A 72,089-nucleotide genomic window follows, 5' to 3' on the forward strand; every position below is an offset into this window, starting at 1 on the left:
CTCCTCAGCCATCTTCTCCTCCTCATCCATCTTCTCCTCCTCCTCAGCCATCTACTCCTCACCTTGGTCGTCCCAGTACTCTTCCTTCCACTCCTCCCACAACAGCTCCAAGGAGGACTCTTCGGAGTCGGCAGTTGCCTCTCCCAGAGCCTCAGCCCCGTGGGAAGAGGGGAAGGAAGAGGAAGTAAGTATTTTTTTCCATCTTCAAATATTTTTTTTGTGTAATGGATAGGTATGTGATGATGTGGTTTTCATACACTTGTGGACCACACTCTGTATATAATCGACTTCTATGGGACCGGGTCCATGGAGGAAGATTCTTTGCAGAGTGTGGGTTATAAGTGTGTGAAAACCACATCATCACATACCTATCCTTGTTCATGATATTGATTGGTTTCTGTGATGTGATGTCCAAACTGTTTCCCGAATCGCTAACTAAATTACCATAACAATTATCCATGATGGCATATTACTGTTTGAATGCCAATAACACAGCTTAAAGGGACAGTCAGAAAATTATTGATTACAAAGAAAACACTGTATTACTCATTATTAAGTTTGAAACAACAAAACATGGAGAAATACATGTGTGACTTATGTGCTTACCCTTGTATCTATGACTATGAAAAATGACCACTTATTTGTTGTTCTGACATAACAACATTTTAGATATCAATGATCAATACATGGTCAATAATATGCTGTATGAGCACAAGGTTTTACATATACAAATGCTATCCAAATGCCCTCTAGTGCTCAAATTGTATAATGATTACAAGCACTCTTCAAGATTTAAGAAATGAGCACACCAACCTCATAGGTTTAGATAGCAAATTTAAATAAACCCAGACAAATGTTCAATTGTTGAGAAACATTTGATATCCTTGATATTACAGAATTGACTTTTCGAATAATTGTAAAAAAAAATTTTTTCTAAACTGTCCCTTTAACAACATTACATATGCTAACACATATTTTAAGCTTGTTGGTATATCTACATGTACTTTGTCAAAAAAATTTTTTTAAAATCACATTTATATTGACGTGTTAAATAAAGTCTATTTTCTTTAAGAGACATTATTGTGTTAATATTTTATTGTAAATATTTTTATTTTAACAATGAATATGGTTTAAAGTCCTTTTAGGAGTGGGGGGGGGGAAATATGCTAACAAAAATATATTTGAAGATTAAACTATGTGGATCTCATACATGATACAAAAAACAACATTTGCATTCAAGGGACAGTATCCTATATTTTTTACATAACTGTATGTAATAGACACTACTACAAACAACAAGATTAACATATACTGATATCAATATTAAAAAGCTTCAAACACTTGCAAATAAAATAGGGTTAGCTATATTGAAAATATAGATGAACCACCATTACAACCGTAAAACAACACAATACCCCATCATTAACATATGAAAAGACCCTTTACACAAACTGGACAAAGCTGGAGATGGTACTCACATGAAACTCATTGGCTTTGCGAGGAGTAAGAAAATTACTTACATTTTCTTACAACACAAGACAAAATAAACCGATTGGTTAAACAATGGACTATCTAACTAGAGACAAAATCAAATATTTTTATTTATAATGTGAGTGTCTAATGAACCTTTCACAAAATATACAACGAAATTACATTTAGAAGAAGTCGGCATCATATATTTAGCATATGATAAATGCATATTGATTACTTTATTCAAACACAATAGCGCATATTTATTAATTAGATATGTTCAACATTAAACACAACAGTAATTTTTCAGAAAAAGGAACATTGTTGACAAACATATTAAACATGGACTGTAGAGATTTGCACTTGCCTATAAATATCCTATGCATGAAAACATTTTGCTTTCGTTCGTTGATTCAACCAGACATCCAGCAAAAGAGAATGTGTTGGTCTTTATCAGCTACGGGTCAACAATGTAACATGATGCAAATAATACATATTCGCAAGCTTTTTAAAATTGCATGCAGTCACAAACGTTTTTAACGTGCACAAATATTGCGGGACTACGCAATCCAATCACACGTTTTTTTACCTTTACATGTGCCGTCTTAACATGGCGCTTCCTTGATCACGTAAGAACGCCATCCAATGAAAGGCACATTATTGATCACGTAAGAACGCACAAAAAAAAAAGGCGCATCCTTGATCGCGTCAAAACGCAATCCAATAAAAGGCATATTCCTGATCACGTAAGAACGTCAGTCAATACAAGGAATCATTGGACAGCCTGGCAGGTGACGTCTTAAGCAGCATGGCGCATCCGAGATCGCTGAAAAACCGCAGACAATACAAGGACTCAGTGACATCTTGGCATATCACTAAGAAACGTATTTATATTTTAGGAACTAGTATGTGTGTAGATTGCTATCTAGGAATGTCACCAAATCATGAATCATCTTTTCGGACTTGACTGTCCCTTGAACTATAGCTATGGTGTATATCTTTAACATTTAAAAGATACACATGAGAAATACATATGCCATTGATGTTTTAAGATATGTTTGGATTGTTGTTGAATAACAATAGTTATACATGTATTGATTAAACGTGTCATTTATTCAAGTTTAATTATTGTCAGCCTACCTATAGCCATATATGGGAGGAGATGTATTTTGTTAACATATTAGTTAACTAATATTCATCATCTACATTATTTGCATTACACACAGAGATTGATTTGGTTACACTTTGACAATAATATAGATTTGAAAATGAAATACAGGTGCTGTCAACATTACAATAAGATTGTTTATTAATAAAACTATATGTCCTTGTTCTTGTAAAAAGGACAAAAACGCTTTACAAATGGAAATACATTCATTTACAATAGTGATCAACATCACTTAAAGGGACATTATTTTGTTTTTAAAAAGAGCATACACATAGTCAATACTATTTAAATAAAATGAACACTTTACAGGGATTATATCATTGTATCAATACTCAGATCATTTGGTAAAGGTGCATCAATTCATGCAGAGTTTATAAATACACACATGGATCTGAACATTTAAATATACATATATACACAAATACAAAAATATATATACATATATAAAGAAATTACTCTGCTAATCATAATCAGGCAATGATAGAGCTAAGAGAAAATAATATAAACACAAATAATAAGATTACATTGGAGATGTTAATCTTAAAGTCATTTACTATTGTCTTACATATATGATTTCATTATAACAAATATATTTGTTAGGTCCCTTTAAGGATAAACAACATAAACTAGAGCTTTCAAAAAATAACAGGAAGAATGAGGACAAAGATTTGTGAAATAAAATGTATTTTATTAGTATGTAAGAAAACATACACAACGTTTATAAATAATCTTGTAAAAATAAGGAATATATGAGCCATATGACAAGGTAACACAGTGCATCACAGTCCATGAAGAGAGTTGCCAAGGGCCAGCATAGCCCCATTGGAGACACATGGCAAGGTAACACAGTGCATCACAGTCCATGAAGAGAGTTGCCAAGGGCCAGCATAGCCCCATTGGAGACACATGACAAGGTAACACAGTGCATCACAGTCCATGAAGAGAGTTGCCAAGGGCCAGCATAGCCCCATTGGAGACACATGGCAAGGTAACACAGTGCATCACAGTCCATGAAGAGAGTTGCCAAGGGCCAGCATAGCCCCATTGGAGACACATGACAAGGTAACACAGTGCATCACAGTCCATGAAGAGAGTTGCCAAGGGCCAGCATAGCCCCATTGGAGACACATGGCAAGGTAACACAGTGCATCACAGTCCATGAAGAGAGTTGCCAAGGGCCAGCATAGCCCCATTGGAGACACATGACAAGGTAACACAGTGCATCACAGTCCATGAAGAGAGTTGCCAAGGGCCAGCATAGCCCCATTGGAGACACATGGCAAGGTAACACAGTGCATCACAGTCCATGAAGAGAGTTGCCAAGGGCCAGCATAGCCCCATTGGAGACACATGACAAGGTAACACAGTGCATCACAGTCCATGAAGAGAGTTGCCAAGGGCCAGCATAGCCCCATTGGAGACACATGGCAAGGTAACACAGTGCATCACAGTCCATGAAGAGAGTTGCCAAGGGCCAGCATAGCCCCATTGGAGACACATGACAAGGTAACACAGTGCATCACAGTCCATGAAGAGAGTTGCCAAGGGCCAGCATAGCCCCATTGGAGACACATGGCAAGGTAACACAGTGCATCACAGTCCATGAAGAGAGTTGCCAAGGGCCAGCATAGCCCCATTGGAGACACATGACAAGGTAACACAGTGCATCACAGTCCATGAAGAGAGTTGCCAAGGGCCAGCATAGCCCCATTGGAGACACATGGCAAGGTAACACAGTGCATCACAGTCCATGAAGAGAGTTGCCAAGGGCCAGCATAGCCCCATTGGAGACACATGACAAGGTAACACAGTGCATCACAGTCCATGAAGAGAGTTGCCAAGGGCCAGCATAGCCCCATTGGAGACACATGGCAAGGTAACACAGTGCATCACAGTCCATGAAGAGAGTTGCCAAGGGCCAGCATAGCCTCATTGGAGACACATGACAAGGTAAAAGAGTGCAACAGGCACAACAATAAACTGATAAAAAGGCCAAATGGCAACAATATAAATACAAATTCAACATGTGGACGGAGGATTATTATCTGCCACCATGGAGCATATCCAGATCCTCCACTTACTGGTCATCCTCTTCATTGTCCTGTGCATGTCCAGCTCCAGATTCAGGCCTTGAACGTAATTGCATAATTTCACGCAGAGTCAAGTCCTGAACCCGGAGCTGGGCCTGCATGGTGTCGTTCATCCCTCTCAGGACAGCTGCGTTCCTCAACACGGCCTGCTCTACTCTTGCTATCCCTTCTAGCATGAGCCATGCTGAGTCACAGCCTAAAATAAAATAAAATTAAATATTAAGGATAATTACACAACAGAATAAAAGATTTTAATACATACATTGTCATCATAAAGACAAATAATTATTTACATAAATTATTTTTCATATATTCTTTACACATGAATTAGGTTATTCAGACAGACAGAAATCATTAAAGGCTCATGTTACTCAAACATGTTGTCCCCTTTAATTGGTTTTAGATGATCCACTTATACAGTGGATCTTGTTAAAGGATTTACATTGTACTTACATCAGCAATTTAAAAATTAAATTTAGACTGTGGTAGGCACACCTATCCTTAAACATTTTGGCATTGAGGACAAGCTGTGTAAACATAGCAACCAGAAGAAATTACATTCCCACTGGGTTAGACAAGAGATAATGTATCCACATTTGGACATAAAATTTTGGATCCAAGTAGTGGTGTTTGGTATATGTAGTGATATCCAATTAAAGGGACACTGAACCTAAATATTTAATGGACTGATTCAGATAGAGCATGACATGACAAATCTTTAGAAATTACACATATTCATTATATGTTTTAATTGTCAAGCTATATTTTGAATGCAAGAATGTTGGTTTTTATGGAAGCCAATATTTGTTGATGAACTTTGTTTGTGCATGCTGGTTGATGGATACATTCATCCAACAATAAAGAAATGATGGCCACATTTATTTTATTGTTTAAACTAATTATAGGAATAAGTTGTTTTCCATCAATATATCAAGAGAATGACGAATAATTCATAAGAGTATTCTATTATACATTGGCTTAACATTGCATGCTGGATTTGAATCACAATTTAACCAATTTAACTTCACTGTACCTTTAAGTATCTTATAAAGTGTATTTAGAATGATACTTACAGCTGTGCCTGGGAAGGACAATCTGACACCCAGGACAATGAAGGTTTAAATAGGGGGGAGGGATGGGATTGGCTTGGGGAGGGATGGGAATGGCTTGGGGAGTGGTGAGCTGCTGCTCCAGGGTAGGCCGTACAGCTGGGGAGTGGGGAGTTTGGGTCTGGGCAGCTGTACGGGCCAGAATACGGGGAGAGCGGCGAAGGGGGGTGTATGGGCGTTTTTTGGGAGGGACAGGATATGAAATATGGGAAGGGCTGGCAGTGGTCGGGGCATGGTCATGAGTTTGGTGATGGGAAGGGCTCTGGGTGTGTGCAGAGGTGTGGCCATGGTCAGGGGTGTGTGCACGGGGAGGGGTCTGTGACTGGGCAGGGGCGGAATCCAGATGACCAGAAGTGGTGGATCCATCTGAAAATGTAAAAGAAATATATTAACATCTCATACATCCTGACATCAAATCAACGCATTTCAAATTGATTATGTTTTCAATATACTTCGAAGTGTGTTTGAATCTGTAAACTATTCTGAAATGAGGATATGGTATCTATATAGGCACTCAGATGAATCTCAATGACTGTCTGTACAATGTGAAACTTATTATTGTGTTTTGGCATGGAATATGCATGTGACATAATGATGGCATGAATTATATATTCTTAAAAAAATATATACAAGCAGATTTTCATGCTGCCTGATATAGAAAGGGGGCAGTAGTGTATTTGAACAGACAAATAATATTCCTTTTTAAAGGGAAAAAGCTGTAGACTTTGAATGTCTTCAATAAAATGATTTCAAAAAAAGAAACATGTTGGAAACATGATAGATATATTTCACATACCATCAGACTCCAAGGCAGCCTCTTCCTCCTCCATCCCACATGTGACATCAATCTCTGTAAAACATAACATGTTGTGTACACCTTAAGATCAGATATTATAACATATGTTACTGTTGCTCAAATACGCACATCAATGTTGCATTAAAGATATACACACACAAAGTTATGATTTACATCATTTTGATGGAGCATACAAATGACAAAAGATTTGTTATTGTCAATAAATCAGAATATTAATGTATTGTTTGTCTTAATGTTAAATTCATAAAAGCATAGTACATAGAACATTTAAGATTTCTCATGTGTGTATCACTTGATGACTGTTGTCAAAAAAACAAATTGAAAAAAACATATGTTAGACATCTTATGAATAACAAATGTGTAGACTAATAAAGTAGAAATTATTAATCGCTCAATATAAAAAATAAATATATAAACAGAAGATAAATTCTATGATTTTTTATAATGTTATGCTTCATCGGAATCATGATCATAATATTGATTAGCAATACACCTTCAATTACATATAAATGAGTCAATGGACTTACCAGGAGACCGCAAAGGCGGCTCTATGTCACTGCTGGATTCCTGTGGGCTTCCCACACCAACTCTCTCTATGAATGATATAGATATATATTATTAAACACATTTTGGATATCACTAAATCACATCTGTCTAGAATTTTAACATTAATCAACTTTAAAATGTGAAGAATAGAGCAGTCATTACACCAGAAAATGCTTGATTGAATCAAGGGGATTCTGTAAACATATCTGTATTGAACATATGTTTAATGTCAGACTACATTAGACATCAAATTAATCTCAGATGCTGCTATTGCATATCTAAATATACCCAATGATCAATGTTCTTAACCCTTTAAGGACACAGCTTTCACTTAGCTCAATTGTTTTATGACGGAATAATTCCGTCATATGTCCTTAAGAAGTTACAAGAATACACACAAACCACATATTGAGGAGCATCTGTTGACAAATCTAAACAAACATGTGTCACATCGACCCATTTTTTCAATGTACAGTAATCTTGTTTAGGACACAACACATATTTATCACAATACATAACAAACTTGATTATTACAAATATGTAATCATGGTGCTGTTAGAGTATGCAGATATCTATAAAGTAACTCCAACAGATAATTAGATTTATATATCAATAGTTTTTAATAAAAATAATGTAAAGATGAATGAATCTATTTTGTCTTAAAGGGACACTGACATGATTAATTTAAATAATTGATTTCTATGTTCAAACTGTAAAAAATGATTTAACATTGACTCCTATTATAATTAGAATGTTGTTCGATATTAATCTTAAAGGCAGATAAGGAATATTGGATTCAATAAATATTGTTTGTTGAAGGTATCCACCAATCATCAATATAAACCCAGGTTGGTCAACAAATATTTAGATGCACATAAACGTACTTTCTTTATTTTAAACTACATTTAGCAATAGAATATGTCACATATGATGATAGTATTATATTTTATGTTTATTAATATTGCATACTGTATGTGAAAGACAATATTAATAATTGTAGCTCAGTATCCCTTTAATCTAAAATTAAATAGATTCCACAATGTTGTTGTTTGTTAATGAATTATCTACTCCATATGTTGATGTAATGAATGGTATTGAGCATGCAATTAAAATCAAATATGTTATTTAAGGATATCCGAATAATTATATAATTTTCATCTATTAAATAGACATTACATATAAATATTGAACAATGTGTATTTAGTATGTAATGTTCATTCCATGTTTCTAAGACAAATGTCAATTAAAATGAGACATACCATACTGTGACAAGCCCTGGCTTGAGGATCCAGCAGCCACATCCATATCTGTAATATATTAAATGAGGATTGCATATCATTAATACTAATCATGCCATGTTTAAAATATTTACATTAATAACAAATCAATAGAAAAATATTAATCCTTTGGTAGTCCCATGAGTTAATAGTTTCCGCAATTAAATTAATGATAAATATATCCTGGACTCTTATTTTCAATCAGTTGTGTTGTTTACTGTATCTTTAAGAATATCTGCTTGTTATTACATAATCATCAATTGATGGCCATATGTTATAATTTATTAGTATTATTCGTTTTTAATTAGATATAATATTTAAAATAAGAATACTGTATTCTTCACTAATCTAAGAATTTCCATTTAATTTTTAACAACATGTATAAAGCAATGCCACTTTCCGCAAACCCATGTTAACGTGGATGAGAAATGCCATTTTCGCGATCATTGCGCAATGATTCCAAGCGGAATTACGCATCCGTCATTTGAACAACATGTATAAAGCAATGCCACTTTCCGCAAACCCATGTTAACGTGGATGAGAAATGCCATTTTCGCGATCATTGCGCAATGATTCCAAGCGGAATTACGCATCCGTCATTTGAACAACATGTATAAAGCAATGCCACTTTCCGCAAACCCATGTTAACGTGGATGCGAAATTACATTTCCGCTCTGTGACGCATATTCTGTAGAGCGCAAGAAACATCATTCCTATTTCATGTGTCAATAATCTAAAATCAGATATCTAAACATCATATGTAGTGTATGTTGTGAGATCTGTATAGGTTTAGTATCTGACTAAATACACATTTTTGATTTTTAAAATTATAAATATTATATGAAGTTGGATAATTACCTGGTTCAGATTCTCTATCGGCTCCTCCCAGGCCACCGGACGGAGAAGCATCTGCCCTGTCCCCCGCGTCAGGACTTTCAGATCCCGCAGCTGGGAGGGAAGAAGAGGAGGCCGAGGATGGCGAGGATCTAAATCTTTTGGGGACCCGGAGATTGAGGAGCTCGCATAAAGTCACCTCATAAGGGAGTAGGTACAGTTTCCGCGGGGCCTTTCTTTGGCCCCCTCTTTTACGGGCTTGTACCCAGTCCCTTATGAGGTTGACTTTTTTCGATAAACGCAACCTCATATCTCCGAATCTCCTCATGATCTGATCCTGGGTCCTCTGGACGTCACACACCAATCTAACCGCATTGGTGATAGACTCCCAGAGGGCCTTCTTAACAGGCGCATCTGTCGAGCTCCTCTTGTTCCCAAACAGCTGGGGATAAAAGTCCTTGACGGCGTGGACCAGTGCAGCGCTCTCCTCCTTGGTGAACCTGGGAACTGACATGCCTGCTGGGTTGTCCAATAAATATATTATAATAATATAAACTGCCTGCAGGCATTAGAGAACTGACAAAGATGGCAACGTGTAATGGACTTTTATATGGTGAAGTAAACATGAGATGCACCATGGGACAATTTATCTGTACATCTGATTGGATAAAAGTTTGAAATATTGTTATAATGTCTGTGAGACCATCCTGACTCAAGTTGTGTTTGTGTGATGAACTCTGATTGGCCGTTCCTTAATGTTTCATATCTTAGTAACTTCCTTACACATACCTCATGGTGGTGCTGTAACTTCATTTTTCATGTAGACTTATTTGTAACTCATGGGCCTGTCATGCGGATATGTGTGACGCAGATTTAATATCCGGGATCCGTGAAATATTAATGATTAAATACTCTTTAAAATCTAATCCTGTCACATTATTAATGTTGTAGACATTTCTCGGTTTAATAACGGTCTGTTTCTTTAATACAAATACACATTTAATATTGTATGTCTTTATTGTTCTTTAAATAAATTGATTGTGAAGTATTGACATTGCTCTATTAAATGTATTTATAATGCACATTGATTGTGTGCTATTGCGTGACATTAGACTCTAATGTTTAAAGATGCTAATCTGGTGTTTCAAGATGCGTTTCCCACGCAATATTTCTTAATGTTCAAATTCCGGTTAGAATGTCAGTAACTTTGATAATCTGTTTATAAATGTTAAACTACAGCTTTGTTATTCGCAAATAAACCTCGAGCTTGTATTTCTCTGAAGTGCTCATATATGTTATTGTGCAATGGCGTCTTTAGTTTTAAAGAGACATTACAAACAAACAATTGTATCAAATGATCTGTAGAGATAGAAGATTGTTTAGACTTTAAACTGTAAATCATTTTCTCTTAGTATTTATATATCCTCAACAGAAGAAATTTAAATGCACATGGTTGAGACAATCACATAAGGCATCTCTGTGCATCCACCAATCTTCATCTACTGAGCCTATCTCGATATGCTTTTCAAGCAAAGTATGTCAAGATAGGAAGAGAAGTAAATACACTCTTTAAATCTCTTAAAGGGACACTGTCCAAACAAATTTACCATTGGTGATTGAGCATGAAATGTTAATCAACTTTATTATTTAATACGATTATCAAATGTTAAGTTATCTTGTTATGTTTCTTTGCAAATCAATAATGATATTTTATATTACGGACAATTGTTTAATAAAATCCTGGGTTGTCCTTGACGATTGTTGCATCAATTATTCCAAACAATCAAGTTCTGTCCAGAGTACTGAAGCAAATAAATTAGCTATTTACTGCCTTATTTCTAAAGTAATGATAGCAACATCACAATGAGCATTCATAATATGAGACAAGTTTTAAAGTTGATTAAAATAGAATACTCATTCAGAATGTATAAATCATTGTTTTTTTTAAATGGCTACCTTTAAGTATATTTTGAGTTCATGTCCCTTTAAATAAACATTTCACAATAATGCTTAATATATCATAAACCTAGGCACCTTCCTTTTGCTAAATGAGTCTAACATATGAGTAAAGCAAATTTAGATTAACTTCTAGATTGTTTTACACACTGACTGAAATATATTTATTAAATGAGGTCTTTTTTAGCCTTCAGCGTAGAGGGACATTAAGCTATATGTTATGTATGCATTTTGTATAATAATCTTATATTTGACCAACTTAATATGTTTTGTTATTCAATCATTATATTGTAATTATATATATATTCGTGGATTAAATACATCTCTACATAGGCTATTTTGATGCTGATTGTTGTTTGCATATAGATGCCTTATATCATTGACTAAGATATGTGCATTTATTTTTATTTTAACAAGTATATTTAAAGACTGAATGTAATTCTATAGTACATTCTAAATATGTTTAAATTCTTGTATGATATTTGTAACAATGTATACAAAATATACATTTTGAATGACCCCTTTAAGGACCCAAACATATTGTATTTTGATTTAACATTGACAAAATAAACTAAAGGGGAAATTACATTCTATATAGATATTTGATGTCTAACCCAAGAGGTAAGATTGTAATAAATACATAATATTAATAAGTATAGTTAAATGACTCCACTAGAAAATTACATAGATTAACCTGGCATCCAATAACTAATTTTTTAAAAATATCAAGTTAAATGACCTACCATTTATAAATGTAATAATTGTAAAATATTTTCTAATAATGTTTTGAGATACCTAAGGAAGATACATGATCTTATACAATTCTTTTTACATTCAACAACACTGTCACTTTCATGTAATTGAACCACTTCACCTTATTAAATGTTAAAACAATCATAATATTAATACATATCCTAAATATTTTTAATATATACTTTTTCAATATAAAAGCATTGAAGAATCTGACTCCCCAATTAATGTTAAAAGATATATTTTAATATTCTCTGAAGATTTTTATTTTCTACTATTAATGCATTATTTTCTCTTATGCATGTGCTTGTCAAATAGCCAACTACCAGTCATGGGAGTCCAAGTTTTATTTATTTACAGATTATATTGATATATATTAGAATCTGTTAAAAATAAACATATATTTAATTGAAAATAATTAAATATTCCAGGAAGTCATCAGATGCCAATCTGAAATGACAAATAATAAAAATGGAACAAAGTTAATACACACGTTGTAAAATATTCATAAAATACATTTAAAATCATATGGTGTCTATGCTCTAACTTTGATCAACATTTTTTAAAGATAATCATTACATTGATTTTAAATTAATGAAATACATACACCATTATATTGTTGATTAAAAATTATATTTAAATATCAAAAATTAAAATTATACATAATAATGTATATCACATGTAAACAATATATGTATGCTGAACATAAATGTAATATTTCATGTCCATTCAAATACCTCTATATCAACTATAATATGTATTCCTTTTTCTGATTGTGATCCCTAAATATCTAATTAAGAACTAAATATGACTAATGTATGTAAGCTACTAATATTCTACAGTCTTCACTAGCATGCATTGGTACACCAACCTGGACAATGCATGGTCTTTGAAAGTCAATTCAGGGGTAAACAGTTGATCTTCAATAGGTGTCTTATTCATCAGTTCATTAAATAGAGGACTGGGAAATACCATCTAAAAAAGTACAATCATCTAAGTGTCTGATTGTGATCCCTAAATATCTAATTAAGAACTAAATATGACTAATGTATGTAAGCTACTAATATTCTACAGTCTTCACTAGCATGCATTGGTACACCAACCTGGACAATGCATGGTCTTTGAAAGTCAATTCAGGGGTAAACAGTTGATCTTCAATAGGTGTATTATTCATCAGTTCATTAAATAGAGGACTGGGAAATACCATCTAAAAAAGTACAATCATCTAAGTGTCTGATTGTGATCCCTAAATATCTAATTAAGAACTAAATATGACTAATGTATGTAAGCTACTAATATTCTACAGTCTTCACTAGCATGCATTGGTACACCAACCTGGACAATGCATGGTCTTTGAAAGTCAATTCAGGGGTAAACAGTTGATCTTCAATAGGTGTATTATTCATCAGTTCATTAAATAGAGGACTGGGAAATACCATCTACAAAATAGAAAATCATCTAAGTATCTCCAATAGGATGTCTCCACAGCCTTATTCTATCAAATAGTTTGCACTTACCATGTGAACATGTATTTGTATGGTTTTCAAGGTCAGCAGAATTGAAATATAATGCCAGACATGATCCCATTGGTATACTTCAATTTCAATCTTGGCTTTTTCCCCACTGTCAGTCTTGGAAATCTTCACTGTCAGGCTTCAAATTGTTCCCTTTCAGTCTTTAGATTAAGTCATCTCCCTAATGTAAGAAATTATATATAAAGATCTCATACAAGTGTGTGAATCAGTTCTGTACCCCTCTCCCACCCCCCATTTCATAATAAATATCTATCACTAGCTTACTAAGCGTGTGTAGCATCTTGTGTTATGTTCTATCAAGTGTGAAGATGAGTCATATTGAGCAGAACAAACCTCTGTGTGACATTGAACCATAGTCATTCTAGAGTATCCCTTTCTGATTATGTACATTTTAAGTAATGTGTAAACAAAGTTATATTTTTTAAAATGTATGATGTATTTGTGTACAAATCATGCCAGCAACAGTCCATACATTTCTACTTACCATCTGATGTCCTCTTTAAAAACCAGGTGGCAAAGACTCGCTATAGGACCCAATGCCCAGAGCATCACCTATATTATGAGAAATAAAGATTATTCTAACATTTGATCAATACTAACATGTTTGCACAATTCTCTACTTGTCATTTCCCTAGAGTTCACATCTATTGAAAATACTCCAGTGTAACTTCTATTATTTACCGTCTAAAGTGGCGGTTGATGACGTCTGCTCTGACATCAAGTCCCTCGTCCTGGAATTCCCCCTCTAGAACAGGATCATCCTCCTCATCTCTGAGGAGGTCTCTGTCCACCGGGACGGCCTGCAGCATCCCAGCCCGCTGTGCAATATTATGCAGGACGCTACAGGCTACAACGATCTTAGCCACCTTCTTTGGGTTGTACTGGAGTGCTCCTCCAGAACGGTCCAGGCACCTGAATCTCATCTTCAGGAGCCCGAACATCCTTTCAACCACCGCCCTGGTTCTCTTATGAGCCCTATTGTAGCGCTCCTCAGACACATCAGTTGGGCTACGCAAGGGGGTAATGAGCCAAGGCCGGCTCATGTACCCAGAATCACCTATAAATTTAGAACAGAACATAATTCAAACAGAATACTTAAACTAGTATATTGTTGTATAAATATATTTTTTAAAAACCATAATCCATATTAAAAGTTGTCAGAAACATAAAAAATAAATAAAAATTTATATATAAATCTGTATCTTGCCATTTCATCTAAGACATGCTACATATGCGTATTTCTCCTAAACCAAACCTTGTGTAAAATGCTAACTACATGGTTACATTGCATTCTCTATCTGAACACTTAAGGTAAGACATGCTACATATCTGCATTTCAATAAAACTAGACATTAGCAGAAAAAGACAATGACAGGGTTAAATTGCATGAGATAATATCTTGCCTTTTCATCTAAGACATGCTACATATGCGTATTTCGCCTAAACCAAACCTTGTGTAAAATGCTAACTACATGGTTACATTGCATTCTCTATCTGAACACTTAAGGTAAGACATGCTACATATCTGCATTTCAATAAAACTAGACATTAGCGGAAAAAGACAATGACAGGGTTAAATTGCATGAGATAATATCTTGCCATTTCATCTAAGACATGCTACATATGCGTATTTCTCCAAAACCAAACCTTGTGTAAAATGCTAACTACATGGTTACATTGCATTCTCTATCTGAACACTTAAGGTAAGACATGCTACATATCTGCATTTCAATAAAACTAGACATTAGCAGAAAAAGACAATGACAGGGTTAAATTGCATGAGATAATATCTTGCCTTTTCATCTAAGACATGCTACATATGCGTATTTCTCCTAAACCAAACCTTGTGTAAAATGCTAACTACATGGTTACATTGCATTCTCTATCTGAACACTTAAGGTAAGACATGCTACATATCTGCATTTCAATAAAACTAGACATTAGCGGAAAAAGACAATGACAGGGTTAAATTGCATGAGATAATATCTTGCCTTTTCATCTAAGACATGCTACATATGCGTATTTCTCCTAAACCAAACCTTGTGTAAAATGCTAACTACATGGTTACATTGCATTCTCTATCTGAACACTTAAGGTAAGACATGCTACATATCTGCATTTCAATAAAACTAGACATTAGCGGAAAAAGACAATGACAGGGTTAAATTGCATGAGATAATATCTTGCCATTTCATCTAAGACATGCTACATATGCGTATTTCGACTAAACCAAACCTTGTGTAAAATGCTAACTACATGGTTACATTGCATTCTCTATATGAACACTTAAGGTAAGACATGCTACATATCTGCTTTTCAATAAAACTAGACATTAGCGTCGGTAAATAACAAATGGTTACATTTAATCCTATAGCTGAACATGACGCTAACAGTTAAAAAATACAGGGGCAATTGTCAAAATAATTAACCATGTTGAGCACAAATACTCACCAACGAGATAACCAGGGGGCATTTGTCTTTCCTCAAACTGTCTCCACAGGGACGACAGAGAGAGGATGCGGGCATCATGACAAGCCCCTCCAAAATTCGCATACACATGCATAATCCTCATCCGTGCGTCACAAACATACTGCACGTTGAGGCTATGAAAATGTTTGCGATTTCTGAAGGGCAAGTCATCAATTGGAGCACGCAGCGCAATGTGGGTACAATCAATGGCTCCCAAGACATTGGGCAATTGAGCAATATCAAAGAATTCCCGCTTCAGGCGCCTCCAATCACCATCATTCTGTGGGAATCCTATGTATTGCTTACTGATACGTACCATGGCGTTCAGAAAGTTATCAAACACCCCAGAGAATGTACCTTGAGCCAGGCCATGCATGTACAGTTCTCCGGATTGAAAACTCCCGGAGGCCAGGACGTATAGACAGCTTAGCATCTTACTCATGGGGGGAACAGCAGTCCTTATTTGTATACGTGGCTCCAAATGAGGTTTAAGAAGCTCGTAAAGGCCAATGAGCTGTTCGCGATCGAGCCGATACTTATCAAAAACCTCAAAGTCACTCATGTTTTCCAAGGTGGGTCTCACCCTGTAGACACGAGGACCTCGAACCAGACGACCCCTTCGTCTCGGTCTGAGCCGCCGAGGCTGCCTGATTCGACCAACAGCTAGTTCGCCAATAGCACCACCAGCAGCGTCTACCATGTCATCGTCATCCATCTTTCAAAACAGCGTAACAAGGTATGCACTTGATCTGATGTGGATCACAAGTGATGCATTGGCCATGTTGTTTGGGGGATTTATAGTACAATTAGTCCAATGGTAGTGAGTTTGTAATGATTGCTAATTGTATTCACTTGTTTGTATGTGAGCGGCGCGAATGCTTTCACAGTGGGCGTTTATTTGTTGTTTGCTGAAATGTTAGTTTCAAACAATGATTCTCAATGTGAAAGTGTCCAATATCACACATACAGTGCATGTTTGTAATGTTTGATCATATGCGTAATCAATATTTCTTAAACGCGATCTTATAGTAACAAGCACACGTCCAGGCTAACATGAATGAAAGTGCATAGTTGTGTATAATGTGCATCGAATGTGATCGATCAATGTTGATGCAATATTGTTTGTAAACGATAAAGTAACATCTGCCATCTGTAGTATTGTATATATAAGTGATTTCCGAGCTGTCAATATTGTATGCGTCCCATTAAAATGGCACTAATACTGAATAACTTCCGGCTGCCATCTGTAGTATTGTATATATAAGTGATTGCCGAGATGTGAATATTGTATGCGTCCCTTTCAAATCGCAATAATAATTCCGAACTTCCCGTCTGCCATCTGTAGTATTGTATATATAAGTGATTGCCGAGCTGTCAATATTGTATGCGTCCCTTTCAAATCGCACTAATACTGAAGAACTTCCGGCTGTCATCTGTAGTATTATATATATAAGTGATTGCCGAGCTGTCAATATTGTATGCGTCCCATTCAAATGGCACTAATACTGAAGAACTTCCGGCTGTCATCTGTAGTATTGTGTATATATAAGTGATTGCCGAGATGTCAATATTGTATGCGTCCCATTCAAATGGCACTAATACTGAAGAACTTCCGGCTGTCATTTGTAGTATTGTATATATAAGTGATTGCCGAGATGTCAATATTGTATGCGTCCAATTCAAATCGCACTAATACTGAATAACTTCCGGCTGTCATCTGTAGTATTATATATATAAGTGATTGCCGAGCTGTCAATATTGTATGCGTCCCTTTCAAATCGCAATAATAATTCCGAACTTCCCGTCTGCCATCTGTAGTATTGGATATATAAGTGATTGCCGAGCTGTCAATATTGTATGCGTCCCTTTAAAATCGCAATAATAATTCCGAACTTCCCGTCTGCCATCTGTAGTATTGTATATATAAGTGATTGCCGAGCTGTCAATATTGTATGCGTCCCATTCAAATGGCACTAATACTGAATAACTTCCGGATGTCATCTGTAGTATTGTATATATAAGTGATTTTATATCTGACAATATTGTATGCGTCCCATAAAAATTGCACGAATACTGAATAACTTCCGGCTGCCATCTGTAGTATTGTATATATAATTGATTTGCGATCTGACAATATTTCTTAATTGTCCCATTGAAATCTCCATAATAATGCTGTTCAAAAGTGTGGTTTACGTATATGTTGTATTGTAGTATTGAGTGTTAAAGTTCCTAAAGGGGCGGTACAGTGGTGAATCTGTGATGTGTATGGTTGAATCTTGTAATGACGTCATGATATTATTAACCTGCCTATGTAGTTGTGAAATCCTCATTGTGTTGTTGTATTGTGCTACATTGTTATTGTGTGCTGAATAAAATTTAAATGTGTGCTTTGTGGTTGCGTGATGGGTGATGCGTGTTATGTACATGTAGTACGTATATATTGTGATTGTGTCCCACATATGCTGACTTCTATATAGCGGTCTGGCATTGTTGTTCCTTCCCATAAAGTGACATCTGTAATCTGGTGTAATGATGTTCGTGTTGTACGTAATTCCTAATGGTTTCTGGTGATGGAATCATGATGTTAAAAGTACAGTAAAATCCATATGTTGTGTTTTGTGATTCCTATAGAGAATGTAATGTGTTTTTCCCCCATCATTTGAATGCACATGTATGAGTGAATGATAAAAGTAATGTATGTGCATCCATGACTGATCATGTGTTAAGCCTATGTAGATATGCAGTTGCTGCAAGCATATGAGTTGAATAACTGAAATGCAATAATAAAGGTAAATGAGAGATGTTTCCCATTGTGTAGTGTTTGTGAATCCAGAAATGTGTATTGAATTTTATTTTAATTGTAAATGTAATTTTATTGAAATAATAATGTGTTACTAGTGATGGGGATTTGTAGTTGATGTAATCTAAAAGTGTTAAAAATATTTATGGTGTGGTGAATATTTAATATTAAAAAACATAAGTCCACCATAGGGAAATAGTCATTTCTTGATCTATTTATCATCGCTAGGTCTAACGCATGAAATCATGTATTTTCTAGCGCTGGTATTTGGAGTTTTTCAGTCTACGCTATTTGCGTGCGTTAGGGAAATGAGGGTTTCGCGTGCACGAGCACGTCTTCCCAATAGAAGTCAATGGAGGCTCCAAAGATTTCTATTTTTTTTTTCTAAGACTGGTTTTCCTCGTAAAGTGAGTGACGTCATGAACTTGTGTGAAAAAGTAAATAAATCGTGTTCTTTTTGTAATAAATAAATATTTTGTGTATGTCATGTGGTGTATATTGTTTGTATGCATCGATGAGTGTATGTTTGTGATAGTTATTCGTTAGATGTAGGTATATGAGGGTCTTTTCCCGTATGTCCATGTAAGTCAATGGGAAAATGGATTTGTGTGGATTTTTTTCAAACACCCGAGATCTCGCAACTTTAATCCTTTGTATTTTAAGGAAAAAAAAAAAATTAAGAAAAATAAAGATAGTGTTGTGTTTTTATGAGTGTAAGTGTACTTTGTGTAATATTTGTTTTGTGATTCGTGGATGTTTTTTTTGGCGGTATATGTTTACTACTGGGTCTGAGGTGGCGGTAGAAAGGTGAGCGTTAGGTGTATTTTGAGTGGCGGTAAATAAACTCTAAATACCGGAGTGCGTAAGAAACCCGCGTTAGGAGCCTCTAACGCTGGTTTTTACGGATAACGCCGAACTCTAAATCTAGGCCTATATGATCAAAAAAGGATAAAGTACATTTATGAATCAATCAATAAATGGCTGAGACTCTTTCCTGAGGCGGAGATAACGAAACAAGACATAAGATCAAGTATGAATAGAGCGACTAACGCAACATTGTACCATTCGTATCTAACACCATACCTTATGGCCAAATGGAAAAATTCTCAAAATAGTTGTTGCAAAAAATGTAGACACGAAAAAGCGGACATAATACACTGTATGTCTCTATGCCCAAAAATAAATATGTTTTGGCTTAAGATAAGCTATTGGATAAAGAGAAAAGGTGTAAATTAGGTGTGTATGTTACAAAAAATGGATATTATATTTTTAGTTAAAGGAGAACAGTATGGGGATAAGACCCTCCAGCTAAATACCATAATTTTAGTAGGGAGAAATATAATACTTAGGGTTTGGAAATCTAAAAAAAAAAAAACAAGTATGCAGACATTTTTAAAGAGACTGCATCAACAAATGATATACGAACAATATTATACAGACAGACAGTCTGAGAAGCAAGTTGTAAAATTTATGAGCAAGTGGGAGAGTTACATAAAATCTTTAGAGATCCCGATACAACAAATGATAATTAAAGTTTTTGAGAATTTGATATATATACGCGAAGATAAAGCAAGGGGAAATTGGCAGTTTAATAGAAGATAGAGGAAATGGGGGAGGAGGGTAGGTGAGAGAAGCATTATTGGAGATTATTTTTTTCTTCTTCTCCCCCCCTTTTAATTTTGCCCCCCCCCCCCAATGATAGAACTATTTAATTGAAAATAGGTTAAGATTTCGGTTAGGAATAATATAAATAATAGATAATGATGTGGATAGTGGAGGTTAGGTAGGACAAAAACTTTTGAGATATTAGTTGAAGGAAAACTTAGGATACAATCATAATAAGTCTGATTAAACACTTAATAAAGATATATTACATAATTTATATATGAAAAGGGAAAGGAGAAAGAATGGGTATGTAGCCCAAGCTTATAATAGATTTAAATTAGAAAATGTACTTGAAGTTTTTAAAAAATGACTGTATGATGTGTAACACAACAAACCGACTATTTCATGTATTAAATACAAGTATCCTTTCACTGAGAAATGTTGTAATATATCTATGTTATTGTTAATAAAAATATAAAACACAAAAAAAAAATACAAAGAACTCTTTCATCTAAGTGAAGAATATTGGAATGTTAAATATTTAGAGTAAAAACACATTAAAGTGACATTAAACACTTTGAGATGGTAACTAGCGTGGTCACACTATTGCCTAGTATGCCACTTGTAATCTAACCATTTGTTGGCTACAATTGTTTTTCAATGACAAAATTCCCCCTACAGGAGCTAATCCAGTTGTTACTGAAGTAGACAAGACTTGCTGTAATCACTTTGCCAGCAAAACTTTCATTGTTTTGCACCTTTGCTGAGGTTAATTGGGGAGAGATTTGTAGCAGGACTCGGCTTGTTACATCTTCAGTGAGCACTAACCATTCCCAGAATTCTTAAACCTACATTTTTCAGAGTTATCTGTCAAAAAAGAGAGGGAAAGCAAATAATAAAAAAGTATATAAAACATTTTATATTGCTGTCTTTGTTTTGCCAAATAAGTATCATTGTATGCCTTTACTTTTCAATAATTACCCTATATCCCAGAACAAAAGGACACTTGATAACCAATCTCAGCCTTGTAAATGTATATGGCATATGTAAGTACACAGTGTGTGATATTGAGATTATCAGTTGGTATGAACCATATCCAACCTGTTGTTATGTGCACAATGGTATAGTCAAAAAGTGGCTCTTGCATTTTGTGTGTGTAGCATTCTTAATAAAGTTTACAGTTTTGAAGACCTGTGCTTGATCTCCTTGCATAAACTAAGATACAACATGGTTTCAGAATAAGGAGTTCCCTGCTTCCATCTGAACTGACATGCAAGGACTCTAAGAAATCCATAAGAAATCTTTGCAGCAAAAAAAAGTGGAGTCAAGGTTCTGCCAGAGTGACTACAGCTCTTCTCCTGAACTGAGTAAGTGCATCATAACATGTACAATTGACTGTGATTCCAACAGCACTACAGTCTTTTATATTAATCCTATATAATAAAAGGCCAGGTATGTTTGTCAGATGCAGTCATGTGCAGTAGAGTCTGCACAAGGACAAACATACCTGGCCTTGAGCAGCAGAGAGGGTGAGTGGCCGTGGTGGGAGGTGTGCCCAGACGGGAGCACTGTGATGGGGGTTTGGTGAGGGGGCAAGGCCAGGCGTGTGAGTGATGGGGCGTGCCTGATGGGAGTGTTCATGGTGGGGTATTGCCAGGCAGGAGTGGGTGTAGCCGAGAAATAGTGCAAAAGAGGGAGCTGAGAGAGGAAAGAGAGGGAGGAGAGAGAGCAAAAGAGAGGATGGGAGAGAGAGCAAAAGAGAGGGGGGAGTGAGAGCAAAACAGAGGGGGGAAAGAGAGCAAAAGAGAGGGGGAGAGAGAGCCAAAGAGAGGGTGAAGAGAGAGCAAAAGAGAGGGGAGAGAGAGCAAAAGAGGGGGGAGAGAAAAAGAGAGGGGAGAGAGAGAGCTAAAGAGGGGGGAGAGAGTGCAAAAGAGGGGGAGAGAGAGCAAAAGATGGGGAGAGAGAAAAAAGAGGGGGGAGAGAGCAAAAGAGGGGGAGAGACAGCAAACGAGAGGGGAGAGAAAGCAAAAGAGAGGGGAGAGAGAGCAAAAGAGAGGGGCAAGAGAGCAAAAGAGGGAGAGAGAGAGCAGAAGAGAGGGGAGAGACAAAGAGAGGGGAGAGAGAGAGCTAAATAGGGGGAGAGAGTGCAAAAGAGGGGGAGAGAGAGCAAAAGATGGGGAGAGAGAAAAAGAGGGGGGAGAGACAGCAAACGAGAAGGGAGAGAAAGCAAAAGAGAGGGGAGAGAGAGCAAAAGAGGAGGGAGGGAGAGCAAAAGAGAGGGGAGAGAGAGCAAAAGAGGGGGGAGGGAGAGCAAAAGAGGAGGGAGAAGAAGCAAAAGAGAGGGGAGAAGGAGCAAAATAGAGGGGAGAGAGAGCAAAAAAGGGGAGAGAGAGCAAAAAGAGAGGGGAGAGAGCAAAAGAGGGGGGAGAGAGAGCAAAAGAGAAGGGAGAGAGAGCAAAAGAGGGGGAGAGAGAGCAAAGAGGGGGGAGAGAGAGCAAATGAAGTGGGAGAGAGCAAAAAAGAGGGGAGAGAGAGCAAAAGAGGGGGAGAGAGAGTAAAAGAGGGGGGAGAGAGAGAGCAAAAGAGGGGGGAGAGAGAACAAAAGAGGGGGAGAGAACAAAAGAGAGGGGAGAGAGAGCAAAAGAGTGGGAGAGAGAGCAAAAGAGGGGGCAGAGAGAGCAAAAGAGGGGGGAGAGAGAAAAAGAGGGGGGAGAGAGAGCAAAAGATGGGGGAGAGAGCAATAGATGGGAGAGAGAGAGCAAAAGAGAGGGGAGAGAGAGCAAAAGAGGGGGGATAGCGCAAGAGAGAGGGGAGAGAGAGCAAAAGAGGGGGGAGAGAGAGAGCTAAACAGGGGGGAGAGAGAGCAAAAGAGGGGGAGAGAGAGCAAAAGATGGGAAGAGAAAGCAAAAGAGAGGGGAGAGAGAGCAAAAGAGGAGGGAGAGCAAAAGAGAGGGGAGAGAGAACAAAAGAGGGATAGAAAAAGAGGGGGAGGGAGAGCAAAAGAGAGGAGAGAGAGAGCAAAAAAGGGGGAAAGAGCAAAAGAGGGGGGAGAGAGCAAAAGGGGTGGGGGAGAGAGCAAAAGAGGGGGAGAGAGAGCAAAAGAGAAGGGAGAGAGAGCAAAAGAGGGGGAGAGAGAGCAGAGAGGGGGGAGAGAGAGCCAAAGAAGTGGGAGAGAAAAAAAAGAGTGGGAGAGAGAGCAAAGAGGGAGGAGAGAGAGCAAAAAAGAGGGGGGAGATAGAGTAAAAGAGGGGGAGAGAACAAAACAGAGGGGAGAGAGAGCAAAAGAGAGTGGGGAGAGAGAGCAAAAGAGAGGGGGGAGAAAGAGCAAAAGAGGGGGGAGAGAGAGCAAAAGAGGGGTGAGAGAGCAAAAGAGGGGGGAGAGAGAGCAAAAGAGGGGGAGAGAGCAAAAGATTGGGGAGAGAGAGCAAAAGAGAGGGGAGAGAGAGCAAAAGAGGCGGAGATAGAGCAAGAGAGAGGGGAGAGAGAGCAAAAGTGGGGGGGAGAGAGAGCTAAACAGGGGGGGGAGAGAGCAAAGGAGGGGGAGAAAGAGCAAAAGAGGGGGAGAGAGAGCAAAAGAGGGGGAGAGAGAGCAAAAGATGGGGAGAGAGAGCAAAAGAGGGGGAGAGATTAAAAGAGGGGGGGAAACAGCAAAAGAGGGGGGGAGAGAGGGAAATCAAAAGAGAGGGGAATGAGAACAAATAGGGAGAGGGGATAGAGAGCAAAAAAGGGGTAGAGAGAGCAAAAGAGGGGGGGAGAGAGCAAAAGAGGGGGGAGAGAGAGCAGAAGAGAAGGGAGAGAGAGCAAAAGAGGGGGAAAGAGAGCAAAGAGGGGGGAGAGAGAGCAAAAGAAGTGGGAGAGAAAATAGAGAGGGGGGATAGAGAGCAAAAGAGGGGGGAGAGAGAGCAAAAGAGGGGGATAGAGAGTAAAAGAGGGGGGAGAGAGCAAGGGGTGGGACCACTGTACTGCAAAAAATGGCCGTGTGCATGGGCTTTAGGACTAGTAATGCATAATTCACCATAAAATAAATCTAGAATTAGTAACATTAAGATGGAAAAGTTAAATCCTCCACCAGAATTGAAAATGACTGATAATATGGAAGATGCATGGCAGAGGTTTAATGAAAGATTCAGGCTATATGTTAGAGCTATAGGAGCTCAGGAGCAAGATGATGAACAAAATATTGCACTTTTTCTGACTGTAGCAGGATCAGCAGCAACAGATAGCAACACCTTTACATTTACAGATGAAGAAAGGGATGATTATCAGGTTGTTCTAGACAAATTTGAACAGTACTGTGTACCTAGGTGCAATGAAACCTATGAAAGGTATCTTTTCAGATGTAAAATGCAGAATGAAACAGAGACTATTGAGGAGTAAGTAACTGACTTAAAACTGAAGAGTAGATAATGTAATTATGGAGCAATGTGTAACTTATTAATCAGAGACCAGCTAGTCATGGGCTGCAGAAATATAAGGGTTCACAGCAGGTTCAGAGCAGGCGGACAGGTTATAGAGCAGAGGTCTTTAGACTTGCCGGAAACACGGGGCATCAAGCTCCATACAGAGCTTGATAAATATGCCACATAGAGTGCACACCAATGCTGTAAACAGTCAAAACTGAGCATAACAAAATAATACCAATCGCCTTTCTCACAATTTCACGATGAGTACAGTACTGTTTCAAAATCCTTGGAGGCTGAACTTCAGATCCATATTAGCTCTGTATTAGTAAAGTGCTGTAAAGTGAAGCGCTGTAAAGCGATGTATACCTGTACGCATTCGCTTTTTTCACATAACAGTAAAGGGAAAGCTGATGTGAACTATGGAGGTGTGTACGTGCACATTTTAGTTGTTTAGAGTCAGGCGGATATTAGACATGTGCGATTCGGTTCGGTTCGATTCGGAAATTCGGAAAATTCGGCAAATTCGGAGATTTGGATCAAACCGAATCTCCTAATTAAAATAGTGCCGAATCTACCGAATAAATCCGAATTACTTCGGATTTATTCGGATTTTTTCGGTAGATTCGGATGGCCATGGATTACACTAGTATTGTACAGTATATTAGGTTATATCACTCTGCTATGGGTAACACCTAATGTACAGTACATAATACTAGTCTAATCCCACCTAACACTTACCGAAATTCCGAATTTCCGAACCGAATCGAACCGAATCCAGCCGAAATTATTCGAATACGAATAAATCCGAAACAAATCCGAACCGAATTTATTCGAATCCGAATGAATCCGAAACAAATCCGAACCGAATTTATTTAGCTTTACCAAATACTTCTGATTATTTAAATAATCCTTAGATGCTTTTTCTGAGGGAGAAGAACTCTCTGATGATCAAGAGTCAGTCTCTGATCAAGAAGTTGAATCCTCTTACATTATGTTTAAAGTCGAGCATCTTAGATCTCTTTTGAAAGCAGTATTAAGTACCTTAGAGCTACAGGATTCTAAATCTACTGAAGAAAAATCTGTTAAGCAATTGGTTATTGTTATTCAAACCATCAAATAAAACCCCAGAGGTTTTCCTGGTTCCTGACGCAGTGACTGAGATAATTACTAAGGAATGGTCTAGGCCTGGCACTCCTTTTAATCCAGCTTTCAAAAGGATGTTTCCTTTGTCCTCTGCTAGTGTGGAGCTTTGGGAAACTATTCCAAAGGTGGATGGTGCCATTTCTACCCTTGCAGGACAGACTACTATTCATCTAGAGTAGTTTTTCCTCTAGTACTTCATTTAAAGTCCTTATGGATAGAAAATTAGAGTCCTTCCAAAGAAGGGTTTTTCTTCAAGCAGGTTATTTATTAAAACTAGCAATGAGTATTGCTTGTGTGGAAGCAGCCTCTACCCTTTGGTGTGACAATTTATCTGAAAGGATCACAGATAATCGGTTGATGAAGATTTTCAATCATGTTTGAAACATATTCACTCTGCAAATGCATTTATTTTTGTCATGCTATTGTTGATATTATCAAATGAAATGCCTAAAACATGTTACTATCTGTATTGACAAGGAGACCCTTGTGGCTTAAATCTTGGTCCACTGACATGGGGCTCTATTTAACAAGCTCCGTATGGAGCTTGATGGCTCCTGTTTCTGGAGAGTCTTCAGACTCGCCAGAAACCGCAGTTATGAAGCAGCGGTCACAAAGACCGCTGCTCCATAACCTGTCCGTCTGCTCTGAGCAGGCGGACACACATCGCCACAATACAACCCGATCGAGTACGATCGGGTTGATTGACACCCCCCTGCTGGTGGCCCATTGGCCGCGAGTCTGCAGGTGGCAGCGTTGCACCAGCAGCTCTTGTGAATTCAGCATCCGCCAGACCTTGATAAATATGCCCCATAGTCTCAAAGACTAGACTTCTAACTCTCCCTTTCAAGGAAAAGATTTTGTTTGGATTTGACTTTAATTCAATAATCTACACTGTTACTGGAGGTAAAGGGGCTTTTCTTCCTCAAGACAAAAAGTCTAAGGGAAAAAATAGTTCTTCAAATCATTTTCGTTCCTTTCATCACTCAAGGAACCAAAAATCCACCTTGACTAATCAAAAAGAAGATACTTTCAGACCCGCATTGAAAGCTAATACTTCCTGGAACAAGTCTAAGCAGTCTAAGAAGTCTTCTTTCACTCCCAAATCACAATAAAGAGACTACCCCTAACCTAGATTAAATTCTGGTAGGGGTAAATTATGCCTTTTTAAGAAGGCCTGGTCTCAAATGTCACAGGACCCTTGGGTACTAAATATAGTTTCTCAAGAATACAGGATGGGTGTCAGATCAAGCCTTCCTAGAGGAAGGTTTCTTCTGTCCCATGTTTAAAAGAACCCTGTGAAAGCTCAGTCTTTTCTACATTGTGTCCAGTAACTGGAAATTATGGAAGTAATTCCAGAACAGGGCCAGGGCTTTTATACATAACCTATTCATAGTTATAATAAAGAGGGAACTTTCAAACCCATTCTCGATTTAAAACTCTAAAAAAAATTCTCAGAGTTCCTACCTTCAAAATGGAAACAATTTGAACTATCCTTCCCTTTGTTCAACGGGGTCAATTTATGTCTATAATAAATTACCTGCATATTCCTTGCCTTCAAGGACAAACATTTTCAGTTTGTTGCTATTCTGATTGGTAGTTCTGGTTACTCTGCTGTTTGTTATTTAAGCAGAAGGTATTTTGGCAGCTCCTTACCTGGATGATATCTTCGTACAAGCATCATCTTTACCTGTAGCATTATCTCCTACCAACAAACTTTCTTTGTTTCTTTGCAATCATGGCTGGACAATCAAGGTACTGAAAATGTTCTTCTCTCTTCAGACCAGAGTATAATTTTTATGAATTATTATAGACTCTGTGAAACTTACAGATCAAAGAAGAGCAAAACTGCAATCAACAAATGCAAAACTTCATGGAAGTTCTGGATCTGATGACTGCTGCATCAGATACTATTCCATTTATTCAGTTTTACATACGACCTCTTCAGTTATGCATGTTTCATGCAAGGATTACACTCATCTTTCTCAAAGGATCCATGTAGATCCAGCTACAAAAAAGCTATCTTGGTGGATAGTCTTTCATCCATCCATCCTGGACCATAATCACGGCAGACACAAGTTTCATGTGTTCGGGTGCAGTTTGGGGGTCCAGGAGAGCATATGGTGTTTGGTCTCCTCATGAGGCGAGGTCACCAATAAACATTCTAGAACTCTTTTCTATCTTCAGGGCTATCCAGAGCTGGCCTCTCCTGAGAAAATAATCTTATTTTCTAATTGGACAATGTTACAGCATTGACATAAATCAACCACCAACGGGGAATCTGAAGTTCTTTAGCAATTAAAGAGTTCTCTCTTATTTCGTCTTGAGCAGAAAAGAATCTTTGCATGATTTCTGCCATCTACATTTCAGGGGTGAAAAATTGGGAAGCAGAGTCATCGATCTCTTTATTCGGGGGGAATGGTCATTAGATGGTCTTCCAGAGAAAGACCTAATGGCTTCTAGTTTGAACAAAAAACTTCCCTGATATAATGCAAGATCCCGAGATCCTCAAACAGAGTCATAGTATGCTCTAGCAGCTCCTTGGTTTTTTCAACTAGCTTAATTTTTCCTCTGACAGTTCTTTTTCCAAGAGTAATATTGAGTATTAAACAGGAGCAATCATCAGTAGTTTTGACTGCTCCAGCTTGGTCACGCAGAACTTGGTTTGCGGATCTAGTTCTGATGTCCAGTAGTCCTTCGTGGCCTCTTCCGTTAAGACTGGTCCTCTCTCTCAAGGTCTAGCATCAAGATCTCGAGTCTCTCAACTAAAATGCTTGGAAGTTGAATGCCTAATTATGAGACAGAGAGGCTTCTCTTATAAAGTTGTAAAAACCTATTCAAGCTAGAAAGACAGTTACTAGAAAAATGCATCAGAAGATTTGGAAGATTTTTCTATTCTGGTGTGAGAAGCATGGTTTAAGTTGGCATTCTTTTAGAACTCCCAGGATACTTTTTTACAAGAGGGCTTGGATAAAGGTTTATCTGAAAGCTCTTTAAAGGGTCAAATTTAAGCTTTGTTCTTTTTCACAAGAAAATTGCAAAATTACCTGATATTCAACATTTGCAAGTTTCTCCTTTCAAACCAAAGCATTTCTTAGACATCAAGGACTCCATTTATCAAGCTGCATATACAGCCTTCGAGGCTCTTCGCTGCAGGCTCGATAGTTAAGAACCAGCGGTGATAAGACCGATGCTTCCAAACCTGTAAGCTAGCTCTTAGCTGGTCGATTAAAATCACCCGGACATGTTCATCCGAGGTGATTGACAGTCCCTACTCAGGCGCAATTGGGCTAGCTGTTTTGAAAATAAAGTTGTATTTCTTGCCAAAGGTTGTCTCTTCTGATAATATGAATCAAGAGATTGTTCCTTCTCTCTGCCCTAATGCTCAAAGTTCAAAAGAAAGACTTCTTCATAATTTGGATGTAGTAAGAGCTTTAAAATGTTATCTTTAAGCTACAAAAGATTTTAGACTGCCCTCTAGTCTATTTAATAATTTCTCAGGCCCTCGTAAGGGTCTGAAGGCTTCAGCCTTTACCTTAGCTTCTTGGCTGAAACTTATGATTCACAAAGCTTACTTGGAGGTAGGTAAGTCCCGCCAAAACAAATTACAGCCCATTCTACCAGATCTACTACTTCTTGGGCTTTCAACAATGAGGCTTTAATTAAACACATTTGCAAAGGCAGCAGCATGGTCATCCTTACACACTATTACTAAATTCTACCATTTTGATGTTTTTGCTTCTTTTGAAGCGACCTTTATGAGGAAAGTTTTTCAGGCTGCAGTGTCTGGATAATAGATGCCTGCCTTGTCTCATATTTTGAAAGTGTCTTAAAACAATATAATCTTTCAGAATCATAAAAGTTTATTTTTGACTTGAGTGTCCCTTTAAAGCATTTTGGGAAGACAGAATTTTGAGTTTGCATCCTTAATAAATTGAAAGGGATGATAATCCTTAATCTTTTTTATTTTGGCGTTTTTTTTCCAAGTTGGCTCTCTGTCATAAATATTTATTTATATTCTATTACTATGTATAACATAAACATTTGATCAACATTATGCTTTATACTGAACTATGTGACAATGAACAATCATTTTCATCTATAATTGTTTATTAGAAAAGTCAGAACATTTTCATGATCAAACTGATTGGATTAGGGAAGATTGTGATACCAAACCCAGTTAATATTGCTTTTGTTAGTCTTCTGTCATATGTTTGTTGCTTCAAAAATTACCAACCACATATAACAAATGAGAAAAGATAAATCTAGAAAATTCATATAGACAGTTGAAGTGATTTCTCATTTGTTAGATAATCTGCAATAAATCTTTCATTTACTGGCATAAAAACTAAATTTAAAGTTAAGGCAGAGTTGTTCTACAGAAAGGATTGAAATCCATATGGCACTTTTAGGTTCAAGGGTAACGTACATGGCTTTGCCCCAAGGGCAGCCTGTCAACAGCTGAAGATAGAAAACCACAAATAGAAAACAGATTTCATCTTGGCTCAAATTAATGTAGACAATCCTTTGAATGAAAAGAAGTACATATGTCACTGTATAAACAAGGGATACAAAATAACACTTCATAAAGGCATTTTATAAAATTCCTAAATTAGTATAAGTATAGCATGCATACATCATGGCAGATGTCTCAGGGTCATAAATATTGGGTCACAGACCCATGTAGAGTGACACATGTGTAAGATTTTTTTAGGTGTCAATCAGAATGATAATTGTGAGTTAATTTGTGTTTATAATAGTAACATTATGAGATATAAGAGTATATAAATCACATTTATACAAACAACATTAGATAAATGTTATTAAAAGGGCATAAAACAAGTTTTTGTTATGTAAAAAACAATTGGGCATGTCCATCAATTCCTAGAGACCAAAAGGTAAATTCTGTAACCTGCTAATGCGGGAAGTTAGGCTTGTGCATTTTGCATTTGTTTATATACCGTATTTGTATGAAAATGCAACACAAAATCTGGATTAGCACTGATCTTTGTGTGTTGCACTTTTACGCAAATAAAATTGGACTCTGAAAAGAGCTGAATGTTGCTACCCGTGGCCATATTCAACATTTGTTGATATAAATGAATGCCTATTGGAAATCACATATACAGTAGCTGGTAGGGTTGCCACCTCAGCCATGTTTTCCTGGACACTTATGAGTTACACATGCTGCAGGGTGTGCAGGGAAGAACATGTATTGTGTTTCTACACAGCACTATTCATATTCCTCCCTGCCCACCCTGCAGCATGTGTAACTTATAAGTGTTCTGTATTTTAAGGGACGGGTGGCAACTTTAGAGCTGGTATAGGCAATTTAGTAGCATTTTGGCTTCTCTAGGGAGTGTGTGACCAAGCACCAAATGTACACAAAATCAGAAGGTGGTTATGAAAAACAAATACATGGATGTTGACACAAAAGAGCACATATAATTCTGTGATATCTAATACTTATTTTACAGATTACTATAATTTATTCTATAATTAAAAAGTAATAAAATTAAGGATACACAACAAACATGTTAGGAAGTTGGCTACTTTTTGGTGATATTGTTAACCCAGTGGCTGCCTCAGTAAAAGTTTCTTAAATATTTCCTCCAAAAATAAGAATAGTACTGATCTAGTAAAGCAGTGTTTTTCAAACACAGTCCTCAAGTAACCTCAATAGGCCAGGTTTTTATTATAGCTGAACCAGAGCACAGGTGAAGTAATCAGCTGATCAGTAACCATGGTTATTAACCCAGCTGATTATTTCACCAGTGCACTAGTTCAGCTATAATGAAAAAACAAAAATACAAATACTGAGTGCCTCCTAAGAATAAAAACAAGAACACTTTAACTTTAACTCAATTAATGGCAACTATCTAAAATGTGTAAGTTTGATATATTTTGACTTGACACACATATTTAGAAACGTACATACCTATTGGGAGATCAGTGAATTCGATCATGAAAACTTGCTTCAATATAGAGTAATTGGAATATGAGAATACTACTTGCTTAAGATAGTAATTTTATATAATCTCCCATAACATTAGCATATTTCAAAGTTACTTGCTATATGTAACATTACAGTAAGTCATATCAAATATTTTGACAATAAAAGTTTGGTACTGTTTGTCATTTGATTTCACATTATACAGTTCTAGTAAATACAATCCTTTCAGGTTTTAGTGTTTATTGAAATTCATATCTTGGGTTTGCATATAATAAGTGGATCAGGTACTGATAGTACCTTTCAGGAATAATTTCCTTGCGATGATGTTTGATATTGTACCCGCCCCTTCATTCTTGTCATCAGTTCTCTGGTCATATAACAGACATGTATCCATTGGTAGAGGACAATTGATAAAGTTATGAACACTTTATCTCTAACGCTTTGAATGTTATCTAAAATCTGTAGTCTGAGATATCTTAATTTAATGCACATTTTTAGAAAAATATATACATGTCAAGTGTAGTTTTATTGAATGCGATCATGGAAACTCACTTCAATGTAGAACAGTTGATAATAGAAGTGATACACATAATTTCTCACAATCACCTGTAATATTATTATGTTTCATAGCTATGCATTATAGGTAGTGGTTTCAGCTGATCATTATGTTTCATAGCTACGTATTATAGGTAGTGGTTTCAGCTGATCATTATGTTTCATAGCTACGTATTATAGGTAGTGGTTTCAGCTAGTGATATCAAACAACAACAGTCCTGTATTTTTATTTGATTATACAATCTTCATTTATATAACCCTTTTATGGCTTATCATAATTACACCTTTTTTCTACAATGAATAAGGTGATCAAGATATAACAGTGCCTTTATGGCATAAATGTCTTGCGGCAATATTTGACAGTGTCTCCGCCTTTTCATCCTTGTCATCAGTCTTTCGGTTACGTGTCCGACGCTTACCCAATGGTGAGAGGACAATATGATTGGCTCTTTTAGGGGGTGTGTGAGAATCATCACCCCTGATTAGCTCAGAAAATATGTTTAAGCAGTGAGGATTTTCCCAGTTGTGTTAGCCCAAGAAAAAGCCATTGTATGGCGAAATGCGCATCAGGCGCTTACACTGAGAGCTCTGCTGCCTCGTTTGATGTTTTGCAACGAAACCTATAACATGTTGTGTATCCCAGCTACAGGAATATTATAGCACTTAATGTTTTGCTTTGGGACCCTGGTAGTGTACGCACTGCTCCAGCATTGCACTAGATAGAGTTAATATGGTTTGAGGTCAATCCTCTTTATACAGATAGTTTTACTGTGCAATCCGTGAGCATTTTTGGGTGCATACCTACCAGATATTTCCCTAGAAATTCTCTCACACATATAGTTTACTAGTTGCATTACATTTGCAAGGTTAATACCTGGGCTTGCCAGCTCTCTCTCTCTTTCTTTGTATTTTATTCAGTTTTATACACACCTACATTAGTAGTCTCTTTCTACTTTTTAATTCCTATTATTAAATGTTAAGTTTTATATACCCACCCGGTTTGGATAAACCTCACTGTAACACAAATTTACTTAATTGTGTCTGACTGAGTGCTCTGGATTATCCAATTCTTCTCTTGTTTGTTTCATTTAATATTATTAGGATAGTGAGCACCCCCCATTTGATATCGAAGGGTGATTACCCATGAAGTATATGGTCAGTTGCATTTGACTATATACTATTTTAGTGAGTTACTAGGGGCATTGTATTAGCGGAATCAATCTATTCCCCCTATAATGAAAACCTGGCCTGTTTGGGGTACTTGTGTAGTAAAGTTATGTTATAATTATTACATATCAAGACTTTACTGTGCAAAGTATTCACATAAAGTAGAGCTAAATTTAGCTCAATTGCAATTGCATGCTTAATTTACTTTTTAATATTTTTATTGAGGATATAACTTACAAAAAGTGCAAAACAGGTAAATGTCATACACATCAGATCACATATACATAGTTATCATATTGCAATATGAGCAGTAATAGTAAGTAACAACAAGAGATATAGGTATTAGAGTGAGACTCACAGTGGGATATTTAACAAGCCGTCAACCGCAAATACACCGGAATTCCGCAGCGTAATTGTTGCGAGCTTGATCCGACCTAGTTTCTAAAGCCTACAGACCGGCAAAAGTTGACATTTGTGACGTAACATACGATCCACCGGTCTAAATCTGACACAGATCGATACTTACGTCATTATAGATGTTTGAATACACATTTGGCTCTATTTGACACTTTTTAAAAGTTATCAAATAGTTAACAGGTACGCTCGCGGCTATTGCAGCCCAGCATACCTGGTTTTCAATCCGCCATCCTGGAGGCCGCGGATGTCATAGAAATCAATAGGAGTCTGAAAGCAGCAAAAGCTTATGTTTGATGCTGCCAGATATCCCTTTGATTTATATGGTAGAAAACAAGTTACATTTACACCTAACACCCTAACATAAACCCGAGTCTAAACACCCCTAATCTGCCGCCCAACATTGTCGCAAACCAAATAAAATTTAGTAACCCCTATTCTGCCACTCCCTAACCCCGCCACAACCTAAATAAAAATATTAACTCCTATCCAGCCGCTCCCTGACCCCGCCTCAACCTAAATAATGTTATTAACCCCTATCCCGCAGCTCCCCGACCCCGCCACCACTAAAACGTATTAACCCCTAAACCTCTGGCCTCCCACATCACTACCACTAACTAAACCTAATAGCCCCTAAACTGCCAGCCCCCCACATCACCATAAAATAAATTAAGCTATTAACCCCTAAACCTAACAACCCGCTAACTTTAAATTAAAATTCTTAAAATAAATTTAAACTTACCTGTAGAATTAAAATAAACCTTATTAAAAATTACTAAATTACAAAAAAAATAAATGCTAAGTTACAAAAAATAAAAAAACACTAAATTACGGGAAAAAAATACATCAAAAATAAAAAAGAATTACACCTAATCTAACAGCCATATTAAAAAAAGCCCCCCCAAAATAAAAAAACCCTAGCCTACAATAAACTACCAATGGCCCTTAAAAGGACCTTTTTGAGGGGCATTGCCCCAAGAAATCAGCTCTTTTACCTGTAAAAAAGAAATACAAACACCCCCAACAGTAAAACCCACCACCCAACCAACCAACCCCCCCAAATAAATACTCTATCTAAAATAACCTAAGCTCCCCATTGCCCTGGAAAGGGCATTTGTATGGGCATTGCCCTTAAAAGGGCATTTAGCTCTTTTACCTGCCCAGACCCTACTCTAAAAATAAAACCCACCTAAAAAACCCTTAAATAAACCTAACACTAACCCCTAACAATCCACTTACAGTTATTGAAGTCCCGCTTGAAGGATCCATCCAGCCAGCAAGAAGTCTTCATCCAGGAGGCCTCTTCGATCTTCATCCAGCCGAGAAGTCTTCATCCAGACGGCCTCTTCTATCTTCATCCGGCGCAGAGCGGGTCCTTTCTGAAGACATCCGGCGTGGATCTCCTCTTCAATACAGTCACCGCCTTAAACTGGAACTTGAATGCAAGTGACGTCAACCAAGATGGCGTCCCTTGCATTCCTATTGGCTGAAAGTTTCCAATCAGCTAATAGGATTTGAGCTGCTAAAATCCTGTTGGCTGTTCCAATCAGCCAATAGGATTTTAGCAGCTCTCATCCTATTGGCTGTTCCAATCGGCCAATAGGATTGAGCTCTCATCCTATTGGCTGATTGGAACAGCCAATAGGATGAGAGCTACTCAAATCCTATTGGCTGATTGGAACAGATAGGGAGATTGTTAAGTATGCCAACTTTTATTGTATCCCCATATCTCCAATTCTGTAGGGCTTGTATCTTTTTGCTGGATCGGCTTGACTTGAAAAACAGGAGTTTAGTCTCCTAGTGTCTCAGACTTGCTAGCCATCCCCCATGCCATCTGTATGTGCTCTGCAAAACGTGTATAGTATTCACAAAGTAGATTATCCAGTGCCTTCAGCAATGATATTTCAGTAGGCTCCATTGTTAAATAGAAAGAATACAAGTTCCAGCTTCCAACAGCTGCTTTACCCGGAAAGACCGTGGGGTTAGGTATAGGCCTCAGACACTAGTGCGCTGCCACTGCATGCCTTACCGTTCCGGTACTTTTAAGCTTCACAGAACGTCGCAGATTAGGCAGCTAGTTAGCAGTAAGCGCTGCTCCAACCAAATCTGTCTATGTAAAGTTTGGATGTTGGCACTGTTAGCTGATATTCAGTGCTTAACCAGCTCATCATTGTGGCTTCAAAGTAAGTTGGCCATCTTGGCTGCTGCACAGAAGCGTCCCCCTTGCATGCTTAATTTAATTGCATAGGCAACAGGATATCCAAGAAAAGTCATCCCAAAAATATATTTATATACAGATCAGAAATTAAATAATCATTGAATCATAAATTTTTTATAGCCAATATGTTCAAAAGACTTAAAAAATATATTAGAATGGGAACATTAAAAACAAAATAAATAAATAAATAAATAAATAAATAAATAAAATAATAATCATGACAGGTTGATAGATTTGTTTCTCTGTTTGCAGGATGCATCAGTATATACTTTGTTGTGAATAATTGATTGACTTATGGGCCCCTATTTATGAAAGTCTGGTGGACCTGATCCCACAGTGCGGATCAGGTCCGCCAGACCTCGCTGAATATGGCGAGAAATACGCTCGCCATATTCAGCATTGCACCAGCAGCTCACAAGAGCTGCTGGTGCAACGCCGCCCCCTACAGACTCGCGGCCAATAGGCCGCCAGCAGGGGGTGTCAATCAATCCGATCGTACTCGATCGGATTAATTTCCGGCAATGTCTGTCCGCCTGCTCAGATAACCCCTCAGGTAAGGGGTAATCTACACTTAAGAAATTTTAATAATAAAAAACAAAAAAAAACAGTATCAAACTGTATACTGGCAGACTGTCTGTCAGTACTTAAGATGGGATAACCGGGGAGGGGGGGGGAGAGCTGTTTGGGAGGGATCAGGGGGTGCAAAGTGTCAGGTGGGAGGACCAGAAAGCTTCACTAAACCATTGTATAGAATGCATATAGTTTTAAGACTCCACTGTGATATGCAGTTGTAAGACATCATTAATATACAAACACACAAACTAGAAAGTATGTGATTCATCTACACTGAATCCTGCAGGATTAAGCAAACACATTTTTTCTCATTTTTTAAGAATTGCAGGGCCCTTAAATATTTAACATTTTGGGTCCATAAATATTTAATACCAATGGGATTTTCCATTTAGATTTTCTGCAACTTTCAACGGCAAGTATCAACACTAAACTAAGGAATGGCAGGAATGATTGAAAAAGACATATCATTCATATTAAGAGACAAGTATTGGAAGCAGGTCCATTGAATTTTTAGCAAAAAAATGTAATTGCAGTAATATGATGAAGTTTGCATACTGCACTGCTGTGAGTCAGAGGTCCACACAATAACAATATGCAGCTCAGGGGCTTTTTAATATTAGCTGCTCATACAGATTCTGTTCTACCAGCATTGATTTATATTAACCAGTACATACAGTAGACAAATGAAGACATCTAATACTCTTACAAGAGATTAAAAAATGGCATAACAGGGCTAGAAACAAATGGTTGATCAGTATATGTAGGCTGCTTACGTGGTTCATGCACTTGAGAGACCACTGCTGGTTGTATAAGGAAACGAGATTTATTAACATTATACAGGTATAAAATAATTAAGATAACCAGGGTCTGCTCAACCATGGGACCAAAGGGGGTCCAATGGACCCAGGCAGCACTTGATAAGGGGCAGCACTTCTGTGACTAAGTCAGTCAGTGTCAGACCCAGATCACTCTTGTTCTCTCTGTGGGGGAAGTCACAGGTTCCAGCAGAATCACCACATCATGCACAAAGACACAGGGGCGACATTCATGTTAGAGGCTGCTCCTAGGTGCTAACTCGACATAGAACATGCTACCGAGCTGTTGTTCATTCCTGGTAGAACGCTTCTCTCTTTGTGTGCATTTGTATTATGACCTTAGGGAGGTCTTCCTAAGGGTTATAGGGGAAACCAGCTGTGGCGCACACAGAAGGTCGAAATGATTGTCAGGGATTTTCGTCCCCAAGGCAGAACACTTTGCGATCTGCGTTCTTATCACAGAAAAGGAAGGGTCTCTGCAGAAAGAACGGCAGTGGCAGTTAAAAAAAATTTTGCCTGCACTTTTAATTTCTGTCTGCAGGTGTCACTGTTCCGTTCTATATCAATGTAAATATTTGCTATTTCCTCTCTTTTCAATTTCCTTCCCCTTCCTGAACTCCAGTGCAGTACAGGGTAACAGCACATTGCAGAAAAGGTAAGCCAGGGCTTAACAAATTTATTCTAGGAGTGTAGCGTAGGAGCCAACCAAAATACATAGATTTTTTTTTGTTCTTTAATAAGTGTGTGTGTTTATGTTTTGTGTGTGTGTGTATATATATGTGTGTATATGTTGTGTGTGTGTGTATATGTTTTGTGTGTGTGTGTGTGTATGTTGTATGTGTGTGTGTGTATGTATGGTGTGTGTGTATATGCTGTGTGTGTGTATGGTGTGTGTGTGTGTGTGTGCGTATGGTGTGTGCGTATGGTGTGTGTGTATGGTGTGTGTATGGTGAGTGTGTGTGTGTGTGTATAGTGTGTGTCTATGGTGTGTGTATGCTCTGTGTGTGTGTATGGTGTGTGTTTGTGTATGGTGTGTGTGTGTATATGGTGTGTGTGTTTATGTTGTGTGTGTATATGTTGTGTGTGTGTGTGTATATGTTGTGTGTGTATGTATATGTTGTGTGTGTGTGTGGTGTGTGTATGTTGTGTGAGTATATGGTGTGTGTGTGTATATGGTGTGTGTATATGGTGTGTGTGTATATGGTGTGTGTATATGGTGTGTGTGTATATGGTGTGTGTGGAGAGATCACAGAAGCTGAAACTTTATCAAATAAGATAATTGAATATGCACAGTATTGGAATAATGGGGTTGTGGACCCTTACCAAGCCTTTTTCAGAATACTGTGAATATCCCTTTAACTTATTTTGGAAAAGCTTCATCCTTTGTCATCTATAACAGATTTTTTTTTTTTTTTTTTTAAATGAGTGTGTATTATATTATTTGTTCTTCCAGTGTTTTTTTGTTGTTTTTTTTTAAGATCTCTTTACTGGAATCAACTCTGAGGTTCTAATAAATAAATAATATACAGTGGCCTAGATTTGGAGTTCGGCGGTAAAAGGGCTGTTAATGCTCCGCGGGCTTTTTTCTGGCCGCACCATAAAATTAACTCTGGTATCGAGAGTTCAAACAAATGCTGCGTTAGGCTCCAAAAAAGGAGCGTAGAGCATTTTTACCGCAAAAGCAACTCTCGATACCAGAGTTGCTTACGGACGCGGCCGGCCTCAAAAACGTGCTCGTGCACGATTCCCCCATAGGAAACAATGGGGCTGTTTGAGCTGAAATAAAACCTAACACCTGCAAAAAAGCAGCGTTCAGCTCCTAACGCAGCCCCATTGTTTCCTATGGGGAAACACTTCCTACGTCTGCACCTAACACTCTAACATGTACCCCGAGTCTAAACACCCCTAACCTTACACTTATTAACCCCTAATCTGCCGCCCCCGCTATCGCTGACCCCTGCATATTTTTTTAAACCCCTAATCTGCCGCTCCGTAAACCGCCGCCACCTACGTTATCCCTATGTACCCCTAATCTGCTACCCCTAACACCGCCGACCCCTATATTATATTTATTAACCCCTAACCTGCCCCCCACAACGTCGCCGACACCTGCCTACACTTATTAACCCCTAATCTGCCGAGCGGACCTGAGCGCTACTATAATAAAGTTATTAACCCCTAATCCGCCTCACTAACCCTATCATAAATAGTATTAACCCCTAATCTGCCCTCCCTAACATCGCCGACACCTAACTTCAATTATTAACCCCTAATCTTCCGATCGGAGCTCACCGCTATTCTAATAAATGGATTAACCCCTAAAGCTAAGTCTAACCCTAACACTAACACCCCCCTAAGTTAAATATAATATTTATCTAACGAAATAAATTAACTCTTATTAAATAACTTATTCCTATTTAAAGCTAAATACTTACCTGTAAAATAAATCCTAATATAGCTACAATATAAATTATAATTATATTATAGCTATTTTAGGATTAATATTTATTTTACAGGCAACTTTGTAATTATTTTAACCAGGTACAATAGCTATTAAATAGTTAAGAACTATTTAATAGTTACCTAGTTAAAATAATAACAAATTTACCTGTAAAATAAATCCTAACCTAAGTTATAATTAAACCTAACACTACCCTATCAATAAAATAATTAAATAAACTACCTACAATTACCTACAATTAACCTAACACTACACTATCAATAAATTAATTAAACACAATTCCTACAAATAAATACAATTAAATAAACTAGCTAAAGTACAAAAAATAAAAAAGAACTAAGTTACAGAAAATAAAAAAATATTTACAAACATAAGAAAAATATTACAACAATTTTAAACTAATTACACCTACTCTAAGCCCCCTAATAAAATAACAAAGCCCCCCAAAATAAAAAATTCCCTACCCTATTCTAAATTAAAAAAGTTACAAGCTCTTTTACCTTACCAGCCCTGAACAGGGCCCTTTGCGGGGCATGCCCCAAGAAGTTCAGCTCTTTTGCCTGTAAAAAAAAACATACAATACCCCCCCCCCCCAACATTACAACCCACCACCCACATACCCCTAATCTAACCCAAACCCCCCTTAAATAAACCTAACACTAAGCCCCTGAAGATCTTCCTACCTTGTCTTCACCATCCAGGTATCACCGATCCGTCCTGGCTCCAAGATCTTCATCCAACCCAAGCGGGGGTTGGCGATCCATAATCCGGTCCAGAAGAGGCTCCAAAGTCTTCCTCCTATCCGGCAAGAAGAGGACATCCGGACCGGCAAACATCTTCTCCAAGCGGCATCTTCGATCTTCTTCCATCCGGAGAGAAGCGGCAGGATCCTGAAGACCTCCAGCGCGGAACATCCATCCGGACCGACGACTGAACGACGAATGACTGTTCCTTTAAGGGACGTCATCCAAGATGGCGTCCCTCGAATTCCGATTGGCTGATAGGATTCCCTTTTTTTTTAAGGGGTATTGGGTGGGTTTTAGAGTAGGGTTGGTTGTGTGGGTGGTGGGTTTTAATGTTGGGGGGGGATTTGTAATTTTATTTACAGGTAAAAGAGCTGATTACTTTGGGGCAATGCCCCGCAAAAACATAATTTATGTAAGAACTTACCTGATAAATTCATTTCTTTCATATTAGCAAGAGTCCATGAGCTAGTGACGTATGGGATATACATTCCTACCAGGAGGGGCAAAGTTTCCCAAACCTTAAAATGCCTATAAATACACCCCTCACCACACCCACAATTCAGTTTAACGAATAGCCAAGAAGTGGGGTGATAAGAAAAAAGTGCGAAAGCATATAAAATAAGGAATTGGAATAATTGTGCTTTATACAAAAAAATCATAACCACCACAAAAAAGGGCGGGCCTCATGGACTCTTGCTAATATGAAAGAAATGAATTTATCAGGTAAGTTCTTACATAAATTATGTTTTCTTTCATGTAATTAGCAAGAGTCCATGAGCTAGTGACGTATGGGATAATGACTACCCAAGATGTGGATCTTTCCACACAAGAGTCACTAGAGAGGGAGGGATAAAATAAAGACAGCCAATTCCTGCTGAAAATAATCCACACCCAAAATAAAGTTTAATGAAAAACATAAGCAGAAGATTCAAACTGAAACCGCTGCCTGAAGTACTTTTCTACCAAAAACTGCTTCAGAAGAAGAAAATACAACAAAATGGTAGAATTTGTTAAAAGTATGCAAAGAGGACCAAGTTGCCGCTTTGCAAATCTGATCAACCGAAGCTTCATTCCTAAACGCCCAGGAAGAAGAAACTGAACTAGTAGAATGAGCTGTAATCCTATGAGGCGGAGTCTTACCCGACTCAACATAGGCAAGATGAATTAAAGATTTCAACCAAGATGCCAAAGAAATGGCAGAAGTTTTCTGGCCTTTCTAAAACCGGAAAAGATAACAAATAAACTAGAAGTCTTTCGGAAAGACTTAGTAGCTTCAACATAATATTTCAAAGCTCTAATAACATCCAAAGAATGCAACGATTTCTCCTTAGAATTCTTAGGATTAGGACATAATGAAGGAACCACAATGTCTCTACTAATGTTGTTGGAATTCACAACTTAGGTAAAAATTCAAAAGAAGTTCGCAACACCGCCTTATCCTGATGAAAAATCAGAAAAGGAGACTCACAAGAAAGAGCAGATAATTCAGAAACTCTTCTGGCAGAAGAGATGGCCAAAAGGAACAAAACTTTCCAAGAAAGTAATTTAATATCCAATGAATGCATAGGTTCAAATGGAGGAGCTTGAAGAGCCCCCAGAACCAAATTCAAACTCCAAGGAGGAGAAATTGACTTAATGACAGGCTTTATACGAACCAAAGCTTGTACAAAACAATGAATATCAGGAAGAATAGCAATCTTTCTGTGAAAAAGAACAGAAAGAGCAGAGATTTGACCTTTCAAGGAACTTGCGGACAAACCCTTATCTAAACCATCCTGAAGAAACTGGAATATTCTCGGTATTCTAAAAGAATGCCAAGAAAAATGATGAGAAAGACACCAAGAAATACAAGTCTTCCAGACTCTATAATATATCTCTCTGGATACAGATTTACGAGCCTGTAACATAGTATTAATCACAGAGTCAGAGAAACCTCTTTGACCAAGAATCAAGCGTTCAATCTCCATACCTTTAAATTTAAGGATTTCAGATCCTGATGGAAAAAAGGACCTTGAGACACAAGGTCTGGTCTTAACGGAAGAGTCCACGGTTGGCAAGAGGCCATCCGGACAAGATCCGCATACCAAAACCTGTGAGGCCATGCCGGAGCTACCAGCAGAACAAACGAGCATTCCTTCAGAATCTTGGAGATTACTCTTGGAAGAAGAACTAGAGGCGGAAAGATATAGGCAGGATGATACTTCCAAGGAAGAGATAATGCATCCACTGCCTCCGCCTGAGGATCCCGGGATCTGGACAGATACCTGGGAAGTTTCTTGTTTAGATGAGAAGCCATCAGATCTATTTCTGGAAGTTCCCACATTTGAACAATCTGAAGAAATACCTCTGGGTGAAGAGACCATTCGCCCGGATGCAACGTTTGGCGACTGAGATAATCCGCTTTCCAATTGTCCATACCTGGGATATGAACCGCAGAGATTAGACAGGAGCTGGATTCCGCCCAAACCAAAATTCGAGATACTTCTTTCATAGCCAGAGGACTGTGAGTCCCTCCTTGATGATTGATGTATGCCACAGTTGTGACATTGTCTATCTGAAAACAAATGAACAACTCTCTCTTCAGAAGAGGCCAAAACTGAAGAGCTCTGAAAATTGCACGGAGTTCCAAAATATTGATCGGAAATCTCACCTCCTGAGATTCCCAAACCCCTTGTGCCGTCAGATACCCCCACACAGCTCCCCAACCTGTAAGACTTGCATCTGTTGAGATTATAGTCCAGGTCGGACGAACAAAGAAGCCCCTTGAACTAAACGATGGTGATCTGTCCACCATGTCAGAGAGTGTCGTAAAATCGGTTCAAAGATATTAATAGAGATATCTTTGAGTAATCCCTGCACCATTGGTTCAGCATACAGAGCTGAAGAGGTCGCATGTGAAAACGAGCAAAGGAGATCGCATCTGATGCGGCAGTCCTAAGACCCAACATTTCCATGCATAAGGCTACCAAAGGGAATGATTGTGACTGAAGGTTTTGACAAGCTGATATCAATGTTAAACTTCTCCTGACTGACAAGGACAGAGTCATAGACACTGAATTTATCTAGAACCCAAAAAAGGTTACCCTTGTCTGAGGAATCAATGAACTGATTGGTAAATTGATCCTCCAACCATGAACTTGAAGAAACAACACAAGTCGATTCGTATGAGATTCTTCGAAAATGAGAAGACTGAGCAAGTACCAAGATATCGTCCAAATAAGGAAATACCAAAACCCTATTCTCTGATTACAGAAAGAAGGGCACCGAGAACCTTTGAAAAAAATTCTTGGAACTGAGGCTAGGCCAAACGGTAGAGCCACAAAACTGGTAATGCTTGTCTAAAAAGAGAATCACAGACACTAAAAGTGATCTGGATGAATCGGAATATGCAGATACACATCCTGTAAATCTATTGTAGACATATAATGCCCTTGCTAAACAAAAGGCAGGATAGTCCTACAGTAACCATCTTGAATGTTGGTATCCTAACATAACGATTCAATAATGATAGATCCGGAACTGGTCTGAAGGAATTGACCTTCTTTGGTACAATGAAGAGATAAAATAAAACCCCAGCCCCTGTTCCAGAACTGGAACTGGCATAAATACTCCAGCCAACTCTAGATCTGAAACACATTTCAGAAATGCTGAGCCTTTGCTGTGTTAACTGGGACACGGGAAAGAAAAGAATCTCTTAGCAGGAGGCCTTAACTTGAAGCCAATTCTGTACCTTTCTGAAACAATGTTTCTGAAACCAGAGATTAAAAACGGAATTGATCCAAATTTCTTTGAAGAAAACGTAATCTGCCCCATACCAGCTGAGCTGGAATAAGGGCCGCACCTTCATAGGTACTTAGGAGCTGGCTATAGGTTTCTATAAGGCTTGGATATATTCCAAACTGAAAATAGTTTCCAAACTGATACCGCTCCTGAGGATGAAGGATCAGGCTTTTGTTCCTTGTTGTGAGGAAAGGAACGAAAATGATTATTTACCCTGGAAAGAAAGGGAAAGCAAAGTTGACTTAGAAGACATGTCAGCATTCCAAGTTTAATCCATAAAGCTTTTCTAGCTAAAATAGCTAGAGACATATACCTGACATCAACTCTAATGATATCAAAAGATGGTATCACCAATAAAATTATTAGCATGTTATAGAATAATAATAATGCTATAAAATTATGATCTGTTACTTGTTGCGCTAAAACTTCTAACCAAAAAGTTGAAGCTGCAGCAACATCCGCTAAAAATATAGCAGGTCTAAGAAGATTACCTGAACATAAGGAAGCTTTTCTTAGAAAGGATTCAATTTTCCTATCTAAAGGATCCTTAAATTAAGTACTATCTGCCGTAGGAATAGTAGTACATTAGCAGGAGTAGAGACAGCCCCATAACCTTAGGGATTTTTGTCCCAAAAAACTCTAATCTGTCAGATGGCACAGGATATAATTTGCTTAAACGTCTAGAAGGAGTAAATAAATTACCCAAATTATTCCATTCCCTGGAAATTACTTCAGAAATAGCATCAGGGAGATAAAACACTTCTGGAATAACTACAGGAGATTTAAAAACCTTATTTAAACGTTTACATTTAGTATCAAGAGGACCAGAATCCTCTATTTCTAATGCAAATAACACTTCTTTAAGTAAAGAACGAATAAATTCCATCTTGAACAAATACAAAGATTTATCAGCATCAACCTCTGAGACAGAAACTTCTGAACCAGAAGAACCATTATCAGTATCAGAATGATGATGTTCATTTAAAAATTCATCTGAAAAAAGAGAAGTTTTAAAAGACTTTTATGCATACTAGAAGGAGAAATAACAGACATAGCCTTCTTAATGGATTTAAAAAATAAAATCTCTTATGTTATCAGGAACACTCTGAAAATTAGATGTTGACGGAACAGCAACAGGTAATGTAACAGTACTAAAGGAAATTTTATCTGCATTAATAAGTTTGACATGACATGCAATACAAATAACAGCTGGAGAAACAGATACCAAAAGTTTATAGCAGATACACTTAGCTTGGTAGCTCCAGCACTGTGCAGTGATTTTCCTGTAGTATCTTCTGACTCAGTTGCAACGTGGAACATCTTGCAATATGTAAAAGAAAAAAACAACATATAAAGCAAAATTGATCAAATTCCTTAAATGACAGTTTCAGGAATGGGAAAAAAATGCCAGTGAACAAGCTTCTAGCAACCAGAAGCAATAAATAATGAGACTTAAATAATGTGGAGACAAAAATGACGCCCATCTTTTTTAGCGCCAAAAAAGACGCCCACATTATTTGGAGCCTAAATGCTTTTGGCGCCAAAAATGACGCCACATCCGGAACGCCGACATTTTTGACGCAAAAAAACGTCAAAAAATGACGCAACTTCCAGCGACACGTATGACGCCGGAAACAGAAAAAAAATTTTGCGCCAAAAAAGTCCGCGCCAAGAATGACGCAATAAAATGAAGCATTTTCTGCCCCCGCGAGCCTAACAGCCCACAGGGAAAAAGTCAAATTTTTTAAGGTAAGAAAAAATGATTGAAACAAATGCATTTATCCCAAATATGAAACTGACTGTCTGAAAAATAAGGAAAGTTGAACATTCTGAGTCAAGGCAAATAAATGTTTGAATACATATATTTAGAACTTTATAAATAAAGTGCCCAACCATAGCTTAGAGTGTCACAGAAAATAAGATTTACTTACCCCAGGACACTCATCTACATGTTTGTAGAAAGCCAAACCAGTACTGAAACGAGAATCAGCAGAGGTAATGGTATATATAAGAGTATATCGTCGATCTGAAAAGGGAGGTAAGAGATGAATCTCTACGACCGATAACAGAGAACCTATGAAATAGACCCCGTAGAAGGAGATCACTGCATTCAAATAGGCAATACTCTCCTCACATCCCTCTGACATTCACTGCACGCTGAGAGGAAAACCGGGCTCCAACTTGCTGCGGAGCGCATATCAACGTAGAATCTAGCACAAACTTACTTCACCACCTCCATCGGAGGCAAAGTTTGTAAAACTGAATTGTGGGTGTGGTGAGGGGTGTATTTATAGGCATTTTAAGGTTTGGGAAACTTTGCCCCTCCTGGTAGGAATGTATATCCCATACGTCACTAGCTCATGGACTCTTGCTAATTACATGAAAGAAAGGCCATTTTAAGGGCTATTTGTAATTTAGTGTAGGGTAGGGCTTTTTTTATTTTAGGGGGCTTTTTTATTTTGTTAGTGGGATTAGATTAGGTGTAATTAGTTTTAAAATCTTGTCATTTGTTTATTATTTTCTGTAAGTTAGTGGGTTTCTTTTTGTACTTTAGCTAATTTTATTTAATTGTATTAATTATATTTAATTTAGGGAATTAATTTAATTATAGTGTAGTGTTAGGTGTAATTGTAACTTAGGTTAGGTTTTATTTTACAAGTACTTTTGTATTTATTTTAGCTACTTAGTTATTAAATAGTTATTAACTATTTTTTTTTTTTTAAATATTTCTTTTATTGAGATTCTGAACATAGTTACAACAAAGAAGTAGAACAAAATAGTAAGTTGCAATACAGGCGTGATGAGTGGGTTACAGTTAGCAACACAAATCTAATAGATACATCTTTGTTTACACAACATAAATTACATATCAACATGAGCATACACATGTATGAAGACTACATGCTATGCAAGTCTTTTAGGAATCTCATTTTTTTCAATATAAGCTTATGAACAATGGTTAATGCGATGGATCAAACTTGAACCAATTGTTATAGGCAGCAGAAATATAGAAATGATAACCATAAAAAAAAACCATAGATACAAAACTACAATAACATTGTTCTAATACACAAAATAGTCTAAAAGTTTTTGACACCTTCATCTTAAACATGTGGGAGCCCCTCAAATGGGGTATCCCAGTTTGACTAACTTCAGCAGGTAAACACCGCTTAGTAGTAGTCCAAAAGAGAGAGAAAAAGAGGTGTCAAGGATCTAATGTAACAATGTATTGTGTGTTGTATTAAATGCTGGGCGTGCAACACCCACCCATACAGAAAATAATAATTTTACGACTAAATATATCATTAGAAGTGGGTAGGGGGGGAGGTGCGGAGAGCATCAGAACTCCCAATATAGTATTATGCTGCAAGTAAGACCTTTTATATACTCGCTGCAAAACATACGATTACAAGTGGGAAAAGGAAAAATACAAGCAAAAGATAACAAATATGAGTATATATAATATCACCCAAAATGAGTACGTCCACAATTCCAATTTGTGCTTTCAGAGGAGCTATTCTAGGCTATAAACTTATCTGTGTAGACAGAAAATTAATTTTAAAATCTGTGTTAACTCTCTATAGTGCTATACCTCACCTTTATTAAGGAAAATAGTGCCAAATCCGCTGATCTGGCCGCAACCAGCAGAACAGGCTGAGGTGAACAAACAAAACAGTAAAGGTTTTGTCTCCTAGAATTCCTTCTACCTACAGCAGGTGATTTGCATGTCTGCTGCCTCAGCATTGGTCCATGGGAACATAAAGACTAATGAAACTTAGAGGTACCCCAATAAAAGCGCATCACATATCTATCTTTTACAATGCAAAATATGTAGTGAAATGTAGCACTGATCTTTTACAAAAATGTAGGTGCTACTGACATGGAATAAAGTGTATAAATTCCAATATATCAAGGTGAAGTAAGGGTGACATCAAATATATTGCTATGAGTTCTCCCACACATCCTCAAAATCTATTAACATTTAACTATATAGCTACTCAGCGTTAAGTATATAATATAACAAGTAAATCTCAAATCATAGATATAAAGCAGATTATGAATAAACTGTAAGCAGACTGTCCTATTCCTTAGAACTATTCCATTCTTCATGCTCAAAGGACGTTATCTGGGATAACAGGTGGCTAGGGGACAATAGTACTTCAAATTGAGCTCCCTTAAGCATTACAAGGGTTATCTAGACACAGAGTAAATAACTAAGCCTGATTTATGCCACATTTAGGTTAGTTGGTAAGTGTGTACGGGAGCTAAAACAGGTGGAGGACCTACAATGAAATACGGGTCCAAGGATTATAGAAATACATTAGGTTAGTAACAAACAGTAGGATTATGAACATAGTGACAAGTTCTGCAGTAGTGTTTATTTTTCCCAAGAACCTAGAAGAAAGGCATGAGAAAATGTCCCCATAAATACAAGTTGCTGCACTAGAGTAGAAAAATCATCTGACTCCATATTTTAATTTTAATGGATAAGTGTAAGCCCTGTAGGATACACTCTGTTTCCCTGAAAACAGTTCCCAGTATACATACTATCCTTCATCGTCTGGGAATTTACACATAATGTGAACCCCACTGTTAGAGTACACAAACATTTAGCTACGAAGGGCTAGCTAGAAAATTACATACATTCAACTGTTTAGAAGTCTGAATAAGCATAAATGAGATCATCCTGTCCCATAAAAATAGCTCATAGGTCCATTTCCCCAGTGGGCTAACCGGTAAATATCTTAGCAGAGGGATATTGGAGTTACTGTGTCTTAGCCTATTCCGACTCTATGCCGAATCAAAGCGTAGAGATTGTTTTGCAGACTGAGCCAACACCTGGCAGACGGAACACCAGCAAATGGCCTGCTGAGTAACCTAATCTCAACTCTACTCAAAAGAAACGCTCCGCTAGCTGATATCAAAGTCTTGACAGAACATGAGTCACAGTGACCTTCTTGAGAACCTAAGGAGACCTCCAAGTCCGTCTGAACACTTGCTGCCAAACATGCAATCATGGGAAGTCCACTTCAAAACTCAGCGATCTCCATGGCAATCTCATCTGAGGAGCTGCAGTCCCAATCTCTCCACTGGGCGCCAGCCGCATCTCCCGAAGGAGAAACTGTGGTAAGTAGCTCCTGCCGCCCTTGTATTTTCTGCGGTGCATAAATAGACCTTCCCCCTCTCTCAGAAATGACCGCGGGTAGCTCCGTATCACATCCTCGAGCTATTGAGCCAGTAACCATCTCTGGTCGAGGCTCCCATGGATCGGTAATTATATGCTGTATTAGATATGTCAAGTTATCAAAGTTCTTGTTCATCTTGTACTCTAAATCCACCAATAGTTCCTGAATAATTGCTGTAGCCTTCCCCATGTCAATAACTGTAGTTGGCGATCTCAGCCTTGATGGAAGGTAAGTAGTTCTATGAGGAAAACTTAGGCAATGAGAAATGATCTACCCAGTACCCCAGCTCGTGTATCCTTAGAGCAGGTTGAGTAACTGCGACACTAGCGTGATTTGATAAGTCCAGACTTTGTCGGGTTCCAGTAGGCCTTCAGCTTCCCATATTTTCCCCGCGCTCAATGAGGTTAGCGATGTGAGTCAAATAAGGTTTTCCCGGCTTCTTCAGTGGAATGTTGGTCAATCTAGGGGATTTAAACAGACTTTTTATGTGGAAACACTAGCATTTTAGGTAGCTTAGAGTCGGGAGCTCTAAAGCGATGTGTCCTGCAGCATTGGCAGTTGGCTCCAACCCCCAGTTATTAACTATTTAATAACTATTCTACCTAGTTAAAATAAATACAAACTTGCCTGTAAAATAAAAATAAATCCTAACATAGCTACAATGTAACTATTAGTTATATTGTAGCTAGATTAGGGTTTATTTTACAGGTAAGTATTTAGTTTTAAATAGGAATAATTTAGTTAATGATAGGAATATTTATTTCGATTTCTATTAATTATATTTAAGTTAGGGGGTGTTAGGTTTAGGGCTAGACTTAGGTTTAGGGGTTAATAACTTTAATATAGTGGCTGCGACATTGGGGGAGGCAGATTAGGGGTTAATAAATGTAGGTAGGTAGCGGCGATGTTAGGGCCGGCAGATTAGGGGTTAATTATATTTAACTAATGTTTGTGAGGCGGGAGTGCAGCGTTTTAGGGGTTAATATGTTTATTATAGTGGCAGCGACGTTGGGGGAGGCAAATTAGGGGTTAATAAGTGTAGGTAGAAGGCGGCGACATTGGGGGCGGCAGAGTAGGGGTTAATAAATATAATGTAGGGTTCAGCGATGTTGGGGGCAGCAGATTAGGGGTTCATAAGTATAATGTAGGTGGCGGTGGTGTCCAGAGCGGCAGATTAGTGGTTAATAATTATAATGTAGGTGTCGGCAATGTCGGGGGTGGCAGATTAGGGTTAATAAGTGTAAGATTAGGGGTGTTTAGACTCGGGGTTCATGTTAGGGTGTTAGGTGTAGACATAAAAAAATTTTCCCCATAGAAATCAATGGGGCTGCGTTAAGGAGTTTTACGCTGCTTTTTTGCAGGTGTTAGACTTTTTTTCAGCCGGCTCTCCCCGTTGATTCCTATGGGGAAATCGTGCACGAGCACGTTACACCAGCTCACCGCTGACTTAAGCAGCGCTGGTATTTTGCTCAACGCTCACTTCTTGTCTTTTAACGACGGGTTTGTAAAAACCCGTAATACCAGCGCTGTATGTAAGTGAGCGGTGAGGGAAAACTGCTCGTTAGCACCGCATAGCCTCTAACGCAAAACTTGTAATCTGGGCCTTAGCTTGGTCGCTCCATTTATGGATTAGCATGTATAATCGCAATGGGATTTTCTTCAATATTGTGTTCACGCTAGGGATGGGCGAATGTGTTTATATTCGAATTCGAATGTTAGAATGAATGTTATTGTAGAAAATCGATTTACATAATAGAATGTTGATAAAAATGAATATTCTTAAAAATTCTATTATCGAATGTTATTTAGAGTTTTCGAATGTCACTTTCGAATGCGAATGTCACTTTCAAATTCGAATATTACATTTATAAAACACAGTTGTAGACTAGAAATACTATTTCAAATTTAAATGCTACATTTAAATTCAAATGTAATATTCAAATTTGAATATTACATTTATACAACACAGTTGTAGACTAGAAATACTATTTCGAATTTGAATGGGACATTCAAATTCGAATATTAGATTTATAAAACACAGTATTAGACTAAAAATACTATTTCGAATTTGAATGTTACATTCCAATTCGAATGAAGCATTCAAATTCGAATATTACATTTATTGAACACAGTTGTAGACTAGAAATACTATTTTGAATTCAATTGTTACATTAAAATTCGAAAGTCACATTCGAATTTGAATATTACATTTCGAAATTGAATGAATACATAGCTAAACATTCTATTATTTAAACGAATATTTTCAAATTTTATTGAAAAATTTGAAAACGAAAATTCAAAAATAGAATGTTAGAATGTCATATAAACATTCGAAATTTGATTCGAACAAACAAATGTATCAAAATTAGTTTTAAATTTCGAATTTTTAGAAACATTTGCCCATCCCTAGTTCACGCTACACCACTTATGCGCTTAAAGGCCTGCTTAGGCTGTGACGTCATTAATTGTAGGGCTAAGAACACGTTTTTTTCAATTAAAAACAACTATTTAATTAAAATCGTGACAACCATTAATGTGTTTGAAAACCACTTAGAACACCTACATATTAACACATCTTTCATATGCATATACATATACAAAATCTAATTATATGGTTAGCACAAGAAAGGAAAAGGTTCACTTTAATAAGATTTACATCTTTAGCACAGTTTAAAATGATTGATAGAGTGCACCTAGGGTTTTCACCTCGGCCATGATTTTATAGACACTTAAGGCTGTGACACACTGCTAGCGATGCGGCGCACAGCGTGATGATGTTTCCGTGCACGCTCAGTGTGTCCTGCCTTTTCATCTCTGCCGTGTCAGGTTGCGTAGCTGAGCACTCAGAGCTGAAATATTTGAACTTCAGAAGCAATGCGACGCGGCGTGAAGCAGCTGCTTCGCCTCGCGCCGCATCGCTTGCAGTGTGTCACAGCCTTTATGATTTCTACATGCTGCATGGTGTACAGATGTGAACAGGAATAGTGATCTCCAGCATCAATATACGTGTGCTGTCCTGGGTCACAATGCATGTTAACATATACTCACCCTGAAACCTGGATAACTCAGAACACTGCTACTGAAACTAGTATACTGAGAAAACATCATGCAGGAGACTACTACATAAACGTGTGCGCATATTATGATTAGGTGTTAAACATGGCAGAGGCATTATGTAGTTTGCAATTAAACAACTGTTTAGACAGAAATTACATGTGCAATTACAGATGCGATTATTACAAAATGAACATTAATGAAATTCAGAAATAGCTTCATGCACACATGAAAATAAAATATTACAACACATTTGTAGAGATATCTTTCAATCACATGAACAAACATATTCACACTGTGCACACAAATATGTTTATGTAATCAACATGCTAATCTTGAATAGAGTTTTTACTTTTGCTATATAGCACAAAGAAGTGACTTCTATGTTAATAGATAGGCCAACAATGATCTTGAAAAAGCCCGCCTGTGTGAAACGTGTAGATGATTGGGTGCTTTTCAGGCAAGGGGGCCAATTTATCAAAGGTCTTGCGGACCTGATCCGACAGTGCAGATCAGGTCCGCACGTTTTCGCTGAATGCGGAGAGCAATACGCTCTCCGTATTCAGCATTGCACCAGCAGCTCACAAGAGCTGCTGGTGCAACGCCGCCCCTCTTTAGACCGCTGCTTCATAACTGCTGTTTCTGGCGAGTCTTCAGAGCTTGATAAATGGGCCCCTATGTGTAGTGGTTCAGGAAACTCTATGTGAGTGTGGCACTGTGCGAGACACTATCCAGATGCTAGGATCATTATCTGGGATCATCTGTGACAGGCATATGGGGCTCCAGTATTAACTGTCAACAGCAACTTTAAACACACAAGCCACCGGTGTTTACGAGTGAATACCTGCGGAAGAGCGGCAGATGTTGTGACGTCACATTGGAAGGGTGGATCGATCGGGTAACCCCCGGCCAACAAAGTCTGCACAAAAGGGAGAAGCACTCCCATAGAGATTTAGAAACTGTATGCCGATGGACTAGCAAGTAAGGAGGTGTAAGGGTACAAGCTGGTTAGACTAACGGCTTAGACTGGAGGAGATAGATAATACCAGTCACATCTAAGGTACAAGTCGAAGGTACCTGTGATATACCTTTAAGGTATATCCCCCGCCCACTGTTAACACCAACCTACTTAAGGAGCTCAGCCTCAGGTTACCTTGCCTGAAAATTGAAGTAAGCAATGTGCTAGTATCTTTTTCACATTTGTCCTAGTATTTCTATTTATCTTCAGGTCTACCTACGCTTTTTACTGGCAGTTCACTTGGATTTCTGTCAGTCACTCTACGCTACTGGTGTGTTCCACTTTTTGCTACTTACTATCATCCTCTTGCCATTCAGCCAGGACCGGCTGTTACTTTCCTTCGGATCACTCCGCATCTTACCTGGATGGAACTCATTCCTCCGGCGTTCCAGAAGTCAGCCACACTCACACTGGATGCCGAATCTAGCGGTATAGTATCACTCTGGGATATTCTTCTAGTCAAGGTACCGCTCAGCTCTATATTGTACCCAGTAAATGTTTAAGTTTGTTATGCAGACACAGCTTTCTGCCTCTGAGGAAAACAGGCTTGTATTGATATAATATCAGTATCAGAAATATTGCATCTTCTGCCATTTATGTGTGACATTTGTATCAACACTAACTCGCAAACTAACATTCCTGCTTTAAACTGCTAAATATCCTTGTGGAGTGTATGGTCATATGTATATATTTTATTGTGAATGCTTTGTGTGAAGAAACAACATACTTATTACGGATTCTACAGTGTGAACTCTCTACTTTGGGATTACAGTTTATCTGGATAACATATTTAAGTGTGTGAAGAAACAACATACTTATAAGGGATGCTATAGTGTGAATTTTCCTAATCTAGGATTACAGCTTATCTAAACCTTTTATTTCAAGTGTGTCTACAACTTGGATCAGTTTAACCATTAACCCCTGAAGTCTCAGGAAATCTAATTAACACTATCTCTCCCAAAATTCTGGCATATTTTTTACATGTAATCTTATGTGACACAGGTTGGATAGTATTACTACTCTACTTAATATCCTTGATCATTATTTAGTAAACTATCTCTAAGTCTATATCCAAAGACATAGGGGGGTAGTTATCAAGCCGTCTACTTTTCTGGCTTCGCCGGCCCAATACGCCCGCCTAAGCTCGCCTACCTTCGCTGCCGCGGACCTGAAAAAATACGCCTAAGTTATCAAATAAAGCTGTCAAAAAGCTGCAGGGCGATGAGCAGCGGACTGTGACAGTTATCACTCATCCGATCTCGCTGCCCTTCGGCTTTTTCCCAGTTTTATTGCTAGCCTGTCACTAAGCACTCACACTAAACTGCACTGTTCTACCCCCTATACCGGCGCCCCCGGAGCCCCCCGCAACTAAATAAAGTTACTAACCCCTAAACCGCCGCTCCTAGACCCCGCCGCAACTCTTATAAATGTATTAACCCCTAAACCGCCGCTCCCGGACACCGCTGCCACCTACAGTATACCTAGTAACCCCTATCCTGCCCCCCCCTACACCGTCGCCCTCTATTATAAAATTATTAACCCCTATCCTGCTGATCCCGCACCTCTCCGCAACTAAATAAATAGTTTAACCCCTAAACCGCCGCTCCATGAACCCGCCGCAACCTATATTAAACCTATTAACCCCTATCCTGCCCCCCCTACACCGTCGCCACCTATAATAAATTTATTAACCCCTATCCTGCCCCCCACTACGCCGCCGCCACTGTAATAAAATTATTAACCCCTAAACCTAAGTCTAACCCTAACCCTAACGCCCCCCTAACTTAAATATTAATTAAATAAATCTAAATAAATTAACTCTTATTAACTAAATGAATCCTATTTAAAACTAAATACTTACCTATAAAATAAACCCTAATATAGCTACAATATAAATAATAATTATATTCTAGCTATCTTAGGATTTATTTTTATTTTACAGGTACCTTTCAATTTATTTTAACTTGGTACAATAGCTATTAAATAGTTATTAACTATTTAATAGCTTACCTAGCTAAAATAAACTGAAATTTACCCCTAAAATAAATCCTAACCTAAGTTACAATTACACCTAACACTACACTATACTTTAATAAATTATTCCTATTTAAAAATAAATACTTACCTGTAAAATAAACCCTAAGATAGCTACAATGTAATTAATAATTATATTATAGCTATTTTAGGATTTATATTTATTTTACAGGTAACTTTGTATTTATTTTAGCTAGTTAGAATAGTTATTAAATAGTTATTAACTATTTAATAACTACCTAGCTAAAAGAAATACAAAATTACCTGTAAAATAAATCCTAACTTAAGTTACAATTAAACCTAATACTACACTATCATTAAATTAACTAAATAAACTACCTACAAATAACTACAATTAAATAAAATTACATAAACTAACTAAAGTACAAAAAATAAAAAAAGCTAAGTTACAAAAAATAAAAAAATAAGTTACAAACCTGTTAAAAATATTACAACAATTTTAAGCTACTTACGCCTAATCTAAGCCCCCTAATAAAATAACAAACCCCCCAAAATAAAAAAAATCCCTACCCTATTCTAAATTAAATAAATTTCAAAGCTCTTTTACCTTACCAGCCCTTAAAAGGGCCATTTGTGGGGGCATGCCCCAAAAAGTTCAGCTCTTTTGCCTGTAAAAGAAAAATACAACCCCCCCCCCAACATTAAAACCCACCACCCACATACCCCTAATCTAACCCAAACCCCCCTTACAAAAACCTAACACTAATCCCCTGAAGATCATCCTACCTTGAGTCGTCTTCACTCAGCCGAGCCACCGATGGAACTGAAGAGGACATCCGGAGCGGAAGAAGTTAATCCTCCAAGCGGCGCTGAAGAAATCTTCCATCCGATGAAGTCATCATCCAGGCGGCGCTGAAGAAGTCTTCGATCCGGCCGATGTCATCTTCAAAGAGGCGCTGAAGAGGTCTTCTATCCGGGCGAAGTCATCTTCCAAGCCGGGTCTTGAATCTTCCTTCCGCCGACGCGGAACCACCTTCTTCACCGACGGACTACGACGAATGACGGCTCCTTTAAGGGACGTCATCCAAGATGGCGTCCCCTCAATTCCGATTGGCTGATAGGATTCTATCAGCCAATCGGAATTAAGGTAGGAAAATCTGATTGGCTGATGGAATCAGCCAATCAGATTCAAGTTCAATCCGATTGGCTGATCCAATCAGCCAATCAGATTGAGCTTGCATTCTATTGGCTGATCGGAACAGCCAATAGAATGCGAGCTCAATCTGATTGGCTGATTCCATCAGCCAATCAGATTTTTCCTACCTTAATTCCGATTGGCTGATAGAATCCTATCAGCCAATCGGAATTGAGGGGACGCCATCTTGGATGACGTCCCTTAAAGGAGCCGTCATTCGTCGTAGTCCGTCGGTGAAGAAGGTGGTTCCGCGTCGGCGGAAGGAAGATTCAAGACCCGGCTTGGAAGATGACTTCGCCCGGATAGAAGACCTCTTCAGCGCCTCTTTGAAGATGACATCGGCCGGATCGAAGACTTCTTCAGCGCCGCCTGGATGATGACTTCATCGGATGGAAGATTTCTTCAGCGCCGCTTGGAGGATTAACTTCTTCCGCTCCGGATGTCCTCTTCAGTTCCATCGGTGGCTCGGCTGAGTGAAGACGACTCAAGGTAGGATGATCTTCAGGGGATTAGTGTTAGGTTTTTGTAAGGGGGGTTTGGGTTAGATTAGGGGTATGTGGGTGGTGGGTTTTAATGTTGGGGGGGGTTGTATTTTTCTTTTACAGGCAAAAGAGCTGAACTTTTTGGGGCATGCCTCCACAAATGGCCCTTTTAAGGGCTGGTAAGGTAAAAGAGCTTTGAAATTTATTTATTTTAGAATAGGGTAGGGATTTTTTTTATTTTGGGGGGGGTTGTTATTTTATTAGGGGGCTTAGATTAGGTGTAAGTAGCTTAAAATTGTTGTAATATTTTTAACATGTTTGTAACTTATTTTTTTATTTTTTGTAACTTAGCTTTTTTTATTTTTTGTACTTTAGTTAGTTTATTTAATTTTATTTAATTGTAGTTATTTGTAGGTAGTTTATTTAATTAATTTAATGATAGTGTAGTATTAGGTTTAATTGTAACTTAGGTTAGGATTTATTTTACAGGTAATTTTGTATTTCTTTTAGCTAGGTAGTTATTAAATAGTTAATAACTATTTAATAACTATTCTAACTAGCTAAAATAAATACAAAGTTACCTGTAAAATAAATATAAATCCTAAGATAGCTATAATATAATTATTAATTATATTGTAGCTATCTTAGGGTTTATTTTACAGGTAAGTATTTATTTTTAAATAGGAATAATTTATTAAAGTATAGTGTAGTGTTAGGTGTAATTGTAACTTAGGTTAGGATTTATTTCACAGGTACATTTCTCTTTATTTTAGCTAGGTAAGCTATTAAATAGTTAATAACTATTTAATAGTTATTGTACATGGTTAAAATAAATTGAAAGTTACCTGTAAAATAAATATAAATCCTAAGATAGCTAGAATATAATTATTATTTATATTGTAGCTATATTAGGGTTTATTTTAAAGGTAAGTATTTAGTTTTAAATAGGATTCATTTAGTTAATAAGAGTTAATTTATTTAGATTTATTTAATTAATATTTAAGTTAGGGGGCGTTAGGGTTAGGGTTAGACTTAGGTTTAGGGGTTAATAATTTTATTACAGTGGCGGCGGCGTAGTGGGGGGCAGGATAGGGGTTCATAAATTTATTATAGGTGGCGACGGTGTAGGGGGGGCAGATTAGGGGTTAATAAATTTATTATAGGTGGCGACGGTGTAGGGGGGGCAGGATAGGGGTTAATACATTTAATATAGGTTGCGGTGGGTTCAGGGAGCGGCGGTTTAGGGGTTAATACATTTATTATAGTTGCGGTGGGCTCCGGGAGCGGCGGTTTAGGGGTTAATATGTATAGAGTAGCTTGCGGTGGGCTCCGGGAGTGGCGGTTTAGGGGGGTAATAACTTTATTTAGTTGCGGCGGTGTAGGGGGGGTCAGATTAGCGGTGTTTAGACTCGGGGTACATGTTAGGGTGTTAGGTGTAGACAGCTCCCATAGGAATCAATGGGATGTCTGTCAGCAGCGAACTTGTACTTTCGCTATGGTCAGACTCCCATTGATTCCTATGGGATCCGCCGCCTCCAGGGGTGGCGGATTGAAAACCAGGTACGCTGGGCCGTAAAAGTGCCGAGCGTACCTGCTAGTTTTTTGATAACTAGCAAAAGTAGTGAGAATGTGCCGCACTTGTGTGCGGAACATCTGGAGTGACGTAAGAATCGATCTGTGTCGGACGGAGTCCGGCGGATCGATGCTTACGTCACAAAATTCTACTTTTGCCAGTCTCGAGCCTTTGATAACTAAGGCGTATCAGCCTCGCCACAAATACGCTGCGGAATTCCAGCGTATTTGAGGTTGACGGCTTGATAACTAGGCCCCATAGTGTCATCTACTTAAAATCTTCTTCAGTAAATTGTCTCACTGTATATTCCCCAGTTAAACAAAGCTATTGTTCTCTGGAGGATACAAATTAAGAGATACACTACTAACTAAGTAGCTTACACTTCATGGTAAACTTTAACATTGGGATTACAGCAGATCTGAATCTCACATAATTTTCAGGCCACATTTAATTGTATCTCAAAGATTATATAATCATTAACTACCATGAATCCTGAAGAAGTAAAAAATGAGTTTACCAATGTCTATAATAAACTTGATTATTTAGCCCGTGGCCTCACTGAGGTACAAACAGAGACTTTAGCTTTAAAGAATATTATTAAAGATTGTATGACATTAAAAGAATCTGAAATACCTGAACCTCATATTCAATATCCTACACCCTTTTCAGGTAAAAGGAGTGAATTCAGAGAGTTTAAAATTACATACAGTCTAATGTTTACTTTAAAACCACGGACTTATCACTCTGATAGGATTAAAGTCTGTACAGTGATTTCCTATTTGCAAGGAGAACCACGTACTTGGGCAAACCGATTCTATGAAACAAACAACCCTATATTAGATTCTATTCAGGGTTTTTTCACTCCTATGTCAAGTTTGTATGAGGACACTAACAACCAATTATATGCAGAGACACGTTTACGCCAATTAAAACAAGGCAAACGCACAGTCGAAGAATATACCACAGATTTTCAGATGTGGGCCACTGACTCACAGTGGAATGAGATTAGTCTAAAAAATCAGTTTCGTCTGGGATTGTCCGAGACTTTAAAGGATGAATTGTCCCGAGTGGAGCTCCCAGAAACCTTAAACTCTCTTATTAAACTGAGCACAACTTTGGACCGAAGACTACGGGAAAGACGGGCAGAGAGAGCATCATGTGAAACACCTACAAGAAGACCTTTCATAACCCACTCTGAAAAACCTTCCACTGGTACAACCCCCATGGAAATTGGTACTATAAAGGGACCTCTCACACAGGAGGAAAAGACCAGGAGAAGATTAGGAAACCTCTGTATGTATTTTGCCCATAAGGAACACTCCGTATCAACATGTCCATTATTAGCCAAGCAAAAAAGGGGTAAGCTAAGTAAAATAAATCATCTCCATAGTTTAGTAAATTTAACACACATGTTAATCCCTCTCTCTTTACAGTGGGACCAGACAAGTACACAAACTAAAGGGCTGATTGACTCAGGAGCTTCTGAGAATTATATAGATGCAAGTTATGTTGAAAACAATAAAATTCCACTAGTGTGTAAGCAACATCTGGTGTTTGTTAAATTAATTGATGGGAGACTGTTACAGAAAGGACCCATAACACATCAGACCATACCAATACTGATAACCACTGACTCAGGACATGTAGAATATTTGACCTTTGACGCACTGCCTAACTCAATACATTCCATTATATTGGGATATACTTGGTTAAGTAGACATAATCCCACCATAAATTGGGCACAACACACCACAACTTTTGACTCGCTTTATTGTCAAAAAACATGTTACCCACATTGTACTATATCACTCACAACCGATGGTATTCCTGGGGCCTACCAGGACTTGGCTGAGGTTTTCGATATGAAAGAGGCGGAAAACCTACCACCTCATAGAACATTCGATTGTCCCATAGATATCTTACCAGGATCCCAAATCCCACATGGGAAAATATATCCATTGTCTCAAACAGAATTAACTTACCTAAGAGCATACTTAGATGAAAACCTAAAGAAAGGTTTTATCACCCATTCTACTTCAGCTGCTGCTGCAGGCATGTTTCTGGTCAAAAACAAAGATGGGACGTTACGCCCGATTATATATTACAGAGCTTTGAATGCAATCACAATAAAAAATTGATACCCACTACCTCTAATCCCTGAGCTACTAGAACGTTTAAATGGAGCAACCATTTATACTAAACTAGACTTGAAGGGGGCCTATAATTTAATCAGAATGAAGAAGGGGGACGAATGGAAGACAGCTTTCCGTACAAGGTACGGACTCTTCCAATATAACGTAATGCCTTTTGGGCTTACAAACGCACCAGCCACGTTTCAATTTTTTATAAACGAAATATTCCATGATTTAGCTGATATTTGCGTTATAATATATCTTGATGATATATTAATATATTCTAAAGACCAGGAACAACATGTAAACCATGTACGATGGGTATTAACCAGATTAAAAGAACACAAACTATTTGCTAAACAGGAAAAATGTTGTTTTCATGTAAACCGTATAAAATTTCTCGGTTACATTATAACACCAAATTAGATAGAAATGGACCCCGAGAAGATTTCTGCCATAACTAAGTGGCCTATACCCACTACTGTAAAATCCGTACAATGCTTCATCGGATTTGCAAATTTCTATCGGAAATTTGTAAAAAACGTTTCATCAGTTGTGAAACCATTAACACAATTAACAGGTAAAACACATAAATTCAAGTGGACAGATGAAGCTCAAAAAGCTTTCACCATTTTAAAACAGTGTTTTACAACTGCCCCCGTTTTACGTATGCCAGATTACAAACTAAAATTCATAGTAGAAGTAGATGCTTCAAACACGGGAATTGGAGCTATACTATCTCAAATAGATAAAGAAACCTCTGAACCCCATCCAATAGAATTTTTCTCCAGAGCATTGACTTCTGCAGAAAATAACTACAGTGTTGGTGATAAGGAATTATTGGCCATAAAATGTTCACTAGAACATTGGAGGCATCTCTTAGAAGGCACTAAGGAAGTCTTCACAATCTTTACTGATCCCAAGAACCTCGAATATATAAAAAGAAGTAAGACGTTAACAGCTCGCCAAGTAAGATGGTCCTTATTTATGGATAGGTTTAACTTTTATATCACCTATAGACCTGGACATCACAACACTAAGGCTGATGCATTATCACGTCAATTTGATTCATCTCTGGAGCAAGGGAACGAAGAATTCATTATTCCAATTGAGAAAATCATAGGAAACCTCACCACATTAGATGAAGAGGTACTAGAAGCTTTGATGACCGAGAAAGATCCACCAAAATCTTGTTATAAAGATCCGTCCACAAACTTATTATACCAGGAAGAAAAATTGTATGTACCCGAAAGACTAAGAAAATCTATTCTAAATCATACACATGATAGCCCTATGTCTGGACATATGGGAATACAAAAAACTATAGATTTAACCAGACGATATTTCTGGTGGCCCAGTATAGAAAAATAAATTTATGATTATGTCACAAGCTGTGATATTTGTGCCCGTAACAAATTAGAACATAAAAAACCAGTGGGATTACTTATGCCTCTACCCATTCCTGATAGGCCTTGGTCCACTATAGCAATGGATTTTATAGTAGATCTACCTATGTCACAACAGTTCAACACCATACTTGTTATAGTAGACCACCTAACCAGGTTAGCACACTTCTTACCACTTAAGGGACTACCAACTACCAAAACCACTGCCAAAGTATTTATAGAAACTGTTTTTCGCTTACATGGTTTACCAAATAATATTATCACTGATAGAGGTACACAATTTACCTCCTCCTTTTGGAGAGCTATCTGTAATACATTACACATCAATCCTAGATACTCCACAGCTTTTCATCCCCAAACAAACGGTTTAACCGAAAGGTTAAACCAGACGCGAGAGCAGTATTTAAGGTGTTACATCACATATCTGCAAGATGACTGGGAGTCATATCTCCCTATGGCAGAGTTTTCGTATAATAACTCAAAATCATCATCTCTAAAAATGTCACCATTCTACGCCACCTATGGTTATCACCCAAACACCATATCACTGACTACCATCAACAGCAATTCACCCAGTGCTACAGAATTTGCCTTGAAACTACAAACACGAATGGATTTGCTTAAAACCCATTTAGCTGAAGCCAAAGAACATCAGAAGCTATACTATGATACTAAACACAGCCCAAATCCTAATTTCAAAATAGGGGATAGGGTTTTACTCTCTACTAAACACCTTAAATTGCACCTACTCAGCAAAAAACTGGCTAATCAATACATAGGTCCGTTTACCATCAATAAGATTGTAAATGCAAATGCTGTAGGTCTAAACCTACCTAAAGATTATAAAATACATACAACGTTTCATGTATCACTATTAAAGCCATATCGTTCTGATGCTCAAAGATGTAATTTAAATACACCGATGCTTATTGATGATCATGAACAGTATGAAGTACAAGATATACTTGACTCCAGGATACATCGTAATAAACTCGAATATTTAATTAGATGGAAGGGTTATGGACCTGAGGAGGACTCTTGGCAACCACATTCTGATGTACATTCTCCCCGATTACTCCGTAGATTTCACTCTCGGAATCCCTCCAAACCTGCTTTGGACTCCCCTGAGGTGATTCCTTAAGGAGGGGGATATGTGATATACCTTTAAGGTATATCCCCGCCCATTGTTAACACCAACCTATTTAAGGAGCTCAGCCTCAGGTTGCCTTGCCTGAAAATTGAAGTAAGCAATGTGCTAGTAACTTTTTCACATTTGTCCTAGTATTTCTATTTATCTTCAGGTCTACCTATGCTTTTTACTGGCAGTTCACTTGGATTTCTGTCACTCTACGCTACTGGTGTGTTCCACTTTTTACTACTTACTATCATCCTCTTGCCATTCAGCCAGGACCGGCTGTTACTTTCCTTCGGATCACTCCGCATCTTACCCAGATGGAACTCATTCCTCTGGCGTTCCGGAAGTCAGCCACACTCACACTGGACGCCGAATCTAGCGGTATAGTATCACTCTGGGATATTCTTCTATTCAAGGTACCGCTCAGCTCTATATTGTACCCGGTAAATGTTTAAGTTTGTTATGCAGACACAGCTTTCTGCCTCTGAGGAAAACAGGCTTGTATTGATATAATATCAGTATCAGAAATACTGCATCTTCTGCCATTTATGTGTGACATTTGTATCAACACTAACTCGCAAACTAACATTCCTGCTTTAAACTGCTAAATATCCTTGTGGAGTGTATGGTCATATGTATATATTTTATTGTGAATGCTTTGTGTGAGTGTGTGAAGAAACAACATACTTATTACGGATTCTACAGTGTGAACTCTGCACTTTGGGATTACAGTTTATCTGGATAACATATTTAAGTGTGTGAAGAAACAACATACTTATAAGGGATGCTATAGTGTGAACTTTCCTAATCTAGGATTACAGTTTATCTAAACCTTTTATTTCAAGTGTGTCTACAACTTGGATAAGTTTAACCATTAACCCCTGAAGTCTCAGGAAATCTAATTAACACTATCTCTCCCAAAATTCTGGCATATTTTTTACATGTAATCGTATGTGACACAGGTTGGATAGTATTACTACTCTACTTAATATCCTTGATCATTATTTAGTAAACTATCTCTAAGTCTATATCCAAAGACATAGTGTCATCTACTTAAAATCTTCTTCAGTAAATTGTCTCACTGTATATTCCCCAGTTAAACAAAGCTATTGTTCTCTGGAGGATACAAATTAAGAGATACACTACTAACTAAATAGCTTACACTTCATGGTAAACTTTAACATTGGGATTACAGCAGATCTGAATCTCACAGTACCTGAACTGTCTATAAGAGTGTTTTACCCACACTACTTTACCAGTATTGGGGCACTAGGATCCTAGAACTTTGCAAGTGCTTTTTTCACTTAGAGCTTATGGATAGTTTGAACATATTGTTCTAAGATTTTCTACTGGGTTTTAACTAGGGACATCCCTACTGTTTTATAAAAAAGTATGTATTGTATTTTGATGATAAGACATAGTGCATATTTTTAATAAATTGACATAAGTGATTGTAGGACTGTAGTTCCAATTACCCTTGGCTTCTGTCTCTTATATATTTTTATATTTTTATATTTTATGTGCTAACATCTGTTTATACCACTCCAGCAAGAAATTAACTTATCTAGCACCAGTATTTTACCTATATTTCTAATTTTTGGTCATCCTGTGGAGGGGGGGGGGACCTTTATACTAGGCAAAGAGTGAGGGGTGAGCACAAAATACTTTTCAACATTCACTATTAGCCCATTTGTTTACATTTGCAGATGTTGTGAAAAGGGATGAGATCCTGGATGTTCAAGCTGAGCCTACAAAATCTGATGCATGTACAGAAACTGAACCAAGTATTGCAGATATGCAAGAAACATTTGTTGACAACATGTACCACACAAGGAAATATGCGCATAATAATTTCAAAAGAATCCTGAAAAATCAAAGTAGGCAAATTCAGTTACTTCAACATGTATTGGATACTGTGCAATCCTCCAGGGCACTGATTAAAATGAGCATTTATGGGCAAGTTGCAATAGATTTCTTCCTTTTAGAAAATGTATATTAGAACGTGTTTATGTAGAAATTTTTTTTTAATAACATTTTTTTTGCCATACTTGAAGTGACTTCTTTATTCGCTTGGGTGATTCTGCGGGGGGGGGGGGGGGGTGCGGAAAGAACTATGTCATGCTTCCCATTTTAATTTTACAGAGGCCTGTCATTTGTATTTTCTCTTGTTATAGCTGTACATATAAGTCACTGGGTTGTGCAGGGCTAAATTTACATTCTGTCATTATACTCATTTTGCAAAGAACATTTACCTTTAAGTTGTCCCAAAATATGTTTTCCAAAGTTTATCCACTTGATACGTCTCATTCAGTAATTTGATCGATTGCAGATTTTCTCAGTGATTATATTTCCACCAAAGGCTGACCTTACTTGAAAAGTAAGACTTATACATGTAAAAATGAATTTATGACTAAATCTTCCTATACAAAGAACAAAGTCCCTAAAATAATGGTCGCAATTTCTCTGCCTAAATGTCTGCCTCTGCCATGTCACTAACACATTAGCATGCTTGTGAAACACATATAAAGAGTATGCTTACCCTCTGGAGGTCTTTGGTTCCATGAAGATAAAGTCAACACTATTCAGGTTTGCCAATGTCAGTGACCTATATTTGGAGTTTCCATGTGAAGATCCCGCCACTGTTGCTGCTTACCCTGCTACCAACCTTCTGTGATGTCAGTAAATGAGTGCACTTTTGGTGCACAGAGTGCTGAAATACCTCTCTTGCCCTGTCATGCACAGACTTCTTCCTACAGAAACCATGCACAGCTGTGCTGCTGCGAACTTGGCAAGGAACATTGCATGGCAGTGTGCTTATTGTTATAGAGAACATTAGAGACATTTCAAAGATACAAATAAACCGTGGTTAGCATATATTTAGTACACACATAAGTCTGAGTGCATTTAAAAGGGACATACAATCCTTTACTGTGCATTGTAAATGTATGTATGCGTGCTGTGCATTAGTACTGAACACTGATCCATCTGTGATGCCACTTTGTGGCCTACAACTGTGGCTACACACACGAGTGCCTTAGAATATAGTAGCTGTGAGTGGATTCAGGATACTCCACAAATACGTTCATAATGTGCATGTTGCCATTACACACAAAGTAGACATTGATAGAATGAAAGTATTGGCGGATGTGATATATCATTTGCTGGTTCCATGGTGGTTGCAAAGCAATATGGGTGCAGTGTATTTTCCCCCACATGTTAGATATGCCTCCATATTCTATTAGTTTCTATTAAGTTTGGGCCAAGCATCCTCTGTGTGAGAGAATCCTATGACAGGATGTCACTTGTTGAGGATGGCATTCATAAACTTCCTGATTACAACAGTAAAAGTGCCTTGAATCATCCTTTTTGACATGGTATAAACTAAAAATGTGCTATGTATAGATGCTCTAGGTATCATAAACCTCAGCTTCATTGAGTGCACACACCCTGCATGTGGGGGCAAGACATTTGGCAGGTATGATTGTGTTGAGACAGAGTTGTCCACGAGCAAGTGAAAAAGCAAACTTGGGATCCATATTTGCATAGCCAAATAGCAAAGCCAATTAGTCAATCAACAGAGCAGTGCTAAACAATGACAATCTAAAAGGCAAGAACAGCCTGAGATGGTAATCTGGGACATATTGGCTGGGATGTTTGTTTAATTTATAGTACACTAGACCTATGCCAGAAACTTAGTGATGATTCTTGACAATATTCAGATTAAATTTATTGATACAATAGAAGCCCAATTAGTTAAGCAGAGGTGAGAGCTATGGTTAAAAATCTGGAAATGTTATCGATAGTGCATCCGCGCACATAATACCCAGTAACTTGTAATACGAGTGCAGAATAGTTTTTCGTGGCCCATTGAAAAGATATGATGCATAATTTTTCAATAGTTTGCGAAGATTGGTTAACTAAATTGCTGCTGAACTCATAATACGAATAGGTGACAAAATCACAACTGCAAGCTTGCAAACTTGTGTGTAAACCTTGCACAGTCAATAGTGCACCACTTGCAATCTAGCCCTAAATATCTAAATTATTTGGAATCTTACTGAAAGGTCTCAAAAGTACTCATCATTTTGTGATCAAGAGACTGGTTTGCAAATTATATCAGATCAACAAAAGAACATGTGTTGAGGATATGTTATCTAACACCACATAAACTCAGGATGATTTTTCCTTAGATAGATGGTGGTTTGTGCTGACGGGGGTTGCATTAAAGTGGGTACCAAGATTCCACTATGGTGGACAGTTAGGTTTACCTGAGAGTTGCTGAGTAGGAATCCCCTTGTAGATATTTAAAACTCTCTTACATACACCTCTGCTAGGAAACATGGAGAAGAACAGGCCGACTAGAGAGGAGGAAGGTATGAGGGCTGGTAAAGGTGCCAAGGGAAATCCCAAGCCGTAGTCAGGAGAAAGCCAAGTTCAGACAAGAAATCTGTCCATGTCCACCCATGGGGAAAAACAACAAGCAGAATCAAAAAGGCCAAGGTCAGCAACGGATAGACAGTCCGCCAGACAACATTCCAAATCAGAGGGCAAAAGAAGGGTCAAAGTCCAGGCCAAGGTCAGATTAGGGTCAATCCAGAAATATGTCAAACCAGGTGGAGCAAGATAGATAGCATATGTAAAGGGAAGCCAGAGGTCGAAGAGCTGAAAGACAAGAGGTAGTATAGTGAAGTTAATAAGTAGCAGAGGCAGGAGAACCAGGAACACCAAGATGGGTAACTGGGAGCTGGGGAAACTAATGACTTGTCACTAGAATAACCAAAACGAGAGTAAAGGGCTTCAGAGGCTTTTTTAGGGCCTTGTGTGATGTCATCATACTATGCAGGGAGGCCATTTAATTGAGTGCTATCCTTTGGTGCGCACGCTAATCTATCAGTACCGCCTTTAAGTATTAGTGAAGTCCCGCACACACGAGTATGATTTAGCATGCTTATAAATGTAGAATGGATTAGCATGTGTAAGACAGGATTCAGCTTTGTAGCGAGTCTAGGAATAGCTCGCCTGAAGACAGCGTGCCTGAAGTTATAAGTGAGGTGGGAACTGCTACAGGGCTTAACGCGGTCCTGTCCGACGAACCGGCACTCAGAGTTAATGCACCTGGAGTTGCTTGCACAGCAGTTGTTTGCATTCTGGTCTTCTGTGTTAGAATTTATTTATACTTTAACTGTTTTATTCCCTTTTGTACCTTTGATAGTAGATGTTAAAAGGGTGTTGATAGTGTTGTAATGGGGAATTGTGTTGTGGTTTAGAATTAAGTGGGGCTACCAAAGGGTAGGATTGTTTAGGGGAACTTTATAGTGCAGGGAGATTTGTGGTGGTAGGGATGGCATGGGCTGTTAGGTGATACAAGGTTTACAGTGGGGGAATTTTGTAGTCGAGCAGCAGTGGTAGTGTTAACAGAGGTTGAATACTTGGCCGCTGCTATGGTTAATTTCAGTAATTGTGGACAGATCTACCTTTTTTAGGATTTATTGATGTGGGGCCTTGGTCACTTTTAGGAATAAAGGTCTGTAAAGTGGGTACCTATAATACTTGAACTTTGTCACATATCTAGCAGCAGGGAAGGAACTACCATTATGCAGCAGGTGTAGTGGCATTAGGGCCTGTGTTTATTTAGCAGTGTTATAGGCAACTCCTCGCATGGCTTGCCATAACAATTTTTACTATAAATGTGCTAAAGGCAGCATTTGTAGCCTTTTATAAGTTTGAGATTAGCATCCTTTGCATGTGCCTGTTACCGATCTCAGAGCCACACTGGAGCTGACTGGTGCAAACACACAGTGCACATGCCTGACAATAAAATGTATACACTTGCCTGTCAAAAAAACTTATACACTATAGTGTATTCACCAATCAACAGCTAAACACCTTCTTAGATGGGGGTGCAAAGGGTACAGGTCTTTCTCTTTAAAGCCTTTATTTAAAAGTTTTTTTTTTATTGCAGTGTTTGTTGTGACAGTTTGCTTTTGTGTCCATTTATGGGAAATAAAAGGAAAGCTTTCTACAGGCAAAAGTGTAGATTATTTTCTACTTTCTTTTCTTAGACCGATAATTTCATATTATTTTGTAATGTTACAAAATGGAACCAAACCAGTTCAAAATTACATACATGGACTATTTTAATGTAATGTTCTGTTTAGAACTTAAACCAAAAACGCAAGGTAAGCTCTTATTAAATCTGCCTCCTTGATTTTAACTACAGTTGTTTTAACCACTCCATTATTATGGGAGATCAGAATGAATTCAAAATATGGTATGAAAGGAATGGATTTTCCCTCAAAATATTTGTCTGTTCCAATGGCTTCAATACCACTTCAAAAGTGATGATTTTGGTAGCTATCTCAGCTCAAGGTCACTTTGTCTAGAACTACAACATCAGCATTTAAAATATAATTAGCATTTTTATGGAATACTTTGATTTAATTAGTGAAGGTTTGCTGCAGATACTTAAAATGTAATCAGCAATTGATTAAACTCTGCTGAATATATATATATATACACACATCTTGTTGTAGTTTAGAGCCTAAAATATACGTGGCTCCTCATGGTGGATTTTTTTTCATTTATGACAAAATTTTGGATACCAAATAAATACCATAAAATAGCAAAAAGCCTAACATATTTTACATTGTTCAGGTAATAATAATGTTATAAATAAAATAAGCAACATGAACAAACACATACAGTATTTCATAAAATCTATTTTTTGAAAGTTGAAAGGTGATTTTTTTTTGTAGAGTGAAAAATATATTACATGCACTAGACAATTTTAAAATATTTTTAATCTAAAATATTTACACAAAGGTGCACCAGGTTTGGCCAATCACAGGTGACGTGAAAAATAATTTAGTTTTATAAAGTTATTAGCATGATAGTTCTAAGATTTGGTCTGGTGGGGCGGTCACCTGGCGACTTATATGTACTCAGGCATAGATCCTAAGTCTTTGATGTCCTAAGAACAAGAGCTGAGAATCACTGTTAAAGTCGATGGGTTTAAATAAGCTACTGTTCTGTAGAACTTAATTGGCTTACTGTGCAGCTTATGATTGGTTGTACATGACAAACCCTTCAGTGAAGAATGTAAGGTTTTAAGTATTGAAGCACATATATATATATATATATATATATATATATATATATATATATATATATATATATATATATATATATATATATGATAAACCATTTAGTGCTTGCAAATATTTTTTTTTTAATTTTATATATACCTGTATATTTTTTATTATTTCAGTTCTTATTGTGCATTTTGAAAAAAAAACCCCATCAATTATTTCAGTAGTTCACAAGCTATTTAATTCTTAAGTTCAACCAACGGATTTATGTATAAATATGTGATTGAAATAACAATATAGCATGTTTTGCGCACATGACCATTTCTATATATCATATAAATATACTTTTTTTCATGAAATTCATTTTTTTAAAAAGGGATTCAGCTTCCGGACAACATATTTTTAATGGTATTTCTAATTCAAATGCCAACTTTTCTTATGGATAAAATAGTCCAAGCTAGCATGCAATATTTTTACATGGAAATTTTGATTAATTGAATTAATTAATATAGACCTATATCAGAATGTTGCAATATTATTTTATTTTAAACATCAAAACCAGCTTTTGTTAGAATAAAAAGGATCACAACATCATTTTTTTAAACTCATTTGTATATAGAGTAAATGTTTCCCTATATGGAGTTCCTGACACTATAAATGTTTAACATTTTGTCTGAAGTCACATTATTTAGTATATCTTCTCTAAATTAGGGGTAGGTAGAAAATGTGATTGAGGCCAGCACAATTTGTTTTTAATAACAGTGGGGTGGGCAGTGTGGTTCGGTTTATTGCTATTGGAGGCTATTATGTTTAGGGTTTCTCACTCTTGTGGGAATCAGTAGATCTCCCTACTAGGGTAAGTATTTATATCTATATGACATATGCAGCAGATAATTCATATACGGTCCGCACTAAGGTTTACTGCTTTGTAAAGGGTACAATGACTTTTACACCAGATAAAGCCAAAAAAGTGGTGTGCAAGGCCCTAGCAAGTTCCAAGAAAATATAACCTAAATTTCAACTGAAATTTGCCTAGTAATTTCCCCTCCTGTTACAAATTATTGGGAGATGATTAAAGCCTAACTTTTAGAGAGAATCATAGTTCCCAAGAGCAGTTTAATCTTATATATTCAATATTGTCTCTGATTTAACCCCTTAAGAACAAGTGCACAAT

The sequence above is a fragment of the Bombina bombina genome, chromosome 1 (genome assembly GCF_027579735.1).
Source record: "Bombina bombina isolate aBomBom1 chromosome 1, aBomBom1.pri, whole genome shotgun sequence".
In the NCBI taxonomy this organism is placed as follows: domain Eukaryota; kingdom Metazoa; phylum Chordata; class Amphibia; order Anura; family Bombinatoridae; genus Bombina; species Bombina bombina.